The 69,542-nt window shown below is 57.5% G+C and overlaps 3 protein-coding genes across 3 annotated transcripts; 1 reads left to right on the top strand and 2 right to left on the bottom strand.

Moving 5' to 3' along the window:
- The first annotated feature begins 19,824 nt into the window (after window positions 1–19,824).
- KCNA10 (potassium voltage-gated channel subfamily A member 10) lies at window positions 19,825–21,688 on the top strand. Its single transcript, XM_036273192.1, has one exon. The coding sequence runs from the start codon at window positions 20,129–20,131 to the stop codon at window positions 21,662–21,664; it is 1,536 nt and encodes a 511-aa protein (XP_036129085.1). The 5' UTR covers window positions 19,825–20,128; the 3' UTR covers window positions 21,665–21,688.
- Window positions 21,689–37,360: 15,672 nt separating this feature from the next.
- LOC118637815 (chymosin-like) lies at window positions 37,361–48,125 on the bottom strand. Its single transcript, XM_036273397.1, has 9 exons — window positions 48,064–48,125; window positions 45,790–45,937; window positions 44,821–44,938; window positions 43,252–43,370; window positions 41,247–41,446; window positions 39,907–40,020; window positions 39,232–39,376; window positions 38,182–38,280; window positions 37,361–37,498 (listed from the first exon to the last, which is right to left on the bottom strand). Exons 1-9 carry the CDS (start codon window positions 48,123–48,125, stop codon window positions 37,361–37,363), a joined length of 1,143 nt encoding a protein of 380 aa, XP_036129290.1.
- Window positions 48,126–60,487: 12,362 nt separating this feature from the next.
- On the bottom strand, window positions 60,488–64,304 carry PROK1 (prokineticin 1). The gene is given in 5 exon segments (XM_036273205.1): window positions 60,488–60,691; window positions 61,412–61,439; window positions 61,441–61,535; window positions 63,847–63,897; window positions 64,233–64,304. Coding segments are annotated over 5 exon segments (450 nt in total).
- Between the last annotated feature and the right edge of the window lie 5,238 nt (window positions 64,305–69,542).

Below are 69,542 nucleotides of genomic sequence, written 5' to 3'. Positions count from 1 at the left end.
TAGGCAGCTGAGTTGAACCTGACACATGGAGCTGACTGGCTCTAGAGGCCACACTCACAATCACACTGCCCTCCCTGGGGTGCCCAGCACCCCTCCTCAGCCCCCTCCCCGGGGTGTCCAGCACCCCTCCTCACCCCCCTCCCCGGGGTGTCCAGCACCCCTCCTCACCCCCCTCCCCGGGTTGTCCAGCACCCCTCCTCACGCCCCTCCCCGGGGTGTCCAGCACCCCTCCTCACCCCCTCCCCGGGGCGTCCAGCACCCCTCCTCACCCCCCTCCCCGGGGTGTCCAGCACCCCTCCTCACCCCCCTCCCCGGGGTGTCCAGCACCCCTCCTCAGCCCCCTCCCCGGGGTGTCCAGCACCCCTCCTCAGCCTGCCAGCCTCCTCCGCCACTTTCTATATGGCCTCACTGGTCAAGGCACAATGATGGGTACATGGTCAGTGCTCAGTAGATACTTCTGAATTAAATATCTAGCGTCCGTTGTGAATAGGGTTCCTCCATCATGGAGAGTGAGAAAACTCAGTCCCAAGGGAGGCAGAGGACCAAAGCCTTTGATGAATGCGAGGTAAGCAGAAATGGGACCCTTCTCCATGTGGCTTTAAGAAATACCCCAAACCAGCTTTTCGGCCGGAACCTCCATCTTCCAGTAATTCGCCAAAATGACGAACACAAAGGGAAAGAGGAGAGGCACCCGCTATATGTCCTCTAGGCCTTTTAGAAAACATGGAGTTGCTCCTTTGGCTACGTACATGCGAATCTATAAGAAAGGTGATATTGTGGACACAAAGGGAACGGGCACTGTTCAAGAAGGAATGCCCACAAAGGTTACCATGGCAAAACTGGAGGAGTCGACAGTGTCACCCAGCATGCACTGGGCATTGTTGTGAACAAACAAGTCAAGGGCAAGATTCTTGCCAAGAGAATTAATGTGCGTATTGAGCATATTAAGCACTCTAAGAGCCGAGAAGCTTCCTGAAACGTGTGAAGGAAAATGATCAGGAAAAGAAGGAAGCCAGAGAGAAAGGGACCTGCGTTCAGCTGAAGCGTCCGCCTGCTCCACCCAGAGCAGCTCACTCTGTGAGCACAATGGGAAGGAGCCGGAGCTGCTGGAACCCATCCCTGTGAATTCATGGCGTGATAAGTGTAAAAAGAAGACCTCTGTACTGATAAAAAATGGTACTCTTAATTGGGCAGAAGTATGATGTCCCTTCCCCCAAAAAAATAATTAAAGAAAACTTGGTGTCCTAAAATAAAAAAAAGAAATACCCCAAACAGACCCATAAGTTGCTCTTGGGCCATCACTGGCCTCCTGCCGCTGTCCAGCTCCTCCAACAGCATCCGAAGAGGGACTCAGCAACTGTGTGACTCGTCCCATGCTGTCACCACTGTTGTGTCTACAGTCTCAACGCAACTGGATGAGTAAGTGGGGGTGAGGGGACGACCCCCTACTCTAGTGCTGTGTAAACACCAAAGTCTCACTTGTCTTGTGTGTTGCCCTTGTTAACGCTTATGTTATACTGTGTGGGCAGGATCTACTCAGAATGCTTATCCCTTTGCCCTTTTGTCCAGAGATGGAAGCTCGTGCCCTCTGGTCACAGAAGTTTTTCATGGAAAAGACAAATCCGGGCAATTCCTTATCCAGCAGCTATACGGTCTCAACATGAGAGCTGTCAAATGGGCTATATCTGTGCTGAGGCCGCATTTTCAAAGCCAGAAATCTAGCTACATAGTTGGACAAAAGATTATTAAACTACTTCCACAACCTAGGGGCCTCCTGGAGATGTTGGCTAGTTGGAGAAATATTATAATTTTAAGGACATTGCAATGATTTATGGAACCCAGGTGATAGAATATTTGAAATTGGGACAGTACCAAGAAAATCCAGAAACCCAGAATCTGTATGGAGATACCATCAAAACACAGACTGTTCATGGAAGGCATTTTGCCGAGCCATTCTGGAGACGTAGAGAATACAGATTGAATTCTGTAACGACAGGTTTATGAAAGTCTTTAAGCCCCAGGTCTGTGGCCCACTTTTTGGAGCATTATCTTAGGATCTAAATCCTAGCTGTCAAAAAAGTGCACAGCGCCCCCACTCGGTGAAGCTAGTTCTTCTTTCCTGAATCTGACCTCAGCGCCAAGGACAGAGCTCACTTGATGGGAGAGTCCTGTTCAGTGTCTCAGTGCTGCAGACAAGACATTTTTGTGAGTTCAGAATAAAACCACAGAATATTATTGCAAGAAACAATTAAGGAGCTCAACATTTTCATTTTACTGATGAGGAATCTGGATTCCGAAGAAGTCAAATGACCCACTTAACATCCCAGAACCAGAGTCCTAGAACTCAGGCCTCCTCACTGCCAGCCCCGAGCTCGCCCCCTGCACCGTATTGAGACCTGGAGCCTCATTAAAAGCATCGTCTTGCTCCTCTACAGAAAGCGTCCCTGAGTTGTCAGGGCTCAGTCAACTTTAGAGCCAAGCGCGAATATATCTGCGAGGAGGGAAAGAGGTAGAAAATACAGAGGAAAGAGAAAAGTCATTGCTCTTCCATCAGGAACATTTTGCTTATTACCTTCTGGGAGTGCAACCAGTTGGAAAGAGAGTACAGGTAATGAAGCACAAGTAAGTGGATTGCTCCTGCCAAGATCACAGCTTGAGAGAATGGATGGCAGATGGGAAGCCCCAGCCAGCCAAAGCCAGGAATGAGGACACGGTGTACAGACCATTCCCCAACCCCAGACCTCAGCTAGTCGGCAGCACAGTTGAGACCCCAGCAGCCACAGACAATAGTTCCTGGTGTCAAACAGTCATGGCCCCTGCCCTCAGAGACGCACACAGCCAGCATGCCACATCCCTGCCTGGTCAGCCACACCCCACACCACAGTGAGAACAAATCCATGCTCTCCCAAGTGTGAGTGCTCCCACAGGGAGGATTCAGGAGACTGTGAACTTGGACAGCTTGTAGAGGTCTCTGAGCCTGAGTGTCCAGTTGAATGAAGTGAGCAGGTTGGACTAGACGGTCCAGAAGCACCCGTCCTGAATCACCATCCCAGGACTGTCTTTCTCAGTGGGATGTGGGGGCTGGAAGGATGCTGCCAGGCAATGAGTCTCAGTGCCTCCCTCCCCCAACCTGTCACTCCTCCCATCTCACCGGAGATTTATATATGCCTGGATAACAACATAACCTTAGAACTGGAAGAAAGGGTGACATTAGTGCAGGGGCCACGCGAGGCCAGCTGGCTGGCCATCAGAAGGCAGCTTTGATTCTGAGGCACTCGCTGTCGACAAGGTTCTAGCCCTTACCCAACAGACTGGTGAACTCAAATGCTATCAGGGCCCCAAATCAAATTTGATCAAATTGGGGATACTGACATACATTCATCAACCTTACATGAAACCTAAGACCAGAATGCCAACTAAATCACAATGCGCAATATAACTGTCAAATGGATTGGAAACTTACACAATCTCTCCACGGGAACCAACTTATAGAAACACTGAGGAATCGGCCAAGATGAGTTAATTAAATTATTTGATTGCTTAACGGCATCAGGCTCTCCTGCCTGCCATGCTCACAATTGGGGTTCACCTGTCAGCAGACCAGCTCCTCCCAACACCTGCCAGACAAGCTCCCCCCAGACAGGGGTAGCTGGGCCCTGCCGTTTTCATCTGACTGAGTCTCCTGCCTTCTGCTCTGTCTGACTAATTTCTCTTCTGACTGATACTCTCTTGGTGCGTGTGCGTGTGCGTGTGCGTGTGTGTGTGTGTGTGTGTGTAAATTTATTTACCATCCAGTCTCTTTGGTCTTGTTGGCATTCTCTTTCTTTAAGGTCATTTTGTGTCTCAGCTCTGACCCACTCTGTTGTGGTCACATAGTCCGACTGTGACCTGTGTGCCAAGTCTGGGAATTAGAGGAGGGTACTGAATCAGTTAGATACGGCAACGCCACAGACCACCCTCAAAGTCAGGCTCCAAACCACACCCGTGTGATTTCTCATGCATTGTGAGTCAGCTGACCACGCCAGGCCTGCTCCTACATCTGGGGTTCTGCTGGGAATCTTCTGATCGAGCTGAGCTCGGCTGAGGCTGCCCAGGTCTTCGCAACTCTCACCCTTGGATAGCTGGCTGGTGGGCCACGTTCTTCTCAAAGCAATGGAAGCGGAAGGAAACCCAGCAGAAACCTACAAGACCACCCAAGGCCGAGGCTTGGAACTGGCACACCAGTATTCCCACCTCTTCTACTGGCCCAGGAAGTCACATGTTGAACCCAACATCGAGGGCTAGGAGGAACTGCAGTCACATGACAAAGAGTGTGGATACAGAGAGGAGTAAAGAATGGGACCGATGACATCACTGCCATAGGCACCTTGCTCCTGTCCCGTCCCCTCCAGGCACGACCACCACTGACAGCACACTCTCCAGTTTGAGAGCATGTTAACGCACTGCCTCATGTGACCCTCGAAGACCTCATAAGTTAGAACTACGGTCGTCCCTACTTCACAAATGAGGAAACTGAAACCCCAAAGGATGTTGGTGAATTGAGATCAAGGGGTTTGATTTTAGCCCAGCTGGTGTGGCTCAGGTGGTGGAGCATCATTCCATGTGCCAGGAGGGCGTTGGTTCAATTCCCAGTCAGGGCACATGCCTGGGTTGCAGGCTCGATCCCCAGTAGGGGGCATGCAGGAGGCAGCCAATCGATGTTTCTCTCTCACCAATGTTTCTATCTCTCTCTTCCTCTCCCTTCCTCTCCCTGAAATCAATAAAAACATATTTTTGTGAAAAGGAGGTTTGATTCCAGTTCATCCGTCTCCAGATATGTGCTCTTCCCGCTGCTGCTCAGCTCCGCCCTGCCCTGGCAGAGCCTGATGCAGAATCTGTCTCCTGGGCTTCTTGGACCCTGTGGCTGGGCCTCATGCTCTGGGCCTGATTCCAGACCCTTGCCCACCCCAGTTCTGAGTCAGCAGCCCCCCAGCTGACTCCTTGAGGTCCTTGTCTGGCATCACCCCACCCTGCCCCCTCCTGCCCACCCACTACAGTCAGCACCAGCACCCACACAGCCTGGTCTGGGGAGGGTAGCGTACACCCTCCTCAATCCACCATCCTGGGCAATGTCCTGGGCTGTGAGGCCCTCTGTCCACCTCCTTTCGTTGCTGCTTTTTCTAAGAGTAGCCAGGGTTTATGCACCAGACTGAGTGCTAAAACTGTCCTTGAAAAGCAGAGAATTGGGGGCCAGTCTCTCAGGTCACACTGTTAGGGGCTCCCTTATAGCCCATCCAATTCTTCATGGACATCCTTCAAACTCAAGGGGAAGCATCATCAAACAATGGGGACCTGCACCCTTCCTGGGGTCCCACCAGCTCTGGGCCTTTCTTGAAACCTGTAGTCATTTTTTCAACAAGAATTGACTGGATGCTTACTGTTGGCCAAACCTATGCTAGTCAGAGATAATGCAAAGATGAATTAGATACCGTCCTTGGACACAGGAAGAAAGGACACAAGCCATTACAACATGACCACTGCTGTGCAGAGGAATGTCCCTGGTGCTGTAGGAGCTCAGGGGACGGAAGACCTGAGCAACCTTGTATGTCCAGCAGGAAGCTTGGAAAAGAAAGTAGTGCTCTAGCTGGGTCTTGAAGGATACACAAGAGTTTGCCAAGTGCATGAACTTCGGGGGCACGGGGTGGGGAAGCATCCCAGATGGAGAGGACGGCATGGGCAGAGTCCAGGAGGTGTGTCATCCTGACAGTGTTGAAGGACCCACACCGGAAGGTGGAGGAGCAAGATGGGTTGAGACTGATCTTGAATGCTGATTAGTTGAGTTAGGTTTGACAGCAAGTGACAAAAACAAAAGTAGCTTAAACAAGAGAGAATATCATTTCTCTCTTACATAAAGGCCAGGTATGTGACCAGGGCCGGTTTGGAATCCACTGACAGGGACCCAGGCTCCTCCTATCTTGTTCCTTCCCTGTGCAAGGATTTGACCTCACAGATAAGAAAGGAACAGAGCAAAGAGTGTGGGAGGCAGACTCTCAACACAGGGCCCAAGAAAGCTGCCAGATGACACCTCGCTTAGTCCCTCCTGTGTCACATGACCACACCCAGCTACCAGGGAGGTTGGCACACGTGGTCTTTGTTCTTGCAACCTCATACCTAGCCAAAAAGGGTGTTACTAAGCAAGAAGGAAGAACCAGTCTCCAAGGACCACAAGCCCCACACACCATGGAAGGAATGTCAGTTTTGCACCGCAGCAGAGTGAGTCACTGAAGAACGCTCAGGAGAGTGACAGATCCGATGTGCATGTGGAACAGTCCCTCTGCTGTGTGGAGGGAGCACTGAAGGGAAAGGAGGAGAAACCTGGACAAAGGCCACTTCGGAGCATCTGTGGCCAGACAGATGCGGAGGGAGGAGGGCAGGAAGGGGAGAGCCAGGGCGGTGAACAGAGAGGAGTGGGTGAGGACTTAGAATAGGGGAGGGGCAGGGGAGAGGGTCAGAAATGACCCCTAGTTTCCAATAAGACAAGAGCAATGCTCGATACATTTGTGTTAAATGAAACAAAATAAAGAGTTGTTTTGAGGGATTAAATAAAATAACATTTGTAAAGTGCTTAGAACAATGTCTAGCAAATAGTAAGCACTCAGAAAGTGATTGACTCTGTGGTCTCAGAAAAGGCCCTAGTTTAACAGCCTTTTCAGCGGGGCAAGAGGACCTGCCGTGTGGCTCCCTGCTCCAGCCCCTCCCCCACGCTCCAGGGCCAGAGCACCCTGGCTCTGAGCAGGGCAGGGACGCCAGTGTGGGTCACCAGACAACGGTAAAGCGGCCGACCCAAACGGATCTGGGTTCTTCAGCCCATTCACAAGGACTTGGCAGGCCCACGCAGAGCCGGCGAGCAGTCTAGTCTTACCCCGGAGGAGCCGGAGGCCGCGGAGGGCTTTCCCGTGGGGCGGGGGTGGGCACTGCAGGGCGCATCCCTTGCTCACAGCGCGGGGTCGCCTTCCAACCCGCAGCCCAGCCAAGTGCGCCCTGTTTAGAGTGAGAATGTTCAAGAATGGCTTAACTTGAGATGTCATAGTTGTTTGTATTTTTACACTCCTATTTTTCACCATTTTTCTATTGTGAAAGTTTCTTTTTAAATAAGAGGAAAATAACATTGAAAAACATTTTTTAAAAACCCAAAATGCTACGAAAGGTGGGACCCCTGGCTAGAGAGAGCTCACTGATTCTTGTCAACCACCCAGGGCCGAGAAGCCCCCTCTCCCCACCAACCTCTCCGCCAGCAGCCAACAAACTGCTCTTGGCCTGTGGACTCCCTTCGCCCCACTGGTCAGCCCGGCCTGCCCCGCCCGCGCTCCAGCTCCCGGTTCACCTCCTCACCGTCTCCCCTGTGTGCCAGGAGCGCAGGATCCAGAGATGACCGAGCCTTGGCCCGCCGCCTAGAGGCGCTCACACAGAGAGACCTTTTAGGACCGGCCTGCTCTGGCGGTGGGAATCTGGCTGGAGCTGAATGCTCGCGCTCCTTTGGCAGATGGAGATGGAGATGGAGGAGCCTGGGCCAGAAGGCATCACCTGCCCTGCAGGACGCAGCAAAGACGGGATTCTATGTTACCAACCCCCACCTTCTCCTGGAAGAAGCCAAACTAGAGATACACAGAATCCTGGACCTAATCTGAGGACAGAGACCCAGTGCTGTGCCTGTGCCTAAAGCCCCCGCCTCTTTCCACCTTAGGATTCAGCCCCAGACCTAGCCTTGTTGGACGGAGGGCATTTTTCACTAGAGCGCCCCCTCCAGGAAGCTGATGAGAATGCACCCCCTCACAATCACCCTCACCATCTCTGTGCTCCCTCAGGGAGGGGCCTCCCGCTCCCGAGGTCACTGTTTTTCTTAAATCCTCACCGAAAGATATTTTTCCATTGTAGATATAGTGGAAGGGAGAAAAGAGAGAGAAACATCGATGTGAGAGAGACATCATTTAGTTGCCTCCCACACAACCTCGACCCAGGCCAGGTATCAAACCTGCAACCCAGGCACCTGCCCTTGACTAGGAATCAAACCCAGACTCTGGTCAGAGGGCAGATGCTCTAACCACTGAGTTAAACTGGCCAGGGCTCCACTGTCACTCTTGAAAGGTGTCACTCTTGAAAGATTAGTCGGTGGATTGTTTTGTGCAGGTAAGAGGGAGGTGGGGCCTCCTGGGGGGACTGAGCTTCCGTCTGCCTTCATCAGACTGGAAACTGAGAGCCTCCGAACCTGATCCATTGCGTTTTCTTTCCCAAACCAGTTCAATTAGAACAGTATCACCTGAAACCCAAGACTAATGCATGTCTTCCAGGTGGCTTCTTTGACAGGGACGCTCTCTCTCCCTGAAGCCTCTTGGAGTGAACCTCAACAGGCTGGGGGCACCGTTACCATGGCCCGCACTGAGCAGGACCAAAATGCCACTCTGGAAAGTCTCGGGGCATCAATATTTCATGCCTCTGCAGCTGTCTTTGTTCTTATGCAAATTGCTCGGGCTGCCAGATGGGCAAGGGCTGGCAGCCTCATCCATCACCAGGCTGTCCCCTCCTCCCAACCCTGCCAGGCCCCACAGCCTGGCCTTGGCTGTGGCCCTTCCTCTCGCTTGGTCTGCACAGCAGGCCACAGCCCTGTCCTGAACAGTGGGGGACCCAGAGGTAGCCAGAGGCCAGGTCACTGCGCTGGGAGACTCACAGGTGGAAGGACCTCCTGGCGAGAGGGTCCAGCTTGTCACCTAATGCCAGGCTGTGCAGCTTGCGTTTTAATGCACAGAGCCTGCGAGGCGGGCAGAGCAGCTGACTGTCCCAGCGTGCAGGTGAAAAGCCGAGGCTCAGGGAGGCTAGAGGAATGGCCCAAGGTCACCCAGCAAGTTAGGGGCAGAGCTGCTCCAGGGTGCCTTCCTGTCATCCAGGCGCACCTCTAATCCGGTACCACTGTGAGCCATGACCTGGAGCCACTGCCCCTCCTGGCCCAGCCCGCTCAGGATGTGCCCGGTTGCAGCTGCCGTGGCCACCACCCCACAGCTGGACCCCCGACCTCCCTGGCAGCTGATTCCGGAGCCTGAGGCTACGTCCAGGAACGTGGCCAGGGGCCACTTCCTCCAGATGAGGGGTCTGCCTTGCTCTTGCCAGTTCTCGCCCCTCAGAATCAGGAATGAAAGGGACCCCAAGGCTGACTCTTGCCTGGTGGCTCCACTTAATGCCATGATTCCACGGGGGCTCTGGGCTCTGCCCTGTGGGGACGTGTAGCCACCTGTGCTACATGTTAGCTGGAGTCACACACTCTTCACGCTCCTCAGCATGACATCCTTCCTAAAACTACTGCCAGCCTACCTCACCCCCGTCGGTGGGCTTAGTCCCACCAGCCAGTCCCAGTCTGCCCCTGAGCCCCAGTGTCCCTGACGTGCAAGGACAAGGTCCCAGTCACAGCACGCTGTCCTGCCTGGTCCACCCCACACCTCCAGGCTCCAGGGCAGTGACAGTGAGTGCAGGACCCTCCAAGCACGCAGCCCTAGGTCCCAGGGGCAGAGTCTGCAGGATTGGTCGGCTCCCTGCGATGTCACCAGGTGAGTCAGCTCAGCAAGGGCTGCTGGAGAACAGCCCTGCCCGGAGAAACTGGGAGACCTGCCAGCAACTCCAGGGGACCTTGGGCAAGTCATAGCCCTCTGTGTCTGTATCACTCGGAAGTTAGGATCAGTGACGGCCAGGGCCCTTTCTAAGTCTCTGCAACTATGAACCAGTGGTCACGATTCCCAGTCACTCTCCCCCTTGTCACCCCTCCCTAGCGCAGTGAAATGGGATAAATGGCACAGCAAGGGTCTCAGTGGCCAGTGGCCTTCGCCCAAGCCCAGGAGTGTCATGTAGAGTCCGGATGCCACCGGGCCATGCTGCTGGGGGGGTTTCTGCCTTGAGGAGGGGCTACAGCAGACCTCTCTCGACATCTCCTGAATCCAGAATTCCTGGTCTGTTTCTGCACCTCGTGGAAGAGGCAGGAAAACTCCCGTGGGCCTGTCCCGTGACTGCGTTGTTTCGTTTCTCCCTGTACGACAACTATCTAGGAAGGTAAACAGTAAACTCCCCTATGCAGCTGAGGAACTCAGAAGGGCAAAGCAAAGAAAGGTGTGGACTAGGACTCAGAAAGGTTCAGAAACGGCCCCAGGCCACACCTCTGGGAACCCAGGTCTGAGCCCAGAGCAGCTCCAGGGCACTGCCCGGAAGGGACCCTGATGTCACGTCTCTGCCGGTGGGACATGCCTGAGTTTGGAGTCTGCCAGTGAACCAGGCTCTCCTGTGCCGCAGCCTCCTTTGCACCTGCTACTGTGCACATGCCTGGTACGCCCTTCTCCGTGCCTTCTCTGCTTCGGGAGATGCCCTTCTTCCTACAACACTCAGCCCAGCTACTCCTGAGAGATGAGATCTTCCCCTCCTCTGGGCTCCCACAATAAATACTCTGTGTCCCACCCGCCCACCTCACGGCCCGAAACCAGCTCAGAGCTAGGTGCTGTGCCTCCTGTGAAGTAGCTTTGGATAGTTCCTGTTTACAGCCACAGGCCCACACCTTTTTGCTTCTGGCCCCCTCCACCTACTACATCTCTGTCTCCATCACGGAGCACAGTGCGGGACATACCCAGGCACCCAGCCATCAGGAGCTTGTGTGAAAGAACCTGCTCGCACCGCTGTCCTCAGTGCTGAGACGGAGCGGGTCCTCGCCCGCCGCGGAAATGTGAGCCGGCGTTCAGACGTGGTAGTCTGTTCCCTGACCTGCAGAAAGCAGTTTCCTCTTCACTTCCACCCTCTGACCCCCCCTCCAGCGCCCGCCTCCGCTGCCCCGCACTCCCTGCCGAGTCCAGGCCCAGGGTATACAGTTGGGGTGATCCAGGCTTCACCGAGTGTGCACTGCCCTGCCTGTCCTTTTGCCCCAGAAACTGGAGCATGGGAGTTTAGGTCAGAAGGCCAAGCCCAGACCGAAGCCCCGAGGCCCCGGGATCTGATAAGGCAGTTTGTTTTTCATGGCTCAGTGTCTGGTTGATCGGTGTCCGGTTGATCGGATGGAGGCCCCGGGCCCTGCTCCTGGCCGCTGGTGGTAACGGAGCCGGAGGTCAGAGTGGAGAGCGAGGAGATCAGGTTCCTGGGCAGGGGCCAAATTGGGCTGCGTCATTGTCCTGCGTGCTGGGGAGCAGGGGCCAGAGGATGTATCCAAGTGGGGGGACCAGGGGAACTGGGAGGTCAGACCTCAACAGGGCAGCATGAGAAACAGTTAGGACTTTAGTCAGACTGTGCTCCAGGGAGCTAGAGAGGGGATTTGGGGGCCCAGGAGGCAGGGTCAGGACCCCCACCTACCTCTAACTCAAGCAGAGCAGCGTCTCTCGACCCATTGTATGCATTGAACTTCCCTGCAAAATTTCCTTTGAAGAAAGGGTTGTGATGATGAGGGGGAGCAGGTGGAAGAGGGGAAGGAGGGGGAGGAGGAAGATGGTAAGAGGGGGAGGGGGGAAGAAGGGGAGGAGGCGGGGGAAGACTCACCCTGCCCTGGACTGAAATGCCCTCAGTGCTCGTGCCTTAGACCTCATCTTCTGTCTCCTTGTGGCCCAGCGCTCTTCCTTGAGCTCAAATGCAACCTCCCTCGGGGTGCCCTCGCTGACTTCCGCAGGCCGAGTGGGTCCCACCAACACCCACACACCCGCCCCGCCCAGGGTGTGCACAGCAGGCGGTGCACACCTGCAGCACAGACGTGGAGCCCTCAAGCCAGATGCACATTTCAGCTCTGCTGTCTCAGGAACTACATGACCTTGAGCAGGCAAACACCCTTGTGACTCAGTTTCCCCAAACTTGAGATAACACTAGTACCCACTACTATTGCTGGGAGGAGAAAATGGGGTGATTTATCTAAAGCTTGAGGCCCTGGATCTGGCAGAGAGCAAGCGCTTAGTAAATGGTGGTTGCTATAGATGTACTCGTGGCCCAGCTGAGTGCTCGTGGCCCAGCTACGTCCTCGCGGCCCAGCTCCGTCCTCGTGGCCCAGCTCTGTCCTCGTGGCCCAGCTCCGTCCTCGTGGCCCAGCTCTGTGCTCGTGGTCCAGCTCTGTCCTCGTGGTCCAGCTGTGTGCTCGTGGCCCAGCTGTGTGCTTGTGGCCCAGCTCTGTGCTCGTGGCCCAGCTGTGTGCTCGTGGCCCAGCTCTGTCCTCGTGGCCCAGCTCTGTCCTCGTGGCCCAGCTCTGTGCTTGTGGCCCAGCTTTGTGCTTGTGGCCCAGCTCCCAGGCCTGCTTCCTGCACCTTCCCCCTCTGTGACTTTCACACATACCAAATACATTTGTGTTTTTGTCTCAATTTACTCTTTTGACAAAAATGACAGATTCCTGTGCAATTGGATTAGAGAAGAGAAACAATGTCAGAAAAGGGGGAAAATGAGAAAGGTGACTTTTTTATAGTTTTACAGTGATCAGGAGAGTCTCATGTTTTGCACCGTGGTCTCATGTTCTGCCTGCTTCTCGGCCAGTGTGTGTGGCACCTGTTCTTTGGCTGCGACTCTCATCACCCCATCGTGCCCACAGCTGCCTGGCCAGCCCCCCTGAGAAACAGCAAAAGGCCCATTCTCCCAGGGAGGCCCAAAATACCCACCAGTAGAGGCCCTTGTGCAGCAAAGGAACTGCCCCATGGGCCCCAGAAAGCTAACGCCCTAATTTCCATCGGTCATTTCCCCAGGCCAGGCACCGTTTGTCACACGTATTAATTCAGGTAAACCTCACAGCACTGCTGTGATGGATGTACGATTATTCTCATCTTCATCTTATAGATGAGGAAATGGAGACTCAGAGAGGTGATTTGCCCAAGGTCCCACAGCCAGTAGCTAAGCCTCGGGTTGGACCCAGGCAGTCGGCTCTGGAGCCTGTGCTGAACCATAGTGTTGTGTTGCCTCTGAGAAATAAGGGCTATGCTCAAGGTGACCAGCTGGTAAATGTGGTAAAACTCAGTGTCACGTCTTATAACACCAGTGCACTTTTATTCCAGCTCCCTGCCGCCTCCAAATAGAGCCCCTTGGGACAGTGAGGTCAGAGAACACATGCCCCCTGTGGGGATGGGGGTCCTCTCTCGCAGAGTCCTCTCTCGCACTAGCTGACCCCCAGGCCAGGGCCTTCCCAGGGAGCCTGAAGGAGGTCTGGTTGGAGTTGGAGAAAGGGGACTGTCCCCAGTCGGTCAGGCCACAGTACTGTCCCCTAGGTCCAGTGGGACTTAAGCAACCCCCAGCTGTACCCTACTCTGGCCCTTCTCATAAGCATGTGGGAAAGGCCCAAAGTCTGGGCCCCTGTCATAAGAACCTCAGTGACAGGGATCAGTCCCTGAGGAGCCCGGCAGAAGCAGGACTGACTCAATCACCCACCTAGGGCAAGGTCTCCACGCTGGGGTGATGCTGGGAGACAGGAGCCACCGCCGCCCCCTCCGTGCCTACCTGTGACCACTGGCTTTTAGGAAACGATCCCTGAATCAGCACCTGATTCAGGCTCTGGGTCAGTGTCTGATCTGTGCACCTTCATCCGTGAAGGTGGAGGGTCGTCCTTTCCCGAGTTTGCTTTGTCCAGTTTGCCCACCTCTGACCCACCCCTCGGGCTTCCTCTGGAGAGACACAGCAGGGTGATCTTGTTTCACGAAGGGTAGGATTTCCGAATCCAGGCATCATCTGGCAAGCTCCTTCTGCCAGAGCTCCTGCCGGCCCCGACACCAGCGGATCCCCTCGGCCATGGGAGCTGACCCAGCCGGAGCGCCCAGGGCTCCCGCAGGCCGAGCCAGACGCACCTTCTCCTCCACTGCTCCTGCTGGTGAGTCCTTGGCCACACTTTCCCTCCGACCCGCCCTCCAGTCCCTGCAGCTGGACCTCACCCGCCAGCCTGAGGGGCCTGAGCATCTTTCTCCTAGAGTCCCGAAGCACTGAGGATTGGGGTGCGCACGGCGGCAAGCATGAGCGGCCCGGGTTGGCTCGGTTCCCAGCAGCATCCTAGGGAGGCACACTATTCTTATGGCCAACATTCCTAGCTCGTGTGGCTCGGAGCCTTCTAGAATACCAGTTCCAACCCTCACCGAAGCTTGGGCCTTATCTTTGCACCAGAAGAAAGGATAGTTGTCCCCAAAGCTCCACCCACAGTGCCTATTTCTGCTCCAGAAATCCTGGAGCTTTCTTGGGGTTTAAGGAGATCCCTGAGCTCCCCCTGCCCAGTGGCCCCCATAAGGGCCCCTAGAAGAACAAGTTCAGGAGGCAGAAGCAGAACTTCAGCCGGAAGAGTAGACTGGCTTCTGTGGGGTCTTGTCAGGCACGCAGGCAGCTCCCCGCACCCCACCCCACACAGGCAGATGCCCGTGCCTCCACCCTGACCACTTCGTTTCGTCAGCTCACACCTCCATGCACCAGTCGATGAACTGTTCAACCAATACTACAGAGGTTCTTCCATGGGCAAGACAACGTGCTAGGTACTGGGGTGATAAAGGAAAGGAATCCTTCCCCCAAATCTCTCTGTAGACATGATTATTATCCCGGCGCTCCAGAGGAGGGAATTGAGGCACAGAGAGGTTAAGTAACTTTCCCAAGGTCATACAGCTTAATATATCCCGGAACATAGCTATGAAGTGGTTCTTTAGGGAGGTGATCCCAAGAAAATAACTCAAGATTGGGGGTGCTTGCAAACAAAGGAGAGGCTGGCATTCGGCATTTTGGTGTTCAATGTCAACATTTAACCGCAGACCTGCCCCCAGGCCCTGGCTGCCTGTGCGGGAAAGGAAGGGGAGGGGAGGGAGTGGTGGGTGACCGCCAGGCGGAGCAGGCGTCCTCCCTCCAGCCCCTGAAGGGTACCGCACGTGGCCACAGACCCCGAATTGGCTGCAGAGACGGCCGGGGCCGGGGTCCCGCCGCAGCATGGGAGGGATAGGGGTGCGCAGCTCCGGGCTGAGGGCGGTGTGGGCTTTGATCCGGGTGGGGGGGGATAGCTGGAGGCCGTATGCAGGGGTGGCTGGGCCCGCCTGGCTGTGAGCAGAAGCACCTGACAACCACATGGGGCGGCCATGGCAGCAATCCAGGCAAGAGGTGAGGTCTGAGCTGCCTGGCAGGGAGGGGAGGGCAGCGTGGTGGATAGGACCTCAGTGGAGGCAGATCCCACAGGATTTGGAAACGGATGGGGTGTGAAGTTTGGGGAGAAGGACACCTTTCCTGAACAGAGAACCAAACTGGGCACACACTGGGCAACAAAGAAGACAATGGGAGCTCAGACCACCACAGGGGCGCCCGAGGAAGGCCCCAGCTATGCTCTCAGAACCAGGCCAAGGCAGGGCAGCTGCTCCCGATGCAGCCAGGCCCAGGCCCCCAAACACTGAGAACAACCTTCGTGGGGCACTCACCCCTCTAACCCTCTCCACAGCCCTGTGCTCTGAGCCGCCCTACAGGTGACGAGACTGGCGCACAGACTGAACGACTTGTGCAGGGCTGTGGGTCACAGTGGCAAGTCCAGGCCTGCAGCGCCAGAGCCCAGGCTTGTAACTACTGCACAAGCGAACAGGAAGGCAACGCGAGGCCTCTGGTGCACACAACCGGGAGGTGCAGGAGGCCCCTCGGGTCCTGTCCCAGCTGATTTCCAGAGCGAAAGTGTGCTCCCCAGTGTCAGGAGGGAGCTGCACCAGCCTCGTGACAAATAGCAGTTAAACTGTAAGCCCTGCTGTTCCCGCTGGAATGAATGATCCTATGGTCCTTCTCAGCACTGCTGCTGCTGCTTGGTGTTAAAGGAAAGAGCTGTTGCCCGTGTCGTTCCGTCTCTATAGGAACGCAGCTCTGTCCTTGAGCCGTCCCCGCGAGGAGAGACAGACAGCCTCCACTGTGCCCAGCCCACTGCAACGAGGGAGACAGCCCGAGGACGAGCGTCCCAAGCCCCCTCCAGCCCTCCCTGTCATCTTTCCATTGCACCGAGTCACAGAACACCCTCCTGTTCCGAGAGGCAGGCAGACTAGACGGGGGAGGGTCAGGGCACACCTGGGACAGACGGCGGTGAATGTGGGTGGGGCTGCAGGTTTGCGCACGGGAGCCCATGTATGTCTCTGCAAATTTGCACACGAGTACGCCTTCCTTGTGTTCGGGTGTCGTGGTCATTTTATGTGCAGCAAGTATGTGTCTGTGACCGTTTGTAGGAGAAGACACGTCACCATCGTGATGTGGTGTCTGAGTGCGTCTGTGTGACTGAGTGGCTGTGCGTGTGTCCCGAGCACAGTCCTGGCGGCAGGAGAAAAGCACACGGGGTGTGTCCGCTCCCGCGGGACTGGCCAGGACGCGTGTTGGCTCTGGAACCAGAAAACCTGGGCTTGAGTCTCGCCTTCCTAACTCGCGGCCGAAGGACCTTTGGGCAGTCACACACCTTTCTGGACCTCAGTTTCTTCATTTGTTAAATGGGAATAATGACCCCAGCTCCCTTAGGGGCCGTGGTGAGGCTCAAATCCCGTGTGGGAACACTTGGCCAGCCTCAGCGTAGGAGACGGGTGTGGGCAGGAGGGAGCAGATCACCACAGGCAGAGGGCTGAGAGTACCGGCCACACAAGTTGTCCCCAGCCTCCGGTGGCTCCAGAAACCTCTGCCCCAGGCACCCACGCAGGCTCAGCAGAGCAGGGCGGCCTCCGACAGGGCCAGCTGTTCTAGTAGGTGTGGCACTCACGTTATTAGTGCGGGGAGGAGAGATAATGGCCATCCCACCCTAAGCCCTGGCCCGTGGCCCGCTGACACATGCCACCAGCCTTCACTGAGCACCCGGTGCCTGCTGTGCGCTTTCCACCTGGCGTCCCCTCCTCACCGCACACAGGAGGCAGGCACTAGGAAGGCCACTCGTCCCGGGTCACACAGACAGTAAGTGGCCGAGCCAGGCCTGAGAGCGGGCCCTCCCGCCTGCCCCAGAGCCTGAGCTCCTCACTAGGACGGAGAGTCTGCGCAGGCTCACTGGGGGCCAGTCCTGAGCGCCCCACCCCAGCCGCTGGCTGCCTTCCCTTCCCCGCCAGTCTCCTCTCTTCTCCGGAGGGTGCTGCTCTCGGCTTCTGGCTCCACCCTCCGCCTCTGTGCAGGGAGGCTGGGAGACCTGGGCTGGGGCAGGCAGCTAAGCCCGCAAGTCTTGCCTAAGACTCCACCTACTATTCCCCAGCTGGGGAAACTGAGGCCCGTGGAAGAGTGGGGTGAGAAAATCCCGACACTGGGAAGGCAAATGAGAACAGAATCTCTACCCCCTGGGGCTGGGCCAGTCGTTGAAGGTGAGGGAAGGGATGGGCTTGGAGCGAGGGTGGGCTGAGCCCGGGACTAGGAGAGCGATGGAGCTGCCTTGGAGAGAGTCAGCAAGACCCCAGGCCTGGCTGCGTCAGGAGGGAAAGAGAGGCGGCACCCCAGAGGGAGGTAGGGGGCACTGTGGAGACACCTATGCACAGTGGACCAGGGATTGGGTCCAGCAGGGCCACAGCGTCCTCTTCTGTCTAGCCCTGTGCCGGCCCATGGTTGGCCTTCAGCCATTCCTTCCTTCCATGACCCTCTCCTCCACTAACAGTGGGCTGTGGAACCTACCCTGTGCCAGGCCCGCCGCCCGCCTTCATCCCCCATCTGCTGCCAGCCCGGTGACATCTAAGCTCGCCCTCTGCACAGCTGTGCGTCCCCTGTCCCTGCAGCTCCAGGCCCATGCTCAGTGCATACAGTTCTCTTTCCACAATGTCTTTCATCCATTCTGGGACTCCCGCCTCACTTGAGTGTGTAGGAGGAGCTGAAGTTGCTAAACAACCAAAGGCAAGTGATGGGAAAGGCCACGGAGGGGCTCGGCCACGGGAGCTCAGTGCTGCTGTGGCCTTGAGAGACCAGACATACAGCCCGGCACGCCCCCCGATGCCTGCAGAACACCTGCTCTGGGAGACGCAAAGGGCTGAGCCCCACGAGGCCCTGCCTGCAGGACGCCCGTCTCGTCTGGAAACAGACCACCAGCACCACAAAGCCACGGGGGCAAACGTGAAGGGCCACAGTGCCGGGAGCAGCTGGGGTCTCTGCCGACTCCATCAGGCAGCCAGGGACGCTTCCCAAAACAGACGGGCTCCACCTAGGATGCCTACTATGTGCCAGGCACCCTACTCACAACATCCACCATCTCCTTCTCACCCGAGAACCCTGCGGGAAGGTGCCATTAGACCTGTGTAGAGAGGAAGAAAGCAGAGTTCACAGAGATGGTGATTTGCCCAAGACCACATACCCAGCAAGTGCAGAGCGACATTCAGACCCAGGCCTGTCTGTCTCAGGGAAAGGGGAGCAAGCAAAGATCAGGGCGGGGGTAAGATTCACTGGGTCCATGCACAGACCGGCCTGCCCCCATGTACAAGAATGACTAAGCCTGGGGAATAAGACACAGATCGATTAATGTGTCCAAACCTGTCTAGGGTTCCCTGGAGGGCAAGAGCACCTTCACCTCGCATTTGCAAGGCAAACCTCATCCTCAGGTGACGTCAGACCTGCACAAATAGTGTCCTGGAGGGAGGAAAATCACAAGCCTGTTCAGAGGGGAAAAAAAGGTTGTTTTAACCCAATGCAGCCTTGGTTGGCACTGTGCCAAGCAAGCACGGAGATGCTGAGTAGAATCAGACACTGTGGAAGATTTGTGACTATGATGATTACTTTAGCCTTGGACGAGAATTCGGCCCTGAGTACTGGTCACTCTATTGGGTGGAGTGAAAATGTGGGACTCGGGGGGAAAGCATCAAGGACCCAATACCCTGCAGGCACAGTCTGCTCCAGGGCCCTGCCCAGCACAATGAGAGCAGGCCCCCAAAACCCCTGCCCCACAGCTCCACCCTCACCAGGTGCTCACCCCACCCAGAGCATCCAGCTCCTCCCAGGGGCCAGGAGGGCAGCCCGGGGACAGATCCATCTCCAATCTGGGCTCACACAATTACTGTCCTTGGTAGTGACACAAGTGAATGTGGATATGGTCACTCTGTAAGGCTGCAGGCTGTCCTTGCCGTCTCAGGGGGCCTGTTCCCCAGGCCAGGACCCTCACCCCAGCCAGCCTGCCTTCAGTGTTCTAAGCTGAAACCAAAGCGTGAGTGGACCTGAGGAAGAACTCAGTCTAAGTCTGGATATCCAAACCCAGTGGGCATGCTCTCACCACACACCCCTACACACACACACACACACACACACACACACACGGGTACTTGCTTCCCACCTGCCTAAAATGATATTTAAAAAATCAAATCATTCCCCACAGACAGCCTGGAATTAAGCCACACAAAAAAAATACCAATAGCTGTTGCCTTCTAAAGTTTCTGTTACGCAGGAAGCTGACAGAACAATCGCTCTGATGACCTTTCCACCAGGCATTTACATATGCTCTCATCTAACGCGCCCTCAAAGCAGCCCAGGAGTCCTTGTGGAGGAGGAGCTAAGGCACAGAGAGCTCACTGGAGAGGACCCTGGCGTGCCCACCCAGCCTCATCCTCACGTCTTCCTTCCCAACAGCGTCAGGGGGTCAGGTTTCCACGCCACCCCCATTCGGCCCAGGAGGTGGCGCTGGAGGCGATGGACAATGGTTGAACTCTAGACAGATTTTGAAGACAACCAAAGAATACGTGAGGGACTGCCTACGAGAGAAAGGAGTTAAGGATGAGACTGGGCATGGAAGTACTGGGGACCCTGGAGGGCTTCATACAAATGCAAAAGTATATGTTTTCACATTGGGAAACATTAAATTCCAAATAACTTAATTTAATCTTTCAGAAGAAGAAATGTTAGTTCCCTGTTTCATGGCGGCCTCTATGTACTGTCGTGCCCGGAGGCCCTCTTTGGCTGGAGAATGTTTTCCTCTCTGACAGGCTTCTTTACACAATTTCTTCTAGTTATTAGCGTGTGCACACTCGGGATATAAACTGATCTCAAGGGAAGAATGTTGCCAAAACAACATGAGGTTCCTTCCCCAACTAAACATAAATCATTCCTTGATCCAATGGCGTACCTTACGTCAATGATCAAGGGCCCGCTGTCCCCTCTCCTGGCTCCAATGTGACACACTCCTCCCTCTCCACAGCTCACAGCAGGCCGGGAAGACCGGGGGTCTTCACTCTGCTCCCCTGGCTCCCCTAGGATGGACGGCTGTGGCTGGAAAGAAATGGAGGTTGCTCTGGTCAATTTCGATAACTCAGACGAAATCCAAGAACAGCCAAGCTACCCCACAGACTACAGCCCCGCCAGCCCGAAAGGCCGGCCTGGGAGCAGCCCCTTCTCCAACTGGAGGCTCCTCATCAGTGACAGCACCAGCCACGAGACGGCCTTCGCCAAGTTCCCAGGAGACTACGTCGATCCCCCAGAGCCCGAGCCAGCAGTCATGAATGAAGGGAACCAGCGGGTGATCATCAACATCGCTGGGCTGAGGTTCGAGACCCAGCTCCGAACCCTCAATCAGTTCCCAGAGACCCTCCTGGGAGACCGGGAGAAAAGGATGCAGTTCTTTGACTCCATGAGAAATGAGTATTTCTTTGACAGGAACCGACCCAGTTTTGATGGAATCCTGTATTATTACCAATCTGGTGGGAAAATCCGGCGCCCAGCCAATGTCCCTATCGACATTTTCGCTGATGAGATTGCCTTCTATGAGCTGGGCAGCGAGGCCATGGACGAGTTCCGGGAGGATGAAGGTTTCATCAAAGAACCTGAAACGCTGCTCCCCACCAATGACTTCCACCGGCAGTTCTGGCTCCTCTTTGAGTACCCCGAGAGCTCCAGCGCTGCCCGTGGCGTGGCCATGGTCTCCGTGCTGGTTGTGATCATCTCCATCAGCATCTTCTGCCTGGAGACACTACCCGAGTTCCGAGAGGACAGGGAGCTGAAGGTGGTGAGAGACCCCAGCCTTAACGTCAACAAGACGGTCCTCTCCCCCACCATCTTCACTGACCCTTTCTTCATGGTGGAGTCCACCTGCATTGTGTGGTTCACCTTCGAACTGGTGCTCCGGTTCGTGGTCTGCCCCAGCAAGACTGGCTTCTTCAGGAACATCATGAACATCATCGATATCATCTCCATCATCCCCTACTTTGCAACAGTCATCACAGAGCTCGTCCAGGAGACGGAACCAACTGCCCAGCAGAACATGTCCCTGGCCATCCTGAGGGTCATCCGGCTGGTGCGGGTCTTCCGAATCTTCAAGCTCTCCCGCCACTCCAAGGGGCTGCAGATCCTGGGACAGACGCTGAAGGCTTCCATGCAGGAGCTGGGGCTGCTCATCTTCTTCCTCTTTATCGGGGTCATCCTCTTCTCCAGCGCCGTCTACTTTGCCGAGGTAGACGAGCCAGAGTCCCATTTCTCTAGCATCCCTGATGGCTTCTGGTGGGCAGTGGTCACCATGACAACGGTGGGCTATGGAGACATGTGCCCGACCACCGCAGGGGGGAAAATCGTGGGCATTCTCTGTGCCATCGCTGGGGTCCTCACCATTGCGCTCCCTGTGCCCGTCATCGTCTCCAACTTCAACTACTTCTACCACCGGGAGACTGAAAAAGAAGAGAAGCGACACATTCCAAGAGAAATCCACAAAATCCTCAACAGTGTGGATTCAAGAATGGGCAGCACAGACTCTCTCAGTAAGACCAATGGCGGCTGCTCTGCCGAGAAGCCGAAGAAGTGACCTGTCCAGGGCCCCTGGCGCCCGTGTCTCCGTCTGTCTCCCTTCTCCCGTCGCGCCCTCCCCCCATGCCCCTGCCTCTTCCTCTGTTTTTCCAAAGACTAAAATGTATCTTTTGTGACCAACAGGCCATCTTTAACTGCAAACTGTTTTCATAAACTCATTCTGTTGCATTTTTTTTTATTTGTTTGTTAATCCTCACCTGAGGATATTCTTTCCCTTGATTTCGAGAGAAAGTGAAAGGAAGGGAGGGAGGGGGAAAGGGAGAGAGACATAGATTGGTTGCCTCCACATGCACCCCGATCTGGGCTGGGGATTGAACTTCCAACCCAGGTACGTACGCGTGAACGGGAATCGAACTTGTAACTTCAGTGTGCTGGCCAACGCTCTAACCACTGAACCATGGCCAAGGCTGCTGCTGCATTTTCTGAGCTGTTTGTTCTCAATCAACCACAGGAAGATTTCATTCTCCTTTCTGGTGAGGGGGTAGTTTAGATCCTGCTTCCCACCTGTGGTTCCCAAGACCAGCAGTATTGGCATCACGTGGGAGCCAGGCGCTGCAGCATGCAGGCCCCGCCCAGACCTGCTGACCCCGAGTCTGCATTCCAGCGAGATCCCGGGGACTCGTTTCCACAGAACGATGAAGAAGCTCTGGCCTTGCTCTTCCTGGAGGAAGCAGGTGGAAAGGCCAGGGACTGCTATGAGCCGTAAGAGCTCAGGGTGGTTGAACAATATCACCTTACCCCTGGTGGCATTGCACACATTTTCCCAAGTTCTTTCCCTACATGATCACACTGCATCTCAAAGTAACTAGGAGAACAGATCCGATGGTTATTCTCACAATACTTACATAGATAACAACCTAGGGGACAGCCACTTAACTAAGGTACCAGAAACAGTGACACAGTCAATTCTGGGACCCAAATGTCCTCCCTAGTAGTCTAGTGCTCTTCCCACTGATGGCTGTGATGGAACTGGGGGAGGGGAGGGGGGCTGAGGGCTCCGTCTTTCAGAGGATTCGGACAGCACAGCTCTCTGCCCTGGGGGTCCCCATGTCCCCGCCAGCCTGGGAAGGCAGTGCCCCTGGCCCCTGGCTCCTCAGGTCCCTGTCCGAGCAGTGGACAAGCAGAAACCCCCAGTGCCTATCACTGGTGCGCCTCCGTGAATGTGCGCACAGACCAGAGCCCCTGAGTGAGGGTCCTTGGGGGAAATGGTCATGTCCGTCTGCCTTGGATTCAGCTCCCTTTGAGTCATCAGGAATTGACTTTGGGGGCAGCTGGGACAAGAGCAGCAGGGTGCTAAGGCACGTGCCCAGAGGCCAGGACCCCCAAGGGGGGTGGTTGGGACAGGCCACCTAAGGAACTGACCTCTGGAGAGGATCCCACTCGGCCCAGCCAGCCCCCAGGTGAGGGAATGGAGTTGGAAATCCCAGAAGTCGGGGAAGGAGTCTCCACTCTCTCTCTCCCCATCCACCCCCTGCTCTCCTCGGGCCCAACGCTCAACATCTGGCCAAACCTCAGGTGACAATGGCCCCAGGCCACAGGTCACTGCGCAGCTCCACCCCACACAATCTGGGGACTCCCAGCGGCACACAACCTGCCAGACAGTGCTGCGGCCGCCGTGCCACCGCGCGGTGCCCAGGAGGCAGCCTGCGTCTGCAGGCGGCGGCCAGGGGGGAGGCTGAGAAGCAGGTTCTGCACCCCCCACGCCCCTGTTGCCAGTGGGGCAGGGGCCCGGTCCCTGTGAGCCAGCACTGAGTCAGCAACCCCAGGAGACAGGCTGCGGGCCCCTCTCGCCATCTGTCCCCCAGCCTCTGTTCGCAGGGAGACCTGATGTCTGCAGGGAGCACCCAAGGTGACTCGCTGACAGGAAAGGAGAGACGCGGGGCAGACAGGACAGGGCTGCCGAGGGGGTCAAGTGCAAAACACAGAAGGAAAAGTATTCCCAGTGCTGTCACGGAGGGAGACTTGTCGGCAGCCAGACTCAGAGAACCCCACCTTCTAGAGAGCAGAGCAGGGCCCAGGGCAACGCCTTTCAGCCAGTTCACACTTTACAGCCACTGAAGAGGGACACAGGAAGAACAAAAGGCTCTCTTTTCATTTTCATAGTAAAAATATGTAAATAATACAAGAGAAATGACAGGGCGCTACAGCCTGCACCGGGCTTCCACGTCTGTTTCCCACCATGTCAGGCTCCTGTCTTCGCAAAGAACTGCGCACAGCAAAACTACTAACGAGGGTGTTTTAGTCATCATTTTCTTTTTTAAAATGATTTGTAAACCATAAAGCATTTCAAAAACTTAAGGATCTTTTTTATTTTTTATTTTTTTCTTAATGGAAAGCTATCCAGACTTGGAATTTAATGACCTAGCTGAGTTTTTCCTAATTATATGACTTTGGTCCAAGTGAGCCTCAGTTTTCTTAATGGAGATCACAAATGCCTATGTCACAGCGGTAGCCTCTCCACCCTGCCCCACGCGAGGGGCAGTCCTCAGGTCTTCCCCACTGCCCTCCCTTCACCAACCTGGCCAGTGGGACTCCACAGGCTGCCAAAGTGGCTGCTGGGGTCCTGCTCTCTGTTAGAGACAAGCCCCTTATGACTTCCTGCTTCCCCGATTCTGATAGCTGTACTCACCCTCTTTGAGCTTACTTCCAAATCCAAAACGTGGGCAGGACTCCAGCGCCTCGCCAGGCTGCTGGGGTGCTCAGGGGCGTGCTGCTGAGAGTGGTTGTGGCTGTAAACGCACACGCACTGAAGGACCTGTTATTCTTTCAAAGCTGCGTTATTAAGCCCCAGTAAGCATGGAACTTGCCTTTACAGCCCAAGTCCGATCTCAGTCTGGTTCACAGACAGAAACAGAACCAGCTGGCCTGGGGCCGGGGCAGCAGTAGGGCTGGGGATCACTCGACACACTGCCCCCCCCCCCCGAGGCGCCCTCTTCCTGCTGTTTCGTTTCACCTAAAACAGCCACTGCGAGGAAGTACTGCTTCCATTCACAGACAAGGAAACTGACGCTTCCAGAAGTTAAATAAGTTCTCCCTAACTGGGGGAATTTTCACAGGCACCCCTAAATCAAGGCAGTGCGGGATCAAGATGATCAGACATCGATAGTACCCCGGCTGTCACCCTCAATCGGTCTGCACCCACGTGGGACAGCAGCATTCCCGGGCTCCAGGACAGCAGAGAGGCTGAGGGTGAGCCCCGCCTCCCTGCACCGGCCCCTCCTGGTCCACACCTGTGCCGAGGCCACCAAGGAGCTGTCACTCGTCTGAGAAGAAGGCTCCTCGGGACCCCTGAGACAGCCTCCCAGCACAGAGCTGCCCGCACCCTGTGGCCCGAAGTGGCTGCCACCCAGAGCTGCCCACACACAGGCTCCCTGCCCTACACTCCCGGCTTGGTCAGCAGCTCGTGTCCTGACGGCACTGCCCAGCCCTCACTCTGTTCTGGGCACAGTCCCCTCCCCACGACGTGCTCAGACACTCTGCGAGGACACACGAGCTGGTGCAGGAACGTATTAGGCAGGACGCTGTTGGTTGCAAGTGGCAGAAACCCAACTCAAACTGCACCAAAGGAGGGGACTGTACCAGCTCACGTGACTGACAGATGCAGGAGGGGAACTGACTGTACCAGGGACTCCAATATCACCTTCAGACTCTCGTCACCTCTGTCCATCTCCCTTCTCCGCCTGCTCCACTGCACGGCGCCCTGAGGCGGGCGTTCTCCATGGGGCAGGGCACGTGGCCGCCCCGGCCTGGTGTGCTCCATCGAACCAAAACGCAGTGATAAATACATCCCCGTATATACACACACACATAGAATCACCTTTGTATCTGAGTATTACCTGCAATTCCCTCGACAATGTTCGGTCCAGGGGCAGGGATTTTCCTCTGCCTGGTCCACTGCTGTTTCCCAGGGCCTGTCAGTGCAGGTGCTCGTGGCCCTGGCTGGTTTGACTCAGCAGTTAGAGTGCTGGCCTTTGAACCAAAGGATCAAGGGTTCAATTCCCGGTCCAGGGCACCTACCTGGGTTGCAGGTTTGATCCCCAGCCCCGGGTCGGGGTCGTGCAGGAGGCACCAATTGATGTCTCTCTCTTACATTGATGTTTCTCCCTCTCCCTCTCTCCCTCCCTTCCACTCTATCTAAAAATGGAAAAACATCCTCGAGTGAGGACTTAAAATAAATAAATAAAATAAATATTTGTTCACTTAATGAACTGTCTTCTCAAGCCCTCCCTCCCAATTACCCTGAAGAGACCAGACTAAGCCACCCTGTAGGCCTGGCAGGATTTCATTCCCCCTCCCCTGCGCCGAACCCTAGACTATAGGCTGAGTCAGACACTCCTTAGTGAGGGGTGTGAGTGCATTATGGGCAGAGGGCTCTGGGCTTGGGGTGCAGATCGGGGAGGGACATGGGGGAAGCCTGGCCCAGAGCCCGGCCGGCTCCCAGCGCCCTCCCTGGGCAGCTCTGCCTGGTAAGGCCTTAGAGGGGCAGGAGAGTAGGACCCCCCTTCTCAGACCCCCATTTGCAAGGTCTCTCGGGAGGCTGTGTCTCGGACCCCTCACAAGCTTTCCAGGGGAACACTGGGCCTTGCAAAGGCCACCCTTCTCCACAAGCATCCGGGAAGTCCCACCTCCCAGGCAGCATGGACTTTTCCTTTTGAGTCCAGACTCTGGCCAGACCCCACGCACTGACCCAGGGGGCCCCCTCCGCAGACACCTGCTCCTGGGGAAGTCCTGCTCAGGGCCGAGGAAGGCGTGCGGTCCCTCCTCCAGGGACAGGGCCCACCCTCAGCTCCGTGTCCCTCCTTAGATCCTGGGGATGGAAGGTGTCCCTTTTTGCCTCGGCAGCATCCAGCCTCCTAGAAATAAACTGCATTCACCGCATGGAGGGAAGCTCTCCAAAGGTCCTTTGAAGCAAGGAAGAAAGCCGCCCTGGTCTCCCCAGAGACCACTGTGTCACCCAGCGGCAGATCCAGAGACAGGAGACCGTCTGCTTCAAACGCAGGGATGAAAAGGAACCGGGGGTGGCCGGCGCCCAGGAGGTGGGTAACAGGAAGATCAGACAAACTTTTGTTATTGCTTCTCAGGGGAAGCAGAGGTAAAAAGCCGCCTGCGAAATGTCACCGGATAATGATGCTCCTTCGCTTGTCGCTGAGGTGTCTGTCAGCTGCCTGCAGAGAGAATGGCAGTGAGCTCATTAGGAATTTTCAGTGCATCTTCTCTCTCTTCCGAGCCAGAGGGGCACGGCTGAGCCCCCGCTCCCTCCCACCACCACCCCATTGTGCTATTGCTGACAGAAATAATACACACAAATACAACAGAAAAAATAAATAAAACAGAAACTATAACACCCAGCTCCCAGGGGGACTGGGAATTAAGTAAGGTAGTATACGAAATTCCGTAGCAGAAGGTGAAGCATGGCAGACAAAGGATGAAGGCAGAGGCCGGAGGACGAGAGCTCGCCTGCAGGGGTGAGCCCTCTGCGGTCATGGCCACGCCTTTGTGAGGCTCCCGCCCCAGCCCAGAGCCCGGCGCCCAGCAAATGAAACAAGGGAAGGAGTAAGGGAAAGAAATGGAGGGAACACAAAGGGCAGATTATGTCCCTTGAAAAACAACAATGAGATCCACCCAGCGCAGGCCACGCACAGTTCTGAGATGCTCGATGTGAAGAACTAACCCAGCTTAGGACCACCAGGAGCCCTGTTTTCGGATGAGGCAGTGCAGGCACGGAGCGGTCTGGGAACTTGCCCGAGATGCTACAGCCAGCAGGTGGCCGAGTTGGGATTCAAACCCAGAGGCTTTGACCCCACAGTGCAGGTCTCTGTCCCACGCCCCCTTCTCACAGCTCAGTCTCAGGGGAGCCTTTACGGTTGAGCCCAGGAGGGTTTCTGCCTTTCGAACGCCTACCCATCCCTGAAGACACTCCAAGCACCCCTTCTTCCATGAAGCTTGCTCTGGTCTCACCTCGCCGGTGCCTTCTACCTGCCCCCTCCCCTGGGGCCTCCTGGGGTGGGCCCTTGCCTGGCTCATCACTGCAGTTGCAGAACCCTGACACTGGGTGCCTGGCAGAGTTGACAGGAGCCCCGAAGTGCACGGCGCAGGGTACCACGCTCTTGTCCGACTGGTGAGGGGTCTCGGTTATGACCCTCATCGTGAACAGGTTAGCATCCCATTCGAGTCGTCTGGTATGGAAGGTCGCATGTTGCAAATGCTTCCTTTGGTACGTCCTTCTCCCCAGCCCACAAAATCAGTGTTAAATGAGCGCAGAGGGACACCAAACCCTGTCCAGCCCGCATGGCCTCAGTCCCCAGGACCTCGGGTGCCTGGAGGCCCCGAACCGCCGAAGCTGAGCCCTGGTTCCAGTGAAGACCAGCGGCTTTGCCCGGGGCGCCCAGGCCGCCGGCCTTGCTCCCTGCGCCTGGGCGCAGCCACGCCAGCTGACGTTGGAGAGCAGCTTCTTTAATTTGTGGATTGTAATATTTCTTTTTTAAACAGCTTTATTGTGATGTCATTCACATTCCACACCAACGCACCCACTGTACGTGGGACCCAGTAGTCTTCAGGGCTCAGACAGAGTGGCACAGCCGTCACCACGGTCCGGCTCTAGAACATTGTTGCCACACAGAGAAATGAACTGGAATCAGGCGGCGTGATTCACGAGGAAGGAGCTGTACAAAATGAAAAAATGTTATGGGTAGAAGGAAGCTGGAACCAGGAAGTTATCTCAGCAAAAACTGGGGTTAGTTATTGCAAAGTTACTTTCCTAAGTTTGGGGGTGGCTGGGGTCCCTCAGGCAGACCTCTGACTAAGCTGGTCAGGCAGTGCCTGAGTGACTGGTTTAAGGTTCCACACCTGGAAGAGCCAAATTCTACTTACATTAAGTCCGTTTGGTTGGGGCCTGAGGTCTTGTTTTTAACACCACCGATGGACCTAAGGAGACCGTCAAAGCTGCGAAAGCCCCAAGGGCAAGTCCTAGGGATGGAGCCTCTCTCCTAGCGTCTCCAGGGTGGGCCCTGGAGCCCCCCAGCCAGCAGGAGCAACACCCCCTTCCCAGCCCCCCTGTCACCTCCCCTCTGGCTTCAGCGCTGTGATCCTCCAGCGAACCCAGTTGGGACTATAAAGCCACCTCTTGGGTGGGGCTGGGGAGGCACTTAGTCGGTTGTCCAGAGGCTGGGAAGTCCCGGGGGCTTGTCTGGAGCAGCAGAGCCGGGGAGCTGGTCCGAGGCCGGCCCCAGGGAAGGAGAGGGGCCAGCCGACTGGGTGAGGTTTCCAGGTGCCGGGGGATCGTACCTTCTGGATGAAAACTGGAACACTCACGGGTACACGAAACGGTCTGGCAGAGGGAACTGGAATTCAGAATGACCAGCTCGTTTAGGACACGCCATCAGTGAGAGGATCACGGGACAGGATGTTTAAAACCTGAACGTGGCCCCTCCCAGTAAATCTCACCATGACAAAGCTGCTGCTAACTCACCGCCACCGGCTCCCCGAGGTGACGACCGTGGCTTGCCCACTGCTGTGGCCTCAGCGCCTGGTGCTACGTCTGCTCCGAAAGACCGATGAGACGCGTTCACTCTGACCAGGCCAGGCACGCCCAGGGAGGCCAGCGTGGGAGACGCAGGCCCCGTGCCACCCTCCTTCATCTCTCTAGCTCAGGCACCTCCGGGGGGCAGGGGTTTCGGGTGCTGGATCCCACCAGCTACTTTTGTCCCTTGGGGTCCAGCCAGTCCCAGAATGAGCTGGGTATTTCCCGAGCTGGCCTGGGCAGTTTTAGCTGCAGGGGAGGGGCTACTTCTCAGCCCTAGACCGGGAAGGAGTGATGGGCAGAAGGATGGCGTGGAGCTGACAGACAACGGGGAGAAAGGACACCCCTCCTACAATTGCATTATGTCCTTCTAAAGCCCATATGTTGAAGCCCTAGCCCCTAATTGACTAGATTTGGAACCAGGGTCTTTAAAGAGGCAATTAAGGTTAAATGAGGTCATAAAGGTGGGGTCCTCATCCCATTTGGCTGATGTCCTTAAGAGGAAGAGGCCCCGTGGGTGTTGGGGCGCAGAGGAAAGGCCATGTGAGGAGGGCGGGAAAGCAGCCGTCTGCACACCAAGGAGAGAGGCCGCAGGAGACAACAACCCTGCTGACACCCTGATCTTAGCCGTCCGACCCCCAGGACCGTGAGAAATGTGAGAAATGAATGTGTGTTATTTATAGCACCCAGTAGGTGGTATCTTCTTCTTTTTTTTGGTATGTGTCCCTAGCGGGACCTGAACCTGGGACTCTCTGGTCCGCAGGCCAACGCTCCAACCGCTGAGCCAAACGGGCCAGGGCGGTGGTATCTTCCTATGGAAGCCCGAACTGACTAACACACTAGTGGAGACGATGAGGAAGACACAAACGTCAGGGTGGTCGGAAGAGACAGGGTCCTGGGAGACATACGCACAAGCACCAGGGACCTTTGACAGGGAGCACCTAGACTCTACTTAGGTCTAAATAAATCCTTGGAATCCAGGCCAAGTCCATAGCCCAGCTGCCACCCAGTAACTAGAGTATCTGCCTGGCACCTTCTGCACCTGGAGATTCCCCACTCTTGCGTATTATGCAAACCCACCAGGGCCACAGGCCACTGCTGGAGCTCTGGCCCAAGCACGCCTTCAGCTGGGCGCCACCTGCCTCACTCCTGAAGCCGAGGCCAAGAGGATGGCCACTCGGGTCACTCAGGGAGTCCCAGGGACAGAAACCTGGGCATCTGGCAGCTAGTCTGCCCACAGTCCTCTGCATGGCTACGGATGACTCCCCGGACCAGAAATGTCCCCCAGGGAGCTGATATGGGGACGGCTAAGATTTGGGCTGAGCTTGCAGGACTTCCCAGGTTACGGTTCAGAGCTGCAGGAGGTGTGGCTGGCCCCCACCCAGGCCACTCCTGGACACATGAGAGGCCAGTCTCCAGAGGCTCCTTGTTCCCTCTCACAGACCCTAAAAATAAAGCTCCCAGGACACAGTTATTCTGGTCTCAGTGCTGAACAGAGCCCTGGAAAAGAAAGGGGCTCTCAAGTTTCATGGCTGGGGCCAGAGGAGAAGGCAAGGACAAAAGGAGGGGGAGGTCCCGCACCTACAGACGGAGCCGCAGCAGTGGCGCTGAGGAAACCAGGGCGGCCAGCTTGGCGGAGGTGGCTGGGCCACAAGCAGTGCCCAGAAAGGAGGCACAATTCCACCCCTGAGAATGGGGAGACGGTTTTGTTCGCATCCTGCCCAGCCTCAGCCTGAAACTGCAGGGAGTGTCCGATGCGTCCCATCCTTGCTGCCCTCCAACCTCCGAGCAGCTGTGAGTCCTTGGGGTGAAGGGCTTTCCACCAACTTGGAAGGCTAATGCTGCCCCACGCCCCGTGGGCACACACAGCGGGCACATCCTTGCCAGGCCAGATCTAGTCCCAAATGTAAGCCTGGTATCACAGATGATCCAGAAAGATAAGATAGGGCGGACACTAGAGAACAGACTGAGAAAGAAAAAGCTAACCAGGGAGACATCCACTGAGTGAGAGGCTTCTGTGTCTGTGCCTCCTGCAGAAGCTGGCGTTGTGCCTTATAAAGAGTAGGCACTTAGTAAATTATATTGTTTGGTTGGCCGCCGCCCTGGAACCTGGGGCCGGGAGGAGGAACTTTTCAGGATAGTATAAAACAAGGTGGACGGAGCAGGCATTTGAGACTTGATCGCTAGAGGGCGCTCCAGGACAAGAGCTGAGACCCGCGGCCCTCACCCTGGTTTGGAGCTTAGAGAGGAACAGTTTGGACTTTGTTTATTCATTCCAGCACACCTCCTGAACAATTAAGAACTCTGTGTCAAACGTTCACCGAGAGTACAAAATGATTTTGATGTGACTCCTGCCCCATTAGAAAGATGAGAGGCACGAACAAAATTAGCGCATCCCTGTTTGTCTACTGGTAACTTCTGTCTAGGGGGTGCGGATCATCTTCGCTCACGGACCCTGGAATGCTCGTCTCTCCCTCACGCCTGCAGCCTTATCCTCTGTCTTTGGAGCCATCCTTCCCACCTCAGCATAAACCATATGACATGCTACATGGTTTACACAGGCATTATCTCCATCGTCCCTGTCCCCCGCCACCCTCCGTGACAGTCGGGGTCCCTCTGTTTTGCCCTCCGATGGACACAGGACACAGAACGGTGCTTCACTCAGTAGGGAGTCAAAACACACTTTTTAATAAGTAAGACGCGACGATTCTAATTAGTCCAAAGTAAACCCAGTGGCCAGGAGTCAACAGCAATACTCCTGCGGTGTGAAGGGTTGTGGTGAAATGGGGTCACGTGCACTAGGGGTCTTCTCTGAGGAGGTTGTTGTGGCGCAAGAGAACCGGGAGACCACCAGAGCCAAATTAAAGCCAAACAGAGAGCAAAGCCGGCCGGCGACTGAGCCCGAGTTCTCGGAGACCAGCCCTGGGGCCTCCAGATGTTGTGGCGCAACAGTCAAAGAAAGACCACTGGAGAACTGAAGTCCAAATCAGAGCCGTTGATTAGCCGGCCGGGGTCTGGTTCCGAACACCCCTGTGACAGAGTCTTCACAATCAGCCCTGATGTGCTTTATTACATGCCTTTTATACCTTGCAGCAAAAGTTCAATGATATAAGAAAATAGGATCTTCTTGATATAATGCTCAGGGCCACAGCAATGCTGTATAGAACTAGTTTGCCTTGTGGATAACAGGAGCACCCAGGAACACCCAGGTATTTCGAGGTACATTGGGTCACACCTAGCCCCAGGCTGCACAAACACAACGCAAGCCTGACTCCTTGAGATTCGGGGGAAGGTCAAGTCTCTGACTCAAGACCTCCAGGCTCCGTGGACTCTGTCAGACACGTAGCCAGCTCCCAACAATTTCTTGGTTCAGGGGGTCTTCCAATTTACTGAGGTTATTTTGACTAAACAGGTTCAGCTAGAGGGCACACAGTGACTTTCCCAACCATCAATTATGGAGCAGCACAATAATTTACGAATCATCAGTTATGCGGTTACAAACTTGCCAGCACAAGGTGACCTTTCAGCTGCCAGGTTAGAGAAAGTGGGAGGGGCCTCGGGAGAAGGAACAGCGTGAGCAGATGTGCAGAGGCCCGGCCTGCAGGGCGCTGGGTGTGGTGGTGCCGGCACAGACCAGATGTCCCTCAGCAGAAAGTTGCTGCATGCCCTGGCCATTCAGGGCCCCCAGCCGTGACCAGGACTACTGGTCAGTATCCAGGCTTGTCCCTCTGCCGGTCCTGGGCTTCCCCTCCCCCATGTCCCCTGCATCCTCAGCTGCCCGGGGCTTTCTGACAGGGCAACCTGTCTCAGCTCTATTCCCCTGCGAGCAAGAAACAAACTGCACAGCTCAGAAAACAATCCATCATTTTGTCATAATATTTCCATTTCAAAGACTTCCTTGCAAAGCTTCTCTTTGGCCCAATGCTTCCTCTTATTAGCATGAGAAGCACTGGCAGGAAAAATGAGTGACAAGGAAGGGAGAGGAAGTGGGAGTGGGGCCCTCGGGGCTCTAGACCTGAGGGCTCTGCCGCTCTAGGCAGGGGCAGGGAGGGGCTGGGCACCGGGCCAGGTGGGGGGGGCTGGGCACCGGGCCAGGCAGGTGCAGGGGAGTGGAGGGGACACAGACACCATATGTGTGTGTCTGTCTATGTGTGTTTCTGTGTCTGTGTATGTGTATCTGTGTGTGTTTGTGTATCTGCGTGTTTACGTGTGCATGTGTGTGTTACATGTTGTGTGTGTCTGTATTTGTGTGTGGTGGGGTGTGTGTGCCTCTGTGTCTGTGTGCCTGCATGTGTTGTGTGTTGTGTGTCTCTGTGTCTGTGCATGTTGTGTGTGTGTCTCTGCATGTGTATGTTGTATGCTATGTGTCTGTGTATGTGCAAGTGTTGTGAGGTGTGCGCGTGTCTGTGTGTCAGTGTGTACTCGTGTCTGTGTGAACCGGTGTCTCTCGGCTCTCATGACTCACGCCAGTCGAGCAGAGACATGCCTGCTCATATCACAAGGCATCAGCTCTCCCTGGGCCACTTGCGTGTCCTCCGTGTGCCAGGAGCTCTCCTGGGTGCTGAGAATTCAGAGGAGAGACTCGGGTGCTGTCCATCAGGCACTGGGGCAGAGACCAACCTGTAAGTAACTACAGCAGGGCACATGCTAAAATTAGGAAGTGGGAAGATGAGCGTCGAGGGGGTGGGGGTCACCTCGGAGGACACATGAGCTGGCCATGAAGTGCGAGGAGCTGTTCTCAGGCCACAGAGTACAAAGGCGCATCGGGCAAAGGAAAGGGCATGAGCCAGGCCCCCGGCCAGTCCTGCAGGGTGCTGGGTGCGGCTGTGGCAGCAGCTACATGGCAGCCAATTCACGGGGGTGGGAGGTGGATAACTGATCACAAGGCTTCCTGAGCTGCCCTCTCCCTACTCGACTGGGAAGCAGGGCAGTGAGTCAGCCCCGCCCTGCAGGGGCCCCTCCTAGCTCCCCACTGACCTCCATCGCGTGTGCTGACTCGTCCTCCCAAGGCCCCTTCATCCCCTTGCAGACCCCGCAGACATCTGGGCCTGGTGGAGAGCCAAATATGGGCCCCTTGGCAGAACCTCAAAACCCTGGAGGCAGCTCGGCCACCTTCTCTCACTTCAGTGTCCTCCCAAAGCACACGGAGCATCCCCAGGGACAGCAAAGGCCTGGGAGCATTCCTGGCTCGGGAATGGGAGGGTGAGGCAGGGCTGGGAGGCCACAGAGGGACAAGCAGGGTGACTGAGGCCCTCACCGAGTGACTCATTCATTCCTTCATCCACTCGTCCCTCCGACAACACTAGAGGCAGGGCATTCCATGAGTCCGGCGCCCAGCACATCAAGATGAGAGGAGCACAGCGTCCATGAGGGAGACAGGCAGAAACCAAGTGTGTGAACACTACGCACATGCTGGGGGTGGGGCACACAGAAGGGCACCGACCCAGCCTGCTCAGCAGCACCCTAAGAGATTCAGACTGAGGGGAGGTTTGCAAACAATGAGAAGTCCGGGGGTCTGGTGTGGAGAACAGCACAGGCAACGCCTTCTCGGCGACAGGAGAAAGCCCAGGAGCACGTGGGGCTGCCCACATCCCATTGGCCCCTGGGGCGCTGCCTCTCAGGACAGGGGTGGCTGGTAGGCGGGGGTGGACCCGGGTGTGGCGGGGGCCATGTGGTCCAAGTTTCTGATTTATGAATGTCATCATATTTAGACTTTTTATATCATCTCCGATCGAGCTTGGGGTGTTCAAAACACAATTTGTTAAGCACAAATGATTGAAATATAACACAAGTTTCGTGAGCTTGTTTGGCACTTTTTTCAAATCTACAAAAAACTTAAAAATAATGAAAGTGGCCCGGTTCTATCTCATTGTTGGCAGACAGACAGGATTGTCTTAGATAAGAAAACTGAGGCTTAGGGGAGTAGCTGAACACCAGGACTTATTCCTGGGACCACGCCCTCCTCCCTGATCCTGAAAGGCTCAGACACCTGGCAGAGTCCTGCACCCTCCTCCTGCATCCTCCTCCTGCACCCTCCTCCTGCACCCTCCGCCTGCACCCTCCACCCGCACCCTCCACCCACACCCTCCACCCGCACCCTCCTCCCGCACCCACCTCCCGCAGCCCCCTCCTGCACTGTCCCCCTGCACCGTCCCCCTGCACCCTCCCCCTGCACCCTCCTCCCACACCCTCCTCCCCCACCCTCCTCCTGCACAGTCCCCCTGCACGGTCCCCCTGCACCCTCCCCCTGCACCCTCCTCCCACACCCTCCTCCCCCACCCTCCTCCTGCAGCCTCCCCCTGCACCCTCCCCCTGCACCCTCCGCCTGCACCCTTCACCCACACCCTCCACCCACACCCTCCTCCCGCACTCTCCTCCCACACCCTCCTCCTGCACCCTCCCCCTGCACCCTCCACCCGCACCCTCCACCCACACCCTCCTCCTGCACTCTCCTCCCACACCCTCCTCCCGCAGCCTCCCCCTGCACAGTCCCCCTGCACCCTCCTCCTGCACCCTCCTCCTGCACCCTCCCCCTGCACCGTCCCCCTGCACCCTCCCCCTGCACCGTCCCCCTGCACCCTCCTCCTGCACCCTCCCCCTGCACCCTCCCCCTGCACCCTCCTCCTACAGCCTCGTCCTGCAGACTCCCCCTGCACTGTCCCCCTGCACCCTCCTCCTGCACCATCCTCCTGCACCGTCCCCCTGCACCCTCCTCCTGCACCGTCCTCTTGCACCCTCCCCCTGCACCCTCCTCCTGCACCGTCCTCTTGCACCCTCCCCCTGCACCCTCCTCCTGCACCGTCCTCCTGCACCATCCCCCTGCACCCTCCTCCTGCAGCCTCCCCCTGCACTGTCCCCCTGCACCCTCCCCCTGCACCCTCCTCCTGCACCGTCCCCCTGCACCCTCCTCCTGCACCCTCCTCCTGCAGCCTCCCCCTGCACTGTCCCCCTGCACCGTCCCCCTGCACCCTCCTCCTGCACCGTCCTCCTGCACCCTCCGCTCTAAGCCTCCCCAGGCTCCTCAGCTCACCTGGGTCCACCTCCTGAGCCTCCCTCCTCCACATCCCACCCCCAGCCCTGCTCCCTCCCTGCCAGAGGTCCTCATGCCTCTGTGACCAGCACTGGCACTTCAGAGAGCATCTCCACTGCCTGAGGTCCCTCCTCTTGTTTGTCCTTGGTGTGCCTGAGAAAGACCTCACAAGATGCCCCCAGAGGGCCTGTCACCTGGGCCCCACCTGCAGCTCCTGCTGGGAGACACACACACACACACACTCCTCTTCATAAGGGGAGTAGACTGCTGCATGCCCCTCCTGCCCCTCAGTTGTTAGCAGGGCCGTGTGGTCAGGATAAGGTGGGGTAGGACTCAGTAGTCACAGAAGCCTGGTCAATTGCACTGTCCCCTGTTGGGAAAGACTAGCCTGTCCCATGGAGCAAGGGATCCTCTGTCTGGGCACTGGTGAGTCAGGTTTGGAGCAGCACTGAGGATGGAACTCAGCTATGGTTCTGCCCAAGGTCAGGGCCACCTCAGGACCCACAGGCCTTCCCAGATGCCCTCGGCCTCTTTCCCTAACTGTCTTCTCCTAGAGGCAGCGAGGCCCTTCCCCTAACAGACCCAGAGTCCTTCTCTGTCCAACGTTCTCTACTCTGCCCCACATCTCAGGCCCTTGCTCCCCTGCAACAGTCTCCCTGCTGTGCCCTTTGCCCAGAAAGATCCAGAGTAGAACAGGGAGGCAAGATTCTACCTGACCTGAGCTTACAATGGCGAGTTCCCTGTGAGAGTCTCACCCATCACCAGTATCCCCAACCCTCCCCACCCATGTAGCCCCAGCTCTGCCAGACATACCCCATGACAGTCACACCCCATGACAGTCACACCCCATGACAGTCACACCCGGTGACAGCTGCACCCGGTGACAGCCGTACCCCGTGACAGTCACACATCATGACAGTCACACCCCATGATAGTCACACCCATGACAGCCATACCCCATGACAGTCACACCCCGTGACAGTCGCACCTTGTGACAGTCACACCTCATGACAGTACAGGGCGTCAGCCCCAAGGAAAGCCAGGCTTTGCAGAGACAAGGTATTTATTGAGAACCATCTGCCCAAAAACCCAACTTGTGTGCATGCATGTGTTTGGGGCAGCAAGGTCCACGGTCAGCGGCGCCATCAGATGGCCTTGGCCAGCCCCACGCGGTTGTTGGCCCTGTCGAAGACGCTGAAGTACTCCCGGATGAAGACGTCCCCCAGGATCCACTGCTCAGAGCTGTCGTCGCCCTGGAAGCCGCTGGTGCAGAAGTCCGAGTCCTGAAATACAGCAGAGATGTAGCTGGTCCCACCCCAGCGGGGTGCCTACAGGCAGGACCCCCCCCCACGCTCCTCTATTGTTTCCTTTCACCCTTGAAGTCGCCTGCCTGGGCAGGAACCAGTCTCAGATCCATCTCACTAACAGATGAAGAAATTGATGTTCAAAAAATAAAGGGACGCAATCCAAGGGCACGGGTGGTAGCCCCTCACCCCACTCCACCCCACTTGTCCTGTCCAGCCCCCACCTTCCACCTGCCAGAGCAACCTGGGCCCCGAAGCCTTGCCAGTTTGGGTGCTCAGGGTTAGCTCAAAGCAGATCTCGGGGGGTCTGGGTCCCCACAAAACCCAGGCTATCTGGGAAAATCCCAGGAAGAGCTCTGGGCCCTGGACTTAGAAGCTAGAGCAGTGGTGGAGGCTTCCACGGGGCGCCGTGGTCCTGCCTGCCCCTCCCTCAAGCCCAGGGCTCTGCCCTTCCCATCTGTGCCATGTCTCCCAGGATGGGGCTGTAACAGCCACAGATGGGGCCCAAGGACCACAGGGCCCCGTTCCGAAGGGCCAGTTGGTCTAAATATATGTCCTGCATTATCCATCTAGGCCCTTCCACTGATCACCAACTTCGATGACTTTCCAGGAGGGAGGGGGCAGCTAGGGGAGCCTGGGGCTCCCTCCGCTGAGGCTCATACCTGGCTGGTGTAGGCGGAGGGGGGCAGTGGGTACTTTTTGCCGTGGATCTCGAAGACCACGGTGGGCATGCTGCTCAGGCTCCCGCAGTTGATGTCAAACTGAAAAACCAACCAGTGACATAGACTCAGACACAGAGAACACATCGATGGCTGCCGGGGGCGGGGGGGGGGGTGCAAGGCGTATAAAATTCCAGTTATAAAATAAGTACGTCTCCAGGTGTCACGTACAGCATAGAAAAAATAGTCACTAATATCACAGTAACTCTGTACCATGACAGATGGTTACTGGACTTATTGTGGTGGTCACTTCATAAGGAATATAAATGTCAAATCACTATGTTGTGCACCTGAAACTAACATAATATTGTATGTCGACCATACTTTAATAAGTAATTTAAAGTTATTTTTTAAAAAGAGCAGAGGGAAGTCCTCTTAAAAGGGCGATGTGGCCCTGGCCGGTTTGGCTCAGTGGTTAGAGTGTCGGCCCTCAGACCAAAGGGTCATGGGTTTGATTCCCGGTCAAGGGCACATACCCAGTCAGGGTGGTGTAGGAGGCAACCGATCAATATGTCTCTCTCACATTGATGTTTCTCTCTCCTCCCACCCCTTCCACTCTATCTAAAAATCAATGGAAAAATATCTTCAGGTGAGGATTAACGAGAAAAGGGGGGTGGTGATGGGTGTGATTGGAAGCAGCAGAGATGGTCCCCGGCCGGGACCCCACCCTCTGTACCTGAAGCCAAGTGCTAGGGAGGGGCCTGCTTTCTCAGAGGACCTAGGGAGGATCTCAGGCTGAAGCATGGTCCCAAGACATGGTCCTTAAAGAGTCACATTGAGGGGGACCAGCTGTCAGCCAGGCCAGAGATAGACCTCAGCCTAGGACAAGAGGTCAGGCTTGGGGGACAGGAAGCAGTCCGAAGGCCAGTGTGAAGGCCTCCTGGGGAATCCCAACACCTGTGGCCCCTTACCATTTCCCTTTGTCACTTCTCCCATGGGCAAAGGGTGCTCTCTTCAGGGGGGCTTGGGGAGGGGGAAGGGGCCTGGTCTCACCATGCCAAACTGGCTCTGCGTGGCTCCAATGGCCTTCTGGATGCTGAGGATGTCACTGCTGGGCCCGACCAACATGGAGGTGCCCGTGTCCAGGATGGCCTGACAGCCGCCGTCACAGGCCACCACCACACCATCGACAGTGACGCTGCGGAGGGAGACAGGATGGCCTTGCAGTGCCCCCGCTCTCTGGCTGCCCTCTGGCCTCCCCGCCCGGACCCCTGGGCAGGGCCGGCTCCCAATCCCTTGGGCCCCTCCTTGGGGTCCCCACAACTTCCTGAGCTCAGAGCCAATACCTGAAACCATTTCTTCCAACTAGGCAGCTAAATTAAGACTGACCACCTCCAATGGGACAAAAACTGCGGGAAAGCAGCAGCCAGGTGCCCTCGCGTGGAAGGCACTTCCCGAGTGGCCTAAGATCCGAGTTCTCGCCCCGCCGTTTACTCGCTGCACAGCTCAGGCAAGTTGCCCGACCTTCCCGCATTTTCAGTTCAACCAGTGCAGCTGGTCTTGTTGATAAAGCACAGCTGAAGGTGTGACTGTCAGAGGTCTAATTCAGACTCTGGTGTGACAGTCTGATGAGCTGCTGTGCTGCAGCCCTTCTCAGAGCCTCGGGGCTGACACCGGACCCTCAGGTCCCCACCTGGAGGAGCCTCTGGCTGGCCGCGGCTCACCCACCTGTCCACGGTGAACTGCCAGTATTCCTGCACGGTTATGGGCACCCAGTGCAGGGGGCCTGTGTAGTAGGACGTGTCGATGGCCCCCAGCGTCAGCATGCTCCCCGGGCCGTTCCTGAAACCAAGGACAGGCACGTTGTGGCACTGGGCACCGGGTGGCAGCCCCCAGTCGGGGCAGCATGGGAGCAGTGTGAGGGACGTCGGGAAGCAAGCGCCACACAGGTCACAGGGCTGCCAGGCTCTGCTCAGACCTTCAGTTGTCCCCAATTGCCGCCCTGTGCCCCCTGCTCCCCACCACCCAAGGCCTCTGGCCCCTCAGCTGCGCTTAGGAGAGAAGGTTGTCAACAAGGTCATACATCCCACGGATTAAATCTGCCACCTCAGCCCAAACCCCTCCGCTCCTTCTGGGCTCTGCCTCATGGCCTGGACACACGGGCACTAGTGTCACCCGCTCCCTACTGTGCTGTCCCTGTGCTAGACCTCACCCAGCTCCGTGCCCCCTCCCGGCTCCAGCACCGGCTGTCCCTCTGTCTCACCGGGACAGGGAAGCTCCCTGGCCCCTCCTCACACCCTCCCTGAGACCAGGTTTTCCTGTCATTGCTCAGCTCTCATACACGGACACTTCCCCACTGTGAGTGCCTTCCCACACGTGTCGTCACAACCGTGTGTGCCACTGCGTGTTGTCTGTTGCCCCTGCCAAGAAGCTAACTCCCAGCCTGTCTTGTTTGCTGATCCCTCCCCGTCTCCTGGCACAGCCCCTGCACACAGCAAGGGCCCACAAACCTCTGCTGGGTGAGGAGTGAGCCATGTACCCCGCCTGGGTTCCCCTGACATCAGCCTTGTCCCCACTGTGCCCCGCCCCTCTGGCCAGCCCAGCTGCGCCGTCACAGGGCAGGTGGGGAGACTAGGGACCACTAGGGGGAGTCGAAAGCCCCGGGCTGCAGGTGTGGCTTGGCCACCGGCTCCCAGGGTGACTGTCCCTCCTAGCCTGTTGCCCAAATTGTGAAAGGAGAAGGTAAGATTCCTCTGGAGCCTGCTCTAAAAGTCTGGGCATCTCAGTGACCTCAGCAGATGATTACTGTGGCCTGCCACTTTGGGAACAGTTCAAAGCCCCTATGCAAAGTTGGGGTCAGGCTTGCTTTTTTAAGTGGCAGAAATGAAGGTCAAATTTTGGCCCTGTGGACTCTGGCTGCATTCATAACTATGTTGGGGACCTTCGGGCAAGAGGGTGAATGTGCCTGGAGGCTGGTGACTCTCCTTGAGTTGCAGTGTCCCCAAGGGGTGGACACCACCGCCAGCCACCAGTCCTTGCCAGGCTGTGGAGTCCGGCCCGGCTCCTACCTGCTCATGTAAACCGAGAACAGGTCTTGGGCCACCAGGTGCTTGTTCATCATGTTGTCAAACACGGGCACCGAGTACTCAGAGGCAAGAGAAGGGTAGGCCAGCCCCAGGATCCCGTCGAACTGGGAGTAGGTGAAGACGTCCCCAGGCTCCTGGGTGCTCAAGCCCACGGTCTGGTGGTGGTCCACAATGCTGGAGACCTGCGAGAGAGACAGAGTGGCTCCACCAGGGCCCTCGGACCAGAGGCAGCAAGGTCCCTGGTCCCCCTGCTAGCCAGCCCTCCCTTTCTAGGCAGAGGTGCTGTGTGACCTGAAAGAGAAAAACCCTCCTTCCCCAGCTCAGTGCTGTGGTTCTGAGGGAATAGGTTCAACAGGTAGGGGAGGAAGGACAGAGGACACGGTGGAGGGTGCAGATAGCAGTGCTCATGGTGCAAACAGTTGGGGGACCAGCCCAAAGAAGGTGGGCCAAGGGATGTCCCAAGGCCCCCTGCTGGCCTGCAGACCTCCCGGCTGCACCCGGGGCATCTCGTCTCCCGGGAACACTGTGGATGGACAGGAAGAACACATGCATTTTCAGCTGCAGCCTGTGCTTACGAAAGACCTCACACACCGCGTGACGGGACAATACCTCTCCCAGCCTCAGTGTCCTCCGCCTCACGGGCGCTGACCCTGCCCCCCAGGCAGTGCTGAGCGGACGACACTCACGCTGAGCACTGGCCCGCGCGGCTCCGTCCGGGCACGTGATGGCGCTCCGCGGGGCGAGCACGAACTCTGAACCGGCCTCGTCGTCTGCCCCCTCCCTGAAGGGCCCACTGTCCCCAGGGCCCACCCTCCACACAGTGATCTTCGGAGATGGATGCTGACTCATGTCACCCCTTGCCACGCCCCCGAGGCTCCCGACAGCTCTCAAGATGGAGTCTGTCCGAGAGTCCTGGTGCTCTGGTCCTGCTTCTCACCCTCCTCTGTCCTCCGGCCCCCTGGCTCGCCCACACCGATCTCCAGCTCACCCTCCTTCCACGTGAGCCTGCCGAGCAGGGCCTGGGCCCCGGGCTCCCGTCCCACCCGCTGCCCACTGAGGGCGGCAAGTCGCACCACCGCGGAGGCCAGCGGCAAGGGCCGGCTCCCAGTGGAGATGCGGGTTTTCCCCTGAACCCAAAAACGCAGAGGGAAAAAGCAACGGTCCCAGGCAGTAGAGAAAGTAGGACCCCTGGGCAGGGGACTCGGCCAGTGGCTCTGGGGTCTCCGCTGTCCAGCGCTGACTCCCGGAGGCCCTGCTGGGTGGCACCTGCTCCGCCGGGACACCAGGCAGAGAAGGGCCGTGTCCTTTGGGGCTCACAGCCAACAAGACCTCAGCCAGACCCAAGGAAGAACCCACAGAAGGTCAGGTGATAAGTACCAGGGGTGCGGCTCCATTTTCAACATGGATGGTGAGTGAGGAAGGAAAGAGGAGCTAGCGTGCACTGGGCATCACTTGGTGCCATAGTAGGAACTTTAGGAGCCAGCGGGGAGAAAGGGGGCCCTGGCCCAGAGGGCACAGATGCTGTGACCTGGAGGAGATGCCGCTCCAGGACTCAGGCCCCGAGTCGGACACATGGGTCTGACCCGGCGCCCACAGCGCCGCTGTGCTAGCAGCTCATCTGGGCCTGAGACGCTCGTCGGACGAGGGGGTAGTAACCTATCAAAGGGCAGTCGGAAGCAGTGGGTTTAAAATGAGGTCACACGTGTGGCACTGAGGAGCCCGGTGCCGGCACAGTCTCTGAGTTCTGAAGCTCATGGTGAGGACGAGAAAGAAGGTCAGGAAGGTGGAGAGGATCTGGGGAAGCCTCTGAGGGCCAGGTGGAAGGAGGGGGAGGGAGGGCCGCCCACACCGCTGGCTAAACTCCTTCTCAGCTACCCCGACAGCCAGGCCGCTCCACAGGGCCCTCAGCACCAGCCGCAGCCTGCCAGAGCCTGGTGTCTGCGTCGGAAACGGGCTGGGGAGGGAAGCCGGCCCGAGCCCCACTCACAGTGACGGTGTCGTATCCCAGGACGCCCTCCATGCTGCCCGTGCCGTACTGGATGGTCAGAGGCTCGCCCATGTCCTGGAAGGTGGAGGACTTGGCCGGGTCGAAGCGGTGGTGGTTTTCTGGAATACAGACCCAGGGTTGGAGGGAGCCATCGAATCTTCTCCCTCAACAGTGCCAGCCAGGACTGAAACCCTCACCAGGACTTGTAAGAAGAGGGTCTGAACACTACTCTCTCCCCTGCAAACAGGCAGCCGCTCTCTCTTGAGCCCACAGAGTCTAATAAAGAAAAGTAGTCTTTGCTGCTCAACCACCTCTCTGACCCAGGTGCTACCTGTGTAGCTTCCAAACAAAAATAAGAGAGAGAAAAGCCACCCCTGCAGCTTCTCAGGCCTCACGTTTATCAGCTCTGTGATCTCAGGCTAGTCTCTTTCTCTGAACTTGGTGTCCTCACCTGGTAAATGGGGTGAAAAGAGCACACACCTCCCAGGATTGTTGGGGACTAAATTATAGCATGTACTGCCCAGCCGGCTTGGCTCAGTGGATGGAGCGTCCGCCCAGGGACTGAGAGGTCCCGGTTCCATTCCCGGTCAGGGCACATGCCCGGGTTGTGGGCTCGACCCCCAGTAGGGGGCGTGCAGGAGGCAGCAGATCAATCTTTCCTTCTCACATCGATGTTTCTACCACTCTCTCTCTTCCTGTCTCTCTAAAAAAAATCAATAAAAACATATTTTTTTAAATGATAACATATATTAAATGCTTTTTCTCATTAGTAAGAGGCCTTCTCACTTATTTGCCCAGCACCCCCTGGCGTGTGGTAGAAACATCACTAGATAGAAAGGAAAACAGGACCCAGGAGGGTAGGCAGCTGGCTCGGGTCCCTGACAGAGACAGAACAAATGCAAGTTCCCCTCCTCTCCGCTGCTGCCTGTGCGTCAGCCTCGAGACCCGCACACCTCCCGCTGCTGCCTGTGCGTCAGCCTCGAGACCCGCACACCTTCCCGCTGCTGCCTGTGCGTCAGCCTCGAGACCCGCACACCTTCCCGCTGCTGCCTGTGCGTCAGCCTCGAGACCCGCACACCTTCCCCTGCTGCCTGTGCGTCAGCCTCGAGACCCGCACACCTTCCCGCTGCTGCCTGTGCGTCAGCCTCGAGACCCGCACACCTTCCCCTGCTGCCTGTGCGTCAGCCTCGAGACCCGCACACCTTCCCCTGCTGCCTGTGCGTCAGCCTCGAGACCCGCACACCTTCCCCTGCTGCCTGTGCGTCAGCCTCGAGACCCGCACACCTCCCGCTGCTGCCTGTGCGTCAGCCTCGAGACCCGCACACCTCCCGCTGCTGCCTGTGCGTCAGCCTCGAGACCCGCACACCTCCCCCTGCTGCCTGTGCGTCAGCCTCGAGACCCGCACACCTTCCGGTCGCTGGCCATTTGCAAGGGCTGAGCAGGAAGACGGGGCACCAGGAGGCTGGGACTGTCAAAGCAAGTTCTCCTGACACCTCACAGTACAGTGCCCACTGGCCACCCGACCACTGCGGGCAGAGTGGCCCGGGTCCGAGCTGGGGGGTCACTCACGGCAGGCGTTACTCTTGCAGTAGACAGAGGGCACCCAGAGGTCGGACGAGCCAGTGTCGAACACCACGGTGAACTCCTGGGGCGGGGTCCCGATGGTGATCTTCCCAAAGTACTGACACTGAGGACAGACGGCACAGGGGCAGGGGCACGGGGAGAGCGCAAGGGTGAGGGTGGGTAGGGGCATGGAGCCTGCTTAGTTCTGTAGGCCCTGTGCTTTCTGCCCAGAGACGGGGGAAGCTGAGGGACAAGAAGCAGGAGGCTCACTGGGGAGGGGTCTCCAGCCCCTACGCTGGGCACCCAGCCCAGCCACGCCTGGCCTGCCCCTCCCATGAGCCCTGCTGGCATCAGCCCCAGAAGCAGACATTAGACCAAAATTTAAGTCCTGCCTGGTAGGGACCCTGTCGGGAGCAGGGACAGAGAGGTGGGCACCAGCTGGGTACAGACCCCAAGTCCCACCGCACGACCCCTGCCACACCTCCTGCCCTGTGTCAGAACCAGAGCTCGGGGGTGTGCATGAGGGTGACTTCCAGGAGGAAAGGAGCACAGAAGGGAAGGGGCTGGTCGTCTACTGCCCAGAGTGACAGGTGAGAGAGGCTCAGAAAGGGGTCAGGCACAAGGGGCCTTCCTGCCGAGTCTGGGCAGCTGTGAGACGGCCACCGGCTACCCCATCCCTGCTGAGCCCAGAGTGAGACGTGGCTCCCTGGTCCAGGAAAGGCCGTTGGAGCTGGGAGCAGACAATGGACCTCAAGGGGCGTTGTCTGCAGGCAGCTTGTCTGAGCTCAGCCCCTTCCACCAGAGGCATTTAGAGCCCAGCACTGCTGAGCTGAGGACTCGGCCTCCGTGCCCCGCCCCCCCCCAAGGGATTGCCTGATTCTTCAAAGAGGGGAAGGAGGTGGGGCTTGGGCAAGGGTGGGGGTGTCCGTCGCACACTGTGACCACCATCGCGGGAAGGCTGGCAAAGGCACTCACATCCAGGTAGTTGAAAAGGGGCTCGCTGGCCACCTTCCCGGCCTTGTACTTGCTGCTGACGGCATACTGGTGTGTCCTCAGAAAGTCGTCCAGCAGCCCACGCTCCCTCAGGGCCTTCCTTATGGACTTGCCTTTGTGCAGAGGGATCCTGAGGAGACGGGAGGGTGCCGGCCTCTGAGAGGTGCCCAGATGCTCTGTAAACCACCCCCACTTATTTCTCACAACCCAAAGTAAAAGGTATATTTGACATCAGTGCACAAAGCAATGCCTACCCTTAGTAAATGCTATTTTCTACTCCTTACTCTTTTTTAATGCTAGTGGAGACTCGATAGATGTAATTTATAACCAGCTAACGAGTTTCACAACTCTGAGGTTTGAGAGACTAAGCACGTGACCATTCAGTCTGCAAAGTCTTGCTGCACCCACTACGTGCCAGACCCTGCACCGGGCACAGGGACACAGTCGTGAGCAGGGTGAAGTCTCCATCCTCCGAGCACACTGTCTGCACAGGAAAGCCTTGTCCCACGCTCCACGTTGTGACAACGCACCCGCCCTTGCCCGGCTCTCCGAGTGGCCCAAGGTGGGTGGAGATTCTTCCGAGCGTTTCTGCACAGAGCACGTCCCCAGGGAGCTCCTGGTACAGTGCAGGTGTTGGATGGTGGTGGCATGTTGACAGGAAGAGAATCAAGAGGGGAAACCACAGAAGCTAGTCTGTAGCCTGGGAGCTTCAGCTCCCTCCTCTGCAAAAGGGAATCGGTCCTTCCTTTCCAGCTGCCCCTCCCGCCTGCCTCTGACCAGCCAGATGGCTTGACCTCGGGGCCCGGCCTCCTCTCCTGGTGGGTGAAGGATGGAGCCTGGTGGACCTCAAGGGGTGGTGGTCTCCTGTGGGGCTGGCGTGGGGGACTGGGCACTGCAGGCAGGCAAGTGCTTTGAGACCATAAAACAGCAGCAGTTTTGGACCCGGAAAGAAAGTGGTTTTCGCGGTTGTCACGTGCCCAGTGGATCCCACACGGAACAGCCTTGCAGGTGAATCATGGGATCACCTCCCACCCCCCACCCGCCCTCATGTGTGACTTCAGCTAGGCCCTGACTTACAAGTGAAAGGTTCACGAGGTGTCTCAGCCTTTGTCTCTGATGATAGAAAAGGATGTGAGCCCTAAAGGAAGGTGTCTGGGCAGCGCCTGGCACCAAGCCCTCCACTGCCCTTTCCTGTGTCCCCTCCCCGGCCCCCAGAGCTTCCCGCTCGCTCGGCTCTGGTTCCTAATCAACTCCGGATGGCCCGCAGTAGACGCTGCTGCCTGCTGAGTGTCCTATCTCAGCACAAGGCCCCAGAGAGCCTCCCTCAAAGGGACCTGAACCTGGAAACCAGAGACAGTGTGGTCAACAGTTCAAGTCCACATGGGGGGAAGTCCTGGCTCCTCCATTACTAACCGCGTGGTCTGGGGAGCTCAGTGACCCCCCCTTGAACAACAGCTTCTTCGTTGGTAAAATGCAAATAATCATGTCTACCTAACCTATGAGAATTCATGAGAGTCTAGGTAAGACCTAGCTAAGTCTGGCACCTGGTAGCAAGCAGCTCAAAAAATATTGGGTATTGCCCTGGCCAGTTTGGCTCAGCGGTTAAAGCATCGGCCTGCGGTTCTGAGAGACCCGGGTTCGGTTCCCGCTAAGGGCATGTACCTCGGTTGCAGTTTGTCCCCGGCTCTGGTCAGTCGTGCGGGTGGCAGCCACTCGATGTGGTCCTTTCACATCGATGTTTCTCTCTCTCTCTCTGGTCCTCTCTCTCCCTCCCACTCTACTTGAACAACACAACAAAAAAATATCGGGTATTGTTTTGGAAGGAGAACCTGGGAACTTGATCCACGAAGGACCGTTACATCAGAGAACTCCACTGTTTGACAAATGCACACATAGCTCTACAAAGCGCCAGGCACCGTTCAAAGCCTTCACGATGAACGCGTTGCTGCTCACCGTGATCCCAGGAGAGACGCCTGCCACCTCCTCTGACAGCAGACGAGGGGCTGGGCACAGAGAGCTAAGTTCACGGCGAAGCTGAGTCAGCGCGGATCAAGTCGAGAAGTCACACCCCGAACATCCCCGCTGCCCCCACACCCTGAGTGGCACACTTAGAGGAAAAGGTCCCAAATTCACTAGCAACACTGACAGGGAGTGATGGTCCTGGGAACCTGCGCATTTCCTCCAAGACACCCCAGGGGAACCGATGGCAGGAAGACCATGAGATGCCCTTCCCCTCCTCTGGGGCCTGACACCCACCTGGTGATCCCACTGCCCTGGGACAGAGCGAGGACGGCAAGAAACACCACGAGGCTCCTCATCTTGGCTGCCGGACGGCCACTGCTGCAGCAGGTGCCTGGGGCCCAGCCTTTATAGAGGGTGCGAGTTCCCTCTGGCCGGAGCCCAGGCTGCAGAGATAGCCTCTGACTTCAGCCCCTCCACAAACACATTAAGATAGCACCCAGGCCCCCAACACCCACTCTGATAAGGCCCCAGCTCCACGGCTCAGGGACTTCAAAGGCCTCCCTGCTCCGATTTCCCTTCCAAACAAGACTTCTTAAGCTAACACAGCTGGGCCACCTGCAGAAACCTGTCTTGTGTTCCAGGTCCTGGTCTGTAAAGAGGCCTGTTTTCAAAGGACCCCCTCCTGCCCGCGGTGCCTTCCCCCAGGACTGACTCCCCGAGCCGTGGCAGCCCAGCTTCCCAGGGGATACTCAGTCTGTTCCCAAAGTGGATTCTGAGGCAGAGAGTTTAACCTGTCACCCGGTCTAAGACAGACGGCAAATCCGAGACGCCTGCACCCCAGGGCTGTGAGGAGGGCCTTGGGAAGGTGAGGGGCAGGTGCCGCATCCCAGGGGCAGTCGGGAGGACCCAGGGGTGACCAGGGGAGGCAGACATGTGCCACACGAAGGGGAAGGAGGAAGGACAGGTGAAGCCAAGACTTGCCATCTGAGTCCCACGCAGGGGTCTAGCTTTGGGGAAGCTCAGGTGCGGGGGCTGTGATGAGAAGCGGGTGCTGGGGTCCGGGCCGGGGAGGCCTGCAGCCTGGGAGCTCAGTAAGAGGGAAAACAAAGACTTCACCTCCCAGGGTGAGGGGAGGCTGTCAATCAGAAAATCAGGATGCCCTGGCCAGTTTGGCTCAGCGGTGAGAGTGTCAGCCCTGTTGACCAATGAGTCACGGGTTCAGTTCTGGCCAAGGGCACGTACCTTGGTTGTGGTTCGTCCCGGCCCTGGCCGGGGTCGTGCAGGAGGCAGCCAGTTGAGATGGTTCTATCACATCGATGTCTCTCCCTCTCTCTCTCTGAACAAAAATGGAAAAATATCCTCAGGTGAGGATTTTAAAAAGGAAAATCAGGATCAAGTCAGGATAAAGCAGGGGCTTTGGGAGCACGGGTGGGGGGGACCAGAGTGTCAGCCGCTGACACCCTGCAGGACAGACGTCTACCTGGTGGCAATGGAAGAGGGAAGTGTGGACCTGGAGCAGAGAGGGCAGGCTGGGCAGCCGGAGAGGTGGGCATGTGGGGGTGTCCCCGGACACGGGGGTGCCAAGGAGAGGGATAGACCCAGAAGTTTCCAGTACTTGACTGGAAGGAGCCTCAGGGCGCCCGTCCACAAGGGAACTGAGTGTTTTATGACAGGAGTTAGGGAGACAGCTGGACCTGATCCCTGCCATGGCACCCCCCACCCCCACCTCCCTTCCTGGAAGGACAGGACACTGCTGCTCTTCAAGCCTAGACGCGGCCGGGAGCATGTCCTGTGGCCCTCATGACACCTCCCCTTTGCAAAAGCCAGGGAAGCAGCCAGAATAAAACACGATACATGGCTCAGCTTGTTTCCTGTTTTCTTCCCTGAGGACGCTGCCCTGGCCCAGCGGTCCTGTGTCTGAGCGGTGTTTCCTCCCACACACGGGCACCAAACAGGACAGAGTAGCTGCTCAATTAATGTTTGGCTGAGCCGATGAATGGGTGAATGGTGTTTCCACTGCTCTTGAAGCGTGTGTTTTATGTCCTGAAGAGGAGGAGATAGAGGCTCAGAGAAGCTGAAGGGCTCGCCGTAATGAGGACGAGTTCAAACGGTCACAAGGCTGCTGTCCTGACACTACCCCCAGGACCAGGCACATGACGGGGATTTCACGAGTTTACAATGTCAAGTCTGGGGGCAGCTCTGCTTCTAGCTCACGCCTCCCAGCCTCTGGACAGCCCTGGGAAAGCCCTCGGGACAGCGATGGGCCATCTGGGGCTGGGACCCTCTGGGGTCAGCAACATCAGGTGGGAGCTCTGCTCCGTGTCACAGCGGCCTAGGCTGATCCCGCGCAAACACCCCGGACAACAAGCCCTGGGAGTGAGGCTCAGCCACCTCTCCCCCCACAAGGTGACCTCAAAGCCAAGAAACTAAGATGTGTTGGCACTGGGTGCTGTGTTTACTACCAGATCGGGCCTGGTTCTGACCACATTCGAGGGCAGGTTATCAGGATCAGCGCCCAGATTGCAGTGTGGTCAGACTGCTCGCGGGGGCGGAGGTGGGAGGCCAGGACCTGCAAAGGCTCTCAGGACGCAAGATAAGATCTCATGCTGGTTACCCAGCGCCAGCTGGGAACGGCTCCTTTCAGTCTAGATGCCTTGTGCCTGAGGACTGAGCCCATAATCATGGCCCAGGACAACCCCCCACTCAGACGTGAGCAGCAGCAAAGCCCGTTCAACTCAGTTTCTTCAGCATCTGCTGTGGGTTCGCACTGGACCCAGAGAAGTGAGGCTGATGTCACCCACCCCTAGGGAGCCCACGGTCGGGTGGGGACAGACTGGATCTGTGACCCTGCCATGATAAGCTCTATCGAGGTGATCCCCAGAGACAGACCCCTGCTGGAACAGGCAGGTGTGACTGTCCTGAGCTCAACTCCTGGGTCTGCCGCATGGTGGTGTGGCCTTGAGCAAGTCCCTTTCCTTCTCAGTGCCTCGGTCTCCTCTTCTGCGGAGACAGTGATACTGAGCGGGACCCGTGAGGATCAAGAGAGCGTTGCCATGTGGTCGGCAGAACTTCCTGAAGTTCTGTAAGCACGACGCATGCCGACACCATGCAGACCAGACAAATCGTCTGTCGGGCAGCTGCAGACCAGCCACCAGCTGCCGTGGGAGGCAGGTGTGCTGGAGGCCTCGTCAGCGGTGGGTTCAGGTATGTCCAGACCACCAACACCTGGCTGCCACACAACCAGTCAGTGCACTGTGGGAACCCGACCCGGGGACGCCAGGGCTGTGCACTGTCCAAACGATACAGGCAAGGCAGCTTGGGGGGAAATGCAGCAACTTTTACAGAAGGGGAACCCTTTGTTTTTACACTGTGCCGGTGGAGTGAGGCAGGTCTGCACCCCTCCCCGCCTCCCCCAGGGCGGTCTCCAGTATCGGCCACTTTCCTTGCTGGCAGAGCCCAGGTGGAGAGAAGTCTCCGGCTCCCAGGCCCTGATCAAAGTAACCGGCGGTCTCTCTAGCCTGGACCACCGGGAACAGGAGCACAGGTACGAGGAGAAAGGCTGCGTGAGGGGGGGGAGGGCAGCAGGTCCTCGGAGCCTCCAGCTCAGGGTCCACCAGCTTCCTTCTGTGGGCGTTGTCCGCAGCCACACCCAGTCCAGCCCCTCACACAAGTCCGCCATCAGTCAGAGGGTTTTTTGCTCTGAGATGAATGTGTGTTAAAAATATCCAATGTTAATCACTGGCAACATTAATTTATAAGAACTCTTTGTCTCCCTCTCAACTTCCAAGTCGACATCTGGCGAGACTGCTTTGAAACCGATACTGCTCTGCAGCGGGAATTATAAATAGCCCCAGTTAAAATCTTCACCTTGAACTGAGCAGACTGACTCCCAGGAGAGCTCTGCAGCATGACGAGGGCTGTAGTTGCAACAAAGAAAGTCCTGGGGGGCCATTCGGGGTAAGGTCTAAAGCACTCCCAGGCCCTCTGCAGCTATTAGGGCCCAGCAGCTCCGGGGTGGGGGACACACCTCTGGGTACCTAACAAGCACCCCAGGAGATGCCCACCACCAGGGAAGGCTGGGGAAGCAGTACCATGGGTACCCCTCATGACAGCCCCACCAGGTGGCAGGAATTCGTGCCCCCACATATCAGACGTGGAAGCCGACTTGGAGAGCGGCCCGACCCTCAGGGACCTGAGCTGAGTCTCTGAACCTTTGCTCCTAGTGCCACAAGGAGGGTCTGGGCCACCAAGTGGAAGGACAGAGCACCGTGGAGGGGAGGGCAGCATCTGGGAAGGAGGGCAGGAGATGCTGGGGGCAGCAGACGCCCCGATTCTGATTGCCCCCAGCGCCCCTAGGACTCAGGGCAACTCTGGGCAGCCCAGCACAGCTCCTCCTCACCCACCCGCTTTGCAAGTAGGCCGTCTCGGGCTCCCGGAGGGTGCAGGTGGCCACAGGCAACCTTCCCCACTGTGAGGCACCCACAGACCCTGACAGGACTCCTCTTAGCCAGTGTCACAGCTGCCAGCTAGACCCTGGGGCCTGTCTTGTCCACCAAGCCTGCAACACAAGTAAGGACCTTCACGCCCACCTTTCTCCAGCCGGGCTCAGCTGCCCGCTGGACCAGTGCCCTGGGAACGCCACGGTTCCTCCGGGGCTGAGACCAGGTACGAGCCTGCAGGGTGGGCTCTCCGTCTGACGCTCTGCCCCTCACCCTGGGAGTGACCGTGTGCCGCCTCTGCCCTGTGGCTCCTTACCAACTCACCTGCCCCCAGCGGCCCCTGGCTGGGGGCGCAGGCCCCTTTCCTGTTGCTCTGACTCCCTAACAGCCCTCCAGACACCGAGCATCCCCCTGGGCCCCGATGGGAGCTGGGGCCCATCAGGACGCGTGTCTGCCTCCTGGTGGGCCGCGGGGCAGCGCTGGGCTCCTCACCCGCAGGCCTCTCCAGCCCAGGTGCTGGCCCAGCTTTCGGCCTCCGCAGGGCGGAAATGGCCGCCCCAGGGGGTCCCGCCCTCTCCCCTGCAGTTGCCTCTCTCTTCTCTTCTTTTTCCATTTTGCCACTTCGGTGATCGAGATGTTCCCAGGGACAGTCATCCCCACTTTGAAACCTAATTCTGGGTGGACGCAGACCCAGGCACAGCCCACACACTCCTCCCCCCTCTACCCCTTCTCCTGTCTTGCTAGTCCTTGTTTTAAAACTAAGACCACTCGAGCTTGACCGGAGAATTTTCTGACGGAAACTAGCCTCTCTGCCCCTTGGAAAGAAAATTAGAATGTTCATTCTATGTCTCATCGATTTCCTGTGGAGGTGGATGCTGGGGAGGGCCCGTTTCTCTGAGGTACGGGGACCACCTGCGCCAGTCGGCTCCTCCAAAGCCCCGCAAGTCTTTGTCTCTGAAAGAGCCCAGGAACCAGCATGTTGACACCGTCCGCTAGTGCTTCTCGAACGTTTGGAAACTGACATTTCCTAGTACTTCAAGCTCGGGGGGCAGCCACCAGCCACGGTGACGCCTTCCTCGGGGGACACACACGCTTTGGCAGGATTCATTTGCACATAATCGAGAAGAGCTAGGAGAGACTTCAGAGCCCACCCTCCTGCTTTTTCTAGAACAAACAATGGAATAGCACAGGACTAAGATCTTGAGCAAACAGTCCACTAGGGAGCAGTGACTGTGTGTTTGCTAAGCAGGGTATCTGCACCACTTAGATAAGATTGGGGTATCTGTGTTCCCAAGCGGAGCTGTTCTGGAGCTTTGCCTACATAAACCTGCGCTTCTAAATCCCGGAATAATAACAGAGCACAATCTAGACAGAGTCATTTTCTTCCACTGCGTTTGGGTCCTGGGGCTTCGAGGCACCTCCAGGTGAAGATCTTCACTCCTTCCTGGCAGCGAAGCCCCCAGTTTGCCTCCAGGTAACACTGGCTGAGTGAGCCGGTCCCCAGAGACACAGGGGCCCCGTGCTGACCTCCACGACGCCTTCGTAAGAGACGTTCCAAAGGAACCTCTGCATGCCGGCCCGTCCGAAGCACCTTGCACGCAGTAGCTAACTCACGGCAACCCTACGAGGCAGGTACCGTTGTTACTAATGCCACTTCATAGATGGGGAAACTGAGGCTGGGGTTCAGTAACTTGGTCAAAGCCTCTACCTTGTTAGAGCCTGGCCAGAGTTCAAACTCACGCAGTCTGTCAGTAGCCACTGGTCCCCCTGCCTGTGGGGATTCGTCACCAAGGGACCTTTGCTGCTGATTCCACGAGAAACGCCGACCGAGAGAAATGCCGGATGACAAGCGTATGTAGAGCTGCCACCCGACATAGTTTTCGCTCAGTCTTCGGGGCTGGAGTGCGATCGGATGTCTCAGGTCCCTACACCTGCCTCTGACTGACTGCGCCCACAGCTTCTTACTCATCCGTGTTTCTCTCCATTTAGACCCAACTAATCCTCCTCACTAACCTTCAACCTCAGTCCGCCCGTCCCTCTCGGTCAAGAGATTTCTCCTGCCCTGTGCAAGGTGGGGTGCCCGGGGACTTTGAGCTCTTTTGAGAATCACACCCATGTTTTCCCTCCAAGCCACACATGAAACGAGTGTCCCGGGATCTGAACACAGCAGAGCCTTCCAAGGGCCAAGAAGGTCTGCCTTCTGGACGGAGGCCGTACCTCCATGGCGTGGGCCAGGGGTCTTCCTGAGCCCTGGGCTGGTTCTCGCGGGCCCACGGCCGGCCGCAGGCTCCCCGGGGCCCCTTCTCTGTACACGTGGGGTGGGAAGCGTCAGTGGAGGTGTGCAGAGGTCGAGAGGGCCTCCGGAGGCTGAGGGGTTGGAACAAGGGGTGGTTCGTAGTTCAGCCTCGTTCCCCCCCAGGGTCGTGGTCCAGGGAGCAATTCTCAAGGAGGCCAGACTGCCTCAGCAGCTCCCAAGGAACTTCTCTGTCCCCGCCAACACCGGCAGGGCCCCCAGGGAAGAAAATGAGCACATTCTTGCAGGAAACAGCCTGCCTCCAGCACACACCCGTGAGGCAGGGTGCCGCTCTGTGGGCTCCGGGCACGGCCAGCTGGCACGTTTTCAGATGTAGCCACAGTCAACGGGAGCCCCGGAGTGCACGGCGCCGGGTACCACGCTCTTGTCCGACTGGTGAGGGGTCTCGGTTACGACCCACATCGTGAACAGGTTAGCATCCCATTCCAGTCGTCTGGTATGGAAGACCGCACATTGCAAATGCTTCCTTTGGTACGTCCTTCTCCCCAGCCCACAAAATCAGTGTTAAATGAGCGCAGAGGGACACCAAACCCTGTCCAGCCGCATTGCCTCAGTCCCCAGGACTTCGGGTGCCTGGAGGCCCCGAACCGCCGAAGCTGAGCCCTGGTTCCAGTGAAGACCAGCGGCTTTGCCCGGGGCGCCCAGGCCGCCGGCCTTGCTCCCTGCGCCTGGGCGCAGCCACGCCAGCTGACGTTGGAGAGCAGCTTCTTTAATTTGTGGATTGTAATATTTCTTTTTAAACAGCTTTATTGTGATGTCGCTCACATTCCACACCAACGCACCCACTGTACGTGGGACCCAGTAGTCTTCAGGGCTCAGACAGAGTGGCACAGCCGTCACCACGGTCCGGCTCTAGAACATTGTTGCCACACACAGAATCTCTGCACCCAGTCAGTCACTCTCCGTTTTCCTGCCCTCAGCCCCAGGCCACGGCCACGGCCACAGCCACGCTAATTTCTGTCTCTGTAGATTTGCTTATTGTGGCCATTTCACATAAAGAGAATCAGAGAAGATGTGGTCCTTAGTCCGGGCTTCTCGGCACGTGTTTCCAAGGGGGCCCCTGGCTCCCCGTCCGTGCTGAGTAGCCTCCACTGCGCGGATGTGGCACGTTTCCCTCACTCACTATCAGTCGGTGCAGCGAGGCTGTGTAAAGACGGTGCTTCGATTTCTTTCTAATGCCCATCAAAAGGGCACCCCTAGAGAAACCCTGACAAAGAGTGTGCCCCTGGGGCCCCCTTGTGCTTCCCCATCTGGAAGGATCTGGTTTTCTGGGTCCACAGGCAAGTCTTCAGGGCAACTCCTGAGCTGCTCTGAAGCTGATACAAGGCAACTTCAAGCACCAGTTTCTCCAGCCCAGGGACTGTCACCGCCAAGGTCTCGAGGGGTGGGAATGCCTAGTGCAGCCCTGGGGGCCTTGAGGGCTTTGGGTCCCCATCAACCCCCTTCACCAAGGCCCCCCGAGATAAACACAGTCTGAGCACCGGAGGGTGTCTGTCGTGTGGGCTCAACTCCAGGCAAGTCCCACCCTGGCGCCTCTGCTAGGCTGGCCCTTCTCTCTGGCTTCTTCCTCCGGTCTCAGCTGTGTGCTGCCCGAGCCCGCGGACCAGAGCCCCTCGGAGCGGGAGGGGAGGGGAGGGGAGGGGAGACAGCCGTCCACGTGGCCTGCGGTCTCCAGGACGCTGGGGGCTTTCTGCTCCTGAGAGAGACCGGCAGTGGACCTGAGGCAGGGAGCAGTGGGTGTGGGGACGGCGGGAGAAGGACGTGACAGCTGGCAGCCACAGACCGCCCAGGTCCCAGGACCCTGAGAGCCTCCAGCCTGTCTCCTCCTAGGCCGTGATGCCTCATTCACGCCTTTGTCAGTCAATGTTCATTCTGCTCTGTGCCAGGCTCCAGGCAGCAGACTCGGGAAGGCACGGTCTCCACCTCCCAGCAGGTCCTTGTTTGCGGAGCAGTAAAGGGACCCTCAGCTGATAAACTAGGCTTAACCGCTGCCACTTCAGCAACCAGAAACGTCTCAGCCTCCCTTGAGACCTGCCAAGATGCCGGCCATCTTCCCCACCCACAGCAGGTGCCCAGGCCTGGCTCCCGAAGGCCTGCCCGCAGGTCCAGTCTCCCACCTTACACTGGGAGGACAGTGGTCTGAGCCAGGCTGACCAACCCAGACACCCTGCCTCGTCCCCCAGCTCCCTTCTGCTGCCAGTGACAGACTGCGGTGCAGGGGCCCCTGCCCTGTGGAACCTGGGGTCCGGCAGGCAGACCCCAACGTTCTTCGCCAAGTGCTCGGCACACTCCGGTATAGGCGGGGTTTGGTCTGCACGGAGAAGCAGCTTTGGCCCTCCAGCCCAGAAGCAGCCTGTCAGGGACCTGCTGCGATGCTGGGGCGAGCAGGCGCCTGGCAGTGGGCTGGGCCCCACTCCTGCCTACTCCACCCCATCTGGAAGAATCTGGTTTTCTGGGTCCACAGGGGTTCAGTCTGCTGAGGGTCTGACTGGGTTGAAAATAGGGGTGTGATCCATGCCCAAGGCAACTCTTTAAACTTTTTAAATTGAGCTGCTTCTGAGGAGAAGCCGCTGGGACTGGAGTGAGGGCAGGGAGAGGCCGGAGCCTGCAGTGTGCTGGGCACGGAGGGCCCAGGTCCTGGGGAACCGATGCCCCCATGGGGACAGGCCAGGGCTCGTCCGGCCCCAGGTGGAGCCCCTCACCTCAGGCGGTACAGCTGCTCCAGCCCTGCCCCCACCATCCCACCCTGGGGACAGAACTGGACACCGCCCCTCCTCGCGGGAAGGCTCACCTGGACCCGGTGCTCTAACAGCAAGTGCTGGCTGTGGCTGAGCTGTGCCAGGTGGTGCGCGGACCCATGCAGATGGGGGCGGTGCATGTGAGATGATCCTGGAGGGTGCACCGAAGCCACCAACTGCAGAGCAGGCACAGAGTCCCCCCAGAGGGGACAGCCCAGGCACACACGCATGGCTTCCACACACTGCAGACAGTCCTGAGTCCAGGAAGCCTGGTGGGCAGGGCCAGACCACAGGGGGCTCTTTGCTCCCCGCCAGGGTTGGGCTGTCTCCTTGGTGCTGAGAAGCCGCGGAGGATTTTTAACGGGGAGTAAACTGGGTGAAGGCACTGCTGCCCAGAGGGTGCCTGGCAGACGCAGAGGGGTGGGTTTCGAGGGAAGACAGGAGGCAGACAGGACAGGGGAGCAGCTGCCGTGGACCATGCTGGGCAGTGCAACTGCTCAGACACAGCTTGGCTGCAGGGCAGGGAGGCAGACACAGCTTGGTGACCGGCGGCATGGAGCTCAGGGAGAGAAAACTTAGGCTGACCGTGAACTTCAGACTTAGATACTGGAGGGGCACTGACACCAAGCACTAGTGCACAGATAGAGGGGGAGGGCCCGCCAACTGGCTTGTCTGACCCCACCCACCTCCACTTTCCTAATCCTGGAGAAGGGGTGAGAGAGATCCCCCAAGATGACAGCAGCTTCTAAGTATCGAGGTGGGGCAGGACCCAACGGGGCAATTACGCATTTCTCCTGTGCTCCTTAAAATGGCAGCGCTCTTTCTGCAGGTGGAAGCATCGTCCCACTAGATCTGAGTGAGTCTAACTCTCGGGAGCACCTGGATACGAGGCCCCACTGGCTTGGAGAAGGTTGCGTCTTTCTGAGGCTGCCACCTTTTTCCGTCTCCGCTTTTCCATGCCATCCCCACTTTAGCCACTAGAGGGCATTAGACTCCAGCGATTGGGGAGAAAAGGTTGGGGTGAATGGGGGAAAGGCTGCCCCTGAAAGGCCTGCCTCTGGAGGGGTGTCCATGTCACCTCATCCTAATTTCATTCTTCAAAGATAACATTCTTATCGATATATTCTACTTATAAATAATTTTTATATCTGCATGTATGAAGAGTACATTCCTGAATATAAAGAATTCACACAAATAAATTTTTCTTAGCCTCCCATCCCCCCCCCTTTGTTCTTCAGTCTTTAGGTAAAACAGAAGGAAATGGGGCAGAAACCAATGATATATTCCTCGAAATTCAGATATTAAAGAGTGAAAATTGGGCCAGTTAGATTAATGGCTGGTTCGGCCCATTGGCGGGTCTGCAGACTGGCCAGCTCCCAGACCGGCAGCTGCGGGCGGGGTTCGATGCGCCCCGTGCCAGGGGCACCTGGTGCCTGAGGCCATCGCCTCCTCTGCTCTGCTCACGGGGAGGGCACCAGGGCAGCATGGCCTGGCAGCAGTCGGCAGTGCCTGCAGGTCCGAGGACGAGGATGGCCAACTGGAATCCCAGACGTGGCAAGGAACCCCGTACGCAGTACCTGAACCTGAACCTGAACCTGAACCTGAACCTGAACGTGGCGGGAAAGAGACTCATGGGCTGCAAGCAGGTGACTCCGTGTGGGGCACCGGCCTGACCTGAGAGGCCCTGGAATAAGCCTGTGCTGGGCACCTCCAGCACCACTGAGGGGGTCAAGGGCAAATGAGGGCAGGCAGGAGTCCCCGGGCCTCAGAAACCAGTCCTCGGGGAGGCTTCTGAGGACAGGAAGAAACAAGGTACTCATCCTACGTTTTGCATTTTTCTAGACTAGAAATTGAAGTAAGGAGCCCTAGGACCCATAGCGTGGCACTTGGGGGACACTCCCAGCCCCTGGGTTCAGACAGACTCCACCCGAGACAGACTTTCTCATGTACGTGGCAAGTCGAGTATTTGACACCGAGCAGAAGGGACAAAACTGCAGGAGTGGGAGCAGCCACCCATCCAGACGTCACCATGGAGTCTGCCCCGATGCCAGTCGTGGCTCTCTTCCTGCCTCCAACCACCAGCCTGTCGGAGCCGTGACCGTTGAGCTGCCTCTCGTTCATTCAAAGCCTCTGAACCCACTTTCTCCAAGAAGCTGCCCTGGCTCGGAGGAGGCACGTTGTGGCATCAGTCTGCCCACCTGGCACAGCAGGGCACCACAGCCACTGGCCCCTGGTTCATGCTGTTACTCTGCATCCGGCAGGCCGTAGGGCCCAGCTTCTAGTACCAGCAGCCTGCCCCAGTGAGCCTCGGGCTGGGTCCCCAGGTGAGGTGCCCAGTGGGACTGGTGTTTGAGATGAGAATGGAGACTGGCCACACAGCTCCCAGGCTGCTGCGATCTTCAGACACCCTTGCTCCCAGAGCAAGACGCCGTACCCGTGCAGGGCCTGTGGTCCCTGGGGGCTGCCTCCCTGTGTCTGAGATCAGTGCCCCTGTGCCCCTTCCCCACCCTCCCCCAGCTGGGCAGAGGCCCGTCCTCCTCAAGGTCGAGACCTGCTCTCAGGGCTGAGCCTTCGAAAGGAGCTGTTTAAGGTAACTCCCTGATTGCCTCCTAAAATGCTGCTTAGCTTGAATCTCACCATTTGTCTTTTAGGGGGCACTAGGAATTAGGGGATTCCTTGGTTAACAGGTAAAGTGTGCAAGGAGGGACCTTGAAGGCCCTGTGATTCTGGCCTAGTGGGCAGGCCACTGTCGGGGAGCCGACCAACCTCCCTGGCTCCTCCCATCTGCCATGAGGTCCCTGTCCACTCCCCTCTGGGAAGGGCTGACCTCGGACCTGTGACCTGAATAAAAGGAGCCAGTCGATCGAAGGATAAACCCAAGGTTCAGACCAGGACCTGTCACTCCAAGGCGTGCCCCCGAGGGTCTGTGTTCGGACAGGACATCCGGTCCAGAGGAGCACAGGCGGGGGAGCAGGGGGGCAAGGCAGGGCCCAGGGAGGACACGCCCTGGGGGGATGGAGGCAGAGCCCCGGGAAAGAATACCCTTCCTGTTACAACCCTCAGGCGGCCTGAGCAACAGAGAACCGGCCAGGCCACCTCCAGGACCACAGCCACAGCTGGGACACCCTCAGGCCAGCAGACCAGTCACTGCCATGTGGAGGTACACATGTACGTGTTGGGGGGGAGGGGGATCAAGGTAGGCAGTGTGGGGAGCGTCGATGGGGCAGCTAGGGGTGGCTGAAATACAATAAAATCCATAAGACAATCCTAGACTGTGTCAGCAAGAAGCCCGGTGGGTGTCTGAGACCAGAGAAGCTCCTAAAGGTCTTCAAGTCCATGGAGCAGTGGTACCTGCCATCCAGGCACCTGGAGCACAGCAAGCTGGGCAGGCAGGGGCAGGTGTGGTGCTGGCGTTTCCTGAAGAAGGGGACCTGGGGACAGAGGAGAAGATGGCACCTTCACCAAGGGGACATGGGCCTCCCAGCAGGAGCCTCTGATGGCCCAACCCTGGCCCCACCCCAGCACAAAACAGCTATTGTAGAGGAGGAAACTGAGGCACAGAGTGGCTAAGCAACATGCCAAGATCACACAGCTCACTTGTGGAGGAGCCAGGATTTGTAGCCAGGCAATCTGGCTCCCGAAACTACGGGGTCAGCCAGCCACAGGGCAAGGCTGTCCACCCCCAACCCTAAGACCCCACAAGCTGCCAACAATGCCCACCCCGCACTGACCCAGCTCACGTGCGTGCACGCACACACACACTCCCTGATTGTTCATCCATTGTGTGCCTGACACTGTGTTGGGTGCTGGGGAAGCAACTGGACAGGACAGACTCTGTCTCTGCCCTGTGACACCCCCAGAGGAGTGCTGAGCCATTGAGGTTCCTCCAGGGGGTTGAATAGGAGTGACTAAGAGCACGGGTAGTGTCAGACTGCCTGGGTTCAAATCCCAGGCCTGCCACTTACCAGCTGTGTGACAACTGGCGAGTTATTTTGCTTCCCAACCATATCATCTGTCGGGTGGGTTAATAACAGAGCTGACCACCTATGGCTGTAAAGAGGCTTAAACTTGCACAGAGCGCTGGGTGGGAAGCGAGGACCCAGTCCCAGCTGTCTCGTTGGCTGTGTGCCCCGAGCAAGTCCGTGCAGTACCTTGCGGCTGCCCGGGTGGCACTCCTTCCTTCCTGCCCCAGGGGTTGCAGGTCCACGCACCTCGGAGCCACGGGCTGATGGCACAGCAGGTGCCCGTCCCACACTGGACATCCCACTCACAGGCCTGCGGGGCACAAAGGGGCCGTTAGAGCCTATTAGTGCCACCCAGGAGGACCCAGAATCGAAAGTACCCCCCAAACACTTTGGGGGTGCTGAGAGCGGCACCCCACACCCAGCCCCACAGGACACCTGGGGCGTTGCATTACTGCCCCTACTCCCCTCCAGCAGGAGGTGTGGGCTCCGTGGGGTACAGACGTGGATCGTTGAGGCCACTTGGTAGGAGGCAGGCCTCCCTGCTGACAATCCCGAGGTTAGGGGTCAGCTTTCCTGGCACCTGCCCGCCCGCCCACTGTTGATGCCAGAGGAATTGGATTAACTCCAAAGGGGCGGAGCCCTGACAGCTGAGTTCCCAGGTGGTCAATGCTGAGTTTCCCGGGACCCAGCAGTGGCCCAGCAGCACCAGGGCTGCTGCCTCCCCCGTGTCGGCCCCCCACACCCTCACCTGAAATTCCAGTGTCCAGTAAACAGCTGTCTCCCCCCAGATCAGAATGGACCCCTCTGGGCTGGGCTCCCAGGACAGGGGCTGAGTGGCCCTGCCTGGCTTCTGGGGGTGCCATTTGTAAAGGCCACGCGAGCCCACTTTAAACAGAAACCTGAATCGGGGAAAACAGCTCTGAAATGCTCCAGACTCCGTGCGCCATGGGGGGACACAGCGACCTCTCCCCTTCCAGGGAAGCCTGCGTCTGAGGCCGAAGTTCGGAGCCGGGTCTCAGTTGGCTCCTCTCCAACAAAAGGCCACGGAGCACCCTGCTGCCGTGCTCAGTGGCAGCACCTGGCCACTCCCCGCCTGCTCAGCCCCAGGAGGAAAGTGGGGCTGCTGGGCTGCTTGTCGCCCAGAGGAGCTGCAGGTGGCAGCACCTGGCCATGCTGGTCTCCAGCCCAGTGAGGGCACATCTCACATGCAACCTGCCCCCAAGCTCAGGGTCAGGACCAAATAGACCTCCCCCGATTCTCCGCCCAGAGGTGGGGTGTCGCTGCTCCACTCTGGGAGAAAGGACCATCAGGCCTGAACTGGGCGTGAGACAGTTTGGGGAGCAGAGAAGTGTGGATGGTAGAACCCGGCCCCTTCCTGAGAGTCGACAGGGACAGCGGCAGATGGACAGCGGAGGAGGCCGGGAGGCCCCCACTTGTCCCACGTCACGTCCGTCACGCATTTCCTCCCCCCTGGGTGTCTCTCGCTGTGCTTTCCGAAGGGTCAGCCCGAAGGAGGACGTTCCCACCTGACTCAGACCTGCCTCCTGCCAGCACTCTGGGCCAGAGGCCGGAGACCACAGGGCCAGGTGACCTGGGAGTCGGGGTCAGCCTGCTGCGCCCACCCCTCGGTGGGGTGACCATGCTTCTCTCCTCTGACTCACCCTCCCGACCTTCAAGGACAGCAGGGCAGCCTTCAGGGTTCGCCCCCACGGGTAGGTGTGATTCTGCCCAAACAGCTCTGGGTCCCAAAAGCACTGACTTGCCTTTCATATTTGTTCTTTGAAACTCAGTCTTTGTCCTTTAAAAAGGAGAAGAAAGGAGCCTTCCCATCTGTGAACATGAAAACGAATCCAATTCCAGGAATGGTTTGGCATCTCTACATTTTCATTGTCTAGGGGAAAATTGGAGGAGGTGGAAATAAAAGTGAATTTCCTTTCTTTCCCTCGCGGCTTTTATCTGGGAAGCTCACCGCACACAGCTGTTCCCATCTGAGGTGGCTCAGGGGAAGCCACCCTTCCCGAAACACCCACACCTGAGGGTCTGAACCCCGTGTGCAGAGCCTCTGCGGGGACTGCGCTTCTCCCGGCTACCACGCTTGCTTCCGGTGCCCGCTGCTGTCCGCCGGTCCCTATCAGACGGCGCCCAGTGAGGACAGGTCAGGGGGCGTTCCAGGGCGCCTTTACTGAGAGCGCAGAAAGCAGAGGGCAGCGGTGCCCACCAGATGCCAACAAGGCCCCTGCCTGTAATTAAGCCAACATGCTGTGTCGATGAAACTTGACACGTGGACCAGACCGTATACGAAAACCCAAGTTTACACAAAAGGTAAATTAGAAGATGTTCATCCGTTTTATAACGGTTTATTACACCAAATCGGAATCTCCATTTCACCAGAGGCCGGACCTCAAATGCTCAGCTCTGGTGCACTGAGCACGGGACCGACCTGCCCGCAGCTTCTCCAAAGCAGATCCGGCGAGTGGAGCGAGGGCTGCCTCCCGTGAAGTCCTGGGACCCGCCTCGGAATGGCCACCCGCTTCCCCTCGGGTTGCCCCGGCAGGCTCCTGGCTTCTCCCATGCAGACCCTGACACCCTCCCCAAACCCAGGGACACGCCAGCTGGCTGACCCCGGTGATCCCGGTGCAGTCCAACACTGTCACCAGGAGGAGCACGGCAGGCTTGTGTGGCAGCTCTCACGGTCACTTGGAGTGAAGGCAAACACGGTCACTCCCTGCCTCTCGCTGCCTGCCGCTCAGCCTCCTGCCGGGCACCAGTGGAAGGCCGGGCTCTGGGCCCTCCCGCCTCCCACATTTACATGGTCCGATCCAGGCTGCCTGTCTCCTCTCTTCCCTTCCCCATCACCTGTGTTACGAAGAGGATCTCAGACATAAAGATGAGACCTTAATCCCTAATGACATCAAATCACCATCAAACCCAATAAAAATGAATAGGTCGGGGGCTTTGACCGTTGCTTGAAGTCTCCCAAATCTCCCTGATCCGGGCAGTCACGTACACCACTCCCCGTTGTCATCTCTGCCTCTGGGGCATATCTGTCTGCTTGGGGCAGGGGGAGGACTTCGGTCATGATTCACAGCCTCACCATTTACCCGTGCCCGCGCCAAACCACACAACAAACAGGACCGGCATTCCCTCGCACTCAAGCCGACAAGAATCGTGTGGGCGGTTACGGTGGGCTCAGCAGAAAGCGGGGCAGCTGAGAGGTCACAAGAGGGTCAGGCGGTGTCCCTGGTCCTCCAGGGGGTTCCAATGCCCATGGGAGACACGGGACAGTGGGAAACAGGGCCAGGCTTGTGGGGCGAGAAGCACACATTGCTCTCGAACAGCCTCAAGACAAACACCAGTGTCACTTGGTACAGAAACCAAAGGGCAGGAGGTGCAGCAGCCTGGGTTCCTGCAGAGAGTGTTTGGGCTGGGGTGGGGTTAGAGGTCCCAGGAGCCTCGCTACTGCCTGCCCGGCTTTTGGTAAGCATGAGATGGGCGAACAGACACACTGGGCCCAGATGCCAGTCTCCGGAGTCGCTGACTCTGGGCATGCCCCCTCCTGCTGGAGGGAAACCCCTGGTCCCAGCCCTCCCCATGCTGGACAACCCAGAGAGGTCTCAGGACCCTTTATCAGACAATCTGCCTTCTCTTCACAATGACAAAAGCCATGATTTCCCAAGGTTCTTTCTGCAATATGTGAATAGGTATTACCTACACAGATAAATAATTAAAGATTTCCACAGTCAAAACTTTGGGAAACATTCCACAAGTTCAGCCAGCATCTTTACTGCAGGACTTATCAGGACCTTTCATATGCTAACAAACATTTGAGACACCAAGTGGAGAAACCCAATTTGCAGTATCTTCCAAACAGGTGCGGCCAGGAAACCTTTTTTCTTGCAGTCTGAGGAAGAGGGTCGCTTTGAGTGCAGAGAGCTCCAAATGAAGCGCAGGGCTGAGAGTGAGACCCCACAGGCAGGCATTGGGCCTTTGGATCCCGCCTGGCTTGTTGGCTTCATGACCCTGAGAACAGTGTTAACCCCTCTCAGCCTCAGTTTCCTCATCTATAACATGAGTGTTACAGTAGCACTTACATCATGAGGTTTTGTGAGTATCTGTTCATTTACTTATTTATTCACTGATTATTTATTATTTATGACTACTCTATCTGCCCCGTTCTTGGTCCTGGAAACAGAGCTGTGAACAAAAAACCAGGTTCCTGCCTTCGTGTAAGTTTGATTGGGAATTGATAAGCACATAAATTAATAATAAAATGGCTAGATGTGCTGAATGCTATTAAGAATGAAGGCAGGGAAGATGACAGAGTGTGATAATGGGTGATATTGTGGATGGGGTGAGGGTCTAAGAAGACACTTGCAAAAGCCTGGTAAAGTGAAGGGGTGAGCTGGGCGGAGCCGCAGGGAAGAATCAGTGCAAAGGCCCTGTGGCAGGAGCAACAGGGAGCATGGTGGGCAGGAAAGGGAAGGGGCAGGGATGCAGTAGGAGCAGGCGCCTGGGCCCATGCCCTGCCAGCCTTGCAGGATGGGTAGGGGGCCTGGCTACAGCAAGGATGACAGGAACCCTGGGAAGTCTTGGGGTAGGGGAGGGGCAGGGTGTGATTTACACTTTGAAAGGATCTCTCTGACTGTGGATGCAGAAACAAGTGAGACAGTGCATGGGGAGTGCTTAGCACAATGCCTGGCACATAGCAGTGTTAGCTAATTATTGGCACTGTTTTTTTGTTTTTAAAGATGGGCCTGTCTGCTTTAATATAAAATTCTGAGAATCAAAATAATGAGTCCTGTACAGCCTACCTGAGCACAGAGCCAGACACACAACAGGAGAGGCGGAGGGCCACTCCCCCTGTCAGGAACTCGGGCCCAGGAGAAGGCAGCCCGGGGTGCTCCCCTGAGGGCCCCCAGGCCACCTGTGCAGACCGCCACCTCGCACAGGTCTCCTTCGGAGAGACTGCAGTCTGATCCTCAAGCTGGCGCCCCAGCCCCCCCACTCTCATTCCTCCCTTGTCAGCGCTTCCCCCAACACACAGGACGAATTCCCCACACAATGGACAGGAGAACAGCAAGAAATACTGTTCCAAGCAGAAGCAAGGACACCGACGGAAAGCGTCTTGTTTCTCTTCAACACTGGTGCGTGAGGGCAGGTCACTGTAACGAGGAGGGCTAGGGGCAATGGTGACTTGGTGGACACCCCAAGTGTCTTTACCCAATAAGTCAATCAAGCACCTTCCCTGGCGCCTTCCCCGTGGCAGGACCAGGGGGTCTGGCTCAGTGGGTCACTCTCCCTCTGGAGCTCAGAGCCCTCCGGCTCCTGTGTGCAGGGGCTGTCCCTGCAGGGACACGTTCGCGCCAGATCGGGGCACCTACTGGCTGACAGACGTCGTGCAGGAAAGGGGAGTGGGAAAGAGGGAGGGCCCGGGTCTAAGCGGACAGAGGAAGGATGCGGAGCCTGGGTGATGACAACGCCCTCATGTCCCTGGAGGGAGAAGAGGGCTGGTGAGAAGGTGTGTGGGGCTGAGGGCCGCCCTGCTTCTCTGCTCCCGCTTATCCAGTCAGTATTTCCCAGGACTGTTAGGGCGCGCGCGCGTGTGTGTGTGCGCGTGTGTGTGTGTGCACGCGCGCCCAAACAGTCCTGCGCACGGAGAGCGGGGGCCGCTCTCGTGGGCATAGGGTAAACCTGGCACAGAGGTCTGGGCCCAGGTCAGCCCTGGCCTGGCAGGCTCTCTGCCCACGGCAGCTCCTTCCCCTCGGCCTTGGCCATTTTCCTGCTTCTCTCCTTTACCTTGTGCCTCACCCCTTGTTCCCTCTGCACAAAGTTTCCAGGAAAACAGGCTGCAGTCCGCTGCTCCTGTTCCCTCCTCAACCCACTCCAGTCTTGCCTGTCCCCCCCACCAGTGAAGCCACAGTCTCTGAGTCCCCCTTGACCTTCTAAATGCCAGCCGCCAGGTGTCATTGTCAGTCCTCACCGCCTGCCCTTTGCAGCTTTGGACAGAGACCTCCTCTTTCTTCACCGTCTTCCCTTTTCCTCTCCACCCCTCCTGTAGTCCAGGTCCCCCCCTTGGTCTCCTCCAGGGGTTCCCTTGCTGCTCTCCCTCCTCAAAGGAGGCTGTTCCCCAGGGTTACACATTTAAAAATGTGAGGAAGACTGTCCCCGTGGCGGAGAGATGGGCCACAGACGCACAGCTTCCTCCTGCCACATGTTCAGAGGCCTGTCTGCCAGGGAGGCTGTAGAGGTGATTCTTGTCTTTGGGATCTTTTGAGATCCTAAGAGACTGAATATGCAAATAAACAATGGCCAGAACATGTATGAAAAGAGAACTCTGGCTCATAACCAGCCTGGGAAGACAACCCCTTATCTATAGTCACCCGCCCGGGAAGCCAGCCCCTTACCCACAGTCACCCTCCCGGGAAGCCAGCCCCTTACCCACAGTCACCCTCCCGGGAAGCCAGCCCCTTACCCACAGTCACCCACCCGGGAAGCCAGCCCCTTACCCACAGTCACCCACCCGGGAAGCCAGCCCCTTACCCACAGTCACCTGCCCGGGAAGCCAGCCCCTTACCCACAGTCACCTGCCCGGGAAGCCAGCTAGAAGTCACAAATGTAGGAAATCAAACAATGCCTGTCAACAATCAGCCCCAATGGCCAGGACTTGATAATACCTGACAGCTTTCTAAAAGTTGTCCTTGCTTCCAACTTGAGACCAACCAGGAAAAGTCAAACTGCTCCCCTAACCAACACACAGGAGCCCCGAGTCAGCCCACCTGCAGCATCCCCAGGACAACAGCCTCCAGGCAGCCCCCCGCCCCAGGCCTCCCTTTCTCCCAACATAGAGCTTCCCACCCTGCCCGCCGGAGCCTCTGCCAAGACGGCTGACTCCCTTCCTACGGGTAACTCAGAATAAATAGCCTTTGCTTTTCTCCTTTGGTCTCTATTTCCATAACCCTTTCGGATGCTGAGAGCGAGCCGGGGAGACCGTGTCTGTGACCCGATGCCCGTGCAGATCGTGCGCATCCGTGTACGTCTGTATAAACCTCCTGCTCTGTTCTTGCCTGTGGGGCCCTGGCTCCTGGGCCCAGCTCCTTGCCTTTCTGAACCTCAGGCCAGTCCCTGGGGCCCGTGAAGTCATGTCCCTGGGCTCATCCCTGGTTTCAGGGCAGCTAAGGGTAGAAAGTTCCATGTGAGCTCAGATTTACCTGTGCTGACAGAGTCTATCTGCAGAAGGTCCGATTTCTTCCTGGTTGAGGCCCCAAGGCCTCGGTGCCCTGCAGGAGCTCAGCCTGCAATCGCCCTGAGTTCACCCCCACCCTATCCTGGGGAACCCCCACCAGGGAGAAGGGAGCCAGTGGATAAAGGCGCCCACCTGGAAGCCCTAGGAGGATCCGGCCCCCACCGAGGGAACACATTCCTTATTGCCTTCCCTGCTGGCCCTCCCCCTCCCCCACCCCTCCCGCCTCCCCCACCCCTCCCCCCTGCTTGTTGAATCACCTCCCAAATAAACCACTAGCAAGCAAGACTTTGCCTTGGGCTCTGCTTCCTGAGGAACCCAAGCCAAGATGTCACTCAACATCTTAGGACTTTCTCTTTCTCCTCTACAAAATAAGGGGTTTCCTGACCCTGGGCCTCAGGGACGGCACTGCAGGAAGGGGGACCTCCCCGGGCTGGTGAGGCCCAGCCAAGGGCTCCGCGCGCGGTCTCACAGAGGAGCCCCACCTTCAGCTGGCGTGTGCTGCCGTTCCACGTGGGGTCACTTCCTCCGAGGACTTGTGCTGGGACTTGTTGGAGCCCCACGGGCTGTTGCGGGAAGGAGAGCCCCGCCCCGGGCGCCTGCTCCGGCAGAGCCCCTCACCCTCAGGGAGGCAGCAGGGAGGGGCCTCCTCTCCAAGGACACGCGCTTCGCGAAGAAGCTCGGGGTTAGTCCATGCCCTTGGCTGGATATTTCCAATACATTTCTAGACATTCCTGTCTGGGATGGATTTCTTCCCACAGGAGGATTCCCAGGCACCAGAAATCCCCCTGGTTCATTAACTTGTTGATTCCCCTATAAATATCAAAGCCATCCCTTCTATGGGAGTCCAGTGATGTCTTTGAAGTGGCAGAGGCCATAAATGGGCAGGGCCGGGAGCTCAGCAACCACCAGAGAGCTCAGCTCCTTGGAATCTAGCCCCAGCTCAGCAGGAAGACGCCCAGTGGGAGGGCGAGGAGGCCCATCCAAACCGGGGTGATGCATGGAGGGTTTCCTCACCAAGTGTGGGCCTGGTGTAAGGCTAGCACAAGGACTAATGCAGGGACCGGGGCCCGAAAC

Source organism: Molossus molossus, unplaced genomic scaffold, assembly GCF_014108415.1.
Source record: "Molossus molossus isolate mMolMol1 unplaced genomic scaffold, mMolMol1.p scaffold_m16_p_20, whole genome shotgun sequence".
Classification (NCBI taxonomy): domain Eukaryota; kingdom Metazoa; phylum Chordata; class Mammalia; order Chiroptera; family Molossidae; genus Molossus; species Molossus molossus.
This window is presented reverse-complemented; position numbering and strand designations above follow the sequence as displayed.

Excerpts from the sequence above, each read along its gene's own strand:
- LOC118637815 (XM_036273397.1), bottom strand. The coding sequence starts at position 48,125 with ATGAGGAGCCTCGTGGTGTTTCTTGCCGTCCTCGCTCTGTCCCAGGGC. Across the intron at positions 45,938-48,063 it reads CAGGGCAGTGGGATCACCAG|GATCCCTCTGCACAAAGGCA; the intron begins GTGGGTGTCAGG and ends CCGTCTCCTCAG. Across the intron at positions 38,281-39,231 it reads CGCAGAGCCAGTTTGGCATG|TTTGACATCAACTGCGGGAG; the intron begins GTGAGACCAGGC and ends TTGGTTTTTCAG.
- KCNA10 (XM_036273192.1), top strand. The coding sequence starts at position 20,129 with ATGGACGGCTGTGGCTGGAAAGAAATGGAGGTTGCTCTGGTCAATTTC.